The sequence below is a fragment of the Habropoda laboriosa genome, unplaced genomic scaffold (assembly GCF_001263275.1).
Source record: "Habropoda laboriosa isolate 0110345459 unplaced genomic scaffold, ASM126327v1 scaffold212, whole genome shotgun sequence".
In the NCBI taxonomy this organism is placed as follows: domain Eukaryota; kingdom Metazoa; phylum Arthropoda; class Insecta; order Hymenoptera; family Apidae; genus Habropoda; species Habropoda laboriosa.
In genome coordinates this window covers 3,660,350-3,727,795 of record NW_017100509.1, presented here as the reverse complement: position 1 = coordinate 3,727,795, position 67,446 = coordinate 3,660,350, and the positions used below count along the sequence as shown (strand labels likewise).

General features: G+C 39.9%; 3 protein-coding genes across 3 annotated transcripts; 1 reads left to right on the top strand and 2 right to left on the bottom strand.

Moving 5' to 3' along the window:
* The first annotated feature begins 27,593 nt into the window (after positions 1-27,593).
* Positions 27,594-29,315, top strand: LOC108576285 (cytochrome P450 9e2-like). The gene has a single exon (XM_017939241.1). It carries the CDS (start codon positions 27,692-27,694, stop codon positions 29,279-29,281), a length of 1,590 nt encoding a protein of 529 aa, XP_017794730.1. The 5' UTR covers positions 27,594-27,691; the 3' UTR covers positions 29,282-29,315.
* Positions 29,316-39,945: 10,630 nt separating this feature from the next.
* On the bottom strand, positions 39,946-41,886 carry LOC108576289 (cytochrome P450 9e2-like). Its single transcript, XM_017939248.1, has one exon. The coding sequence runs from the start codon at positions 41,559-41,561 to the stop codon at positions 40,002-40,004; it is 1,560 nt and encodes a 519-aa protein (XP_017794737.1). The 5' UTR covers positions 41,562-41,886; the 3' UTR covers positions 39,946-40,001.
* Positions 41,887-42,942: 1,056 nt separating this feature from the next.
* Positions 42,943-45,575, bottom strand: LOC108576184 (cytochrome P450 9e2-like). The gene is made up of 4 exons (XM_017939128.1): positions 45,378-45,575; positions 44,976-45,166; positions 44,735-44,886; positions 42,943-44,516 (listed from the first exon to the last, which is right to left on the bottom strand). The coding sequence occupies exon 4, from the start codon at positions 44,452-44,454 to the stop codon at positions 42,943-42,945; it is 1,512 nt and encodes a 503-aa protein (XP_017794617.1). The 5' UTR covers positions 44,455-44,516; positions 44,735-44,886; positions 44,976-45,166; positions 45,378-45,575.
* Between the last annotated feature and the right edge of the window lie 21,871 nt (positions 45,576-67,446).

Genomic DNA, 67,446 nt, shown 5'->3' with positions numbered 1-67,446 from the left:
AATTAAATTATAAAATTAAATTATAAAAATAAATATTGAAAATTAGATAACGTGATGTGCACAGAAGTTAGTTCTCGAATTTCGTACCGAAATCTGCTATTTAAAAATGTATACAAAATTATTACACATCCACTTATTGAACGAAAAATACTTCTTCAACGTCCCCTTCATTTTTATTGTCTCTGAAAGAAATTGTGCAGCATCGAACCGATAATACTGCAATTACACTGCAAAAGAAAGTGAGTTCGTTGATGAAAAAAGGGCACACAGGCTTATACAACTAATTGCATTACTTTTGAATTTAATTGCGTTACTTTTTATCAAATAATACGTCAAGGAAAACATTGAAACCAATTTTCTCGAAATTGGATTTTCGGAATATTTTCTCTTTCTCCACGAAACGCCTCAATTATGATCTGGACCACTCGATAGGCGCGTCAATTAATTCCTTCGCGCTATAATCCCTGAATTCGACGAATCGCAGTTTCAGCGGAGGAAAACAGGTCGGAAACAGCTTATTAACAAAGTTAAATTGACCGAAGTTTTCGATTCTGATTACCTATGGCTCGTGTGGCACAGGCCAGTTTTAGTTGATCCAACAAGCTTGTTTTCTCGCCAGACGACGAGCCCGTTTCTCCGTGTACCGTTGTATTCTCCTAAGTTCCATCGGACCGATGCGAGATATTTTTTCTCTTTTCCATCGATCTTCCTTCGCGATTGATAAATATTCCAACGATCGACGGAACGATATTTATATCCCGGTCCAGGGTAATATTTCGGTAATATTGTGTAGTCGTAATTTGCCAATCGAGCCTTGTTAAATGAAAAATTGGCGCCGCGGGCTGGTGTATTTAATCGAGCCGAACTGAACCGATCCGTACGAATTAAGCGATAAATAATAGAGGGAAAAGTCGTAGTCACCCGAACGTATACATTTATTCCGTTTACGGGAGGGGAAAAACGGGGCTGGTCTTGCACGATTAATGAATTTTAATGGGACTCTGCATTTGCCGATTCGTTTGTTTCGACGCAGCTTCGTGATTTATGCGAGTATCGATTCTGTCGTGGACGTCGACAGAAGGAGCAGCAGCTGGAAGTATTTTTTGAAAATTCGTTTGACCTTGATTCATCCAAGATTTCTGAAATTTTTTCTGCAAATTTGGCGTATCTCGAAATTATTAATCCGATCTATCTATTATAATAAGAAGAACGCTGATTAATTAGCTGGTAGAATTAATAAAAATATAGTCTACACACCAAGTCGATGTAATTGGAAAATTGAATTTATTACCAAGCTTTAAATCGCTTATTATTGAGAATGCAGCTGAAATAGTAGCGAATGAAAAGTCGCATAAATGAGTGAAAAATATAGAATAGAATTTCTTTTTATACAAGGCTTAGTTTTCAAAAGAAATCGATTTCGAAAATTCGTTAATAAAAAGAAGTGTTTTCACCCCTAAGACCATTTTATTATCGAAACAAAAAATGGTCTCAATTGAACTACAAATATCTAAAAATTGTCTTGGAATTTCACTTAAAATTTCAACAAAGTTTCAATTTTTCCTCAATTGTCGCGTCACCGAAGTTCCTTTGTCAGATCGATCAGTTTGTCACAGTTAAGAAGCGAAACGTTCGATAAGCTGAAATATTCGTGGCGGCGATAAAACGGTGTCCTGAGAACGTATACGAGTTGCCCGAACTTCGTGCCCGGCTTTTTGCGGGCAAATGAAGACAATTTGCGAGAGCTTATGTCGGCATGTTCCACCTTCGCCAAGTTCACGATCTCTATCCTCTTTGAGCAACCTGTTGCCTTCGTGGCAAAAAGGTGTCTCTCTTGCAAGTAGAGCTCGCGAATTTGCGGCAACCTTGAACACGCTCCTCCTCGTTCGGGCTTGATGAACTTTAATTAATCGCCGCTGTGTTAATCGTCCCACGTTGACCTGCTAAATTCTCCATATAATGCGAAACATAATTCAAGTTCACCGTTAGATATAGACGATTTGTATATGACAAATTGAGTATTATTACAGCGTAAATTGGTAGTCGACACTAGTAGTATAGTTGATTTTAAGTGAATCTTTTCATCGTGGAATTTATAATATTGCGCTTCTCTCGAGACCACTCTTGAGGCCTGAAAATGATAACTTTGGCAATTCTTTTTCGAGGAAATAGTTCACTCTATCGGAAAAATTGTTTAGAAGAGCTTTGTTGTGTTACCTTTGAGGAATGTGAAAATATTTTTTTTACTCAATTTCCTTGCAAAATGGCGGCGCTGCGGCCGCATCGCTGAAACTCTGTTTTCTTTGGGAAGAATTCTATTTTGGGACGAAAGGCTCCCACAATATTGTCCTCTGCTGCCGTAAAAATTGACTTGGAAGAAAATATAAAAATTCGTCGTCATCTACGTGCCAATTACTGAAGAAGTATGTACGATTTTTTTTAAATATTGAAATTTGTAGAAATGGTGAACATATGAAGAAAGAATCAGTCGCGTATTTTCTCCAAAATTAGAATCGTCGTTAGATCGGCTCTAATGACTCGAAACCCTCGAAATATGCCATTAAATCTATTCGGATTATATTCTTCATTGATAGCGAACGTCCGGTGGTGATAATTGATAATATATTAAGAAAGATAATTCATTTTGCCAGGCGGAGATTTTCCAAGAAAAAGATACATAATTTGCGCAGATGATAATAATTATTATCGGTTGGCACGTGCAACGATACGATTAATAAATGAGCTACAGTTTGGTCGTCAAAGAAGATAAAAAACTGAACAACAGAGCGATATATGTATGCTTTTCGAAAAAAAATGAAATGTCACACTTCTTTTGTACAGAAAGTTGATAACAATCGTCCATTGTTTCGTGTTCTTTATAATTGCAATAGTAATCGTAAATGATTCATCCATTTAGTCGCATGATTAAAATAGATTTAATAAAATTGATTTTTATTTTTCTCACGAATCGAATTCACGGATTCGTGTCCATTCACATTTTCGCAATTTAAATCGTAATTAGGGTTTGAAAGTTGCAAGAGGCTAGTTTTTATAACTAAACAAATTTCCAAGTATAATAACGGAACTGTTCGGTAGGTACTGCAGGGACCTTCAAAGTTTTGGAAACGTCAGAACTTCCTTTGACTGCTCAGCTTTCCAACTGACTTGCTGGAATTCGCCGAATTCGAATGCTGCAAACTTGACAGCAGAATTATTCTCGAAAAAATTTTTCTGATTTAATTGAAACACCTAATTGCGTTAACTCGTCGCTTATCTCGTTTCCTAAGGAACCGCTTTATCCGACATCTTTTTTGGTAACGAACATATTTGCGTACTAATATGATATTAAATAAATACAATATTTCCCATAAATATACTATACCGATACAGCATAGTATATATATATTGTCAGTGCGCGTATAAAAGAGAGAACAAATATTTGTCGCGCACAGTTGTTTAAATAATAGAGAAAAAATCTGGGCCGAGCAGAAATTTTTACGTGAAAAAAAAATATTTGAAAACGTTGGAAACAAAATTCGTGAAACTAAAGGGGCGACTTTTTCTCTTACAAGTTCATATAATAGAGCCACGTTGGCGATATTAATTATAAATGAAGATAAAATTGTGGAAAACCTTGCGCGAACGTTCGGTGGATATTAAGTCATCTATGCTTAAAGAATTTCATCTAAAATCTACAATACGTGATTGGAAGTGAGATGTATTCATGGTTGCAACAATATGTAATCATTTTTCTCCCATGTATTTTTAATCTCGGGGCTCTATAAATCTGCGTTAATTTTTTTGCGCGCGTCGAAAGGAACATTTTAAAACGTTCTCTACATATGCTTGTCACGTGATTAAATTGCATTTCCCTTTTTACAATAGTCTACTGTGAGTGGTGTGTTAAGAAACTGTTAAAAATGATTGGATGGAAAAGGAGATCGTTCAGTGTGAACTTACAAAATGCGTTCGCAAGTCGTCAATTTACGCTGATCGATCATTTAGAACGGTGATTTATGGCATGGCCTATTCGATGTACCGTTCGTTTTGCCACGAATTAGCCATTATTTCGGCACACAAATTTGTTTTTGCACGAGTTCGCGATCTACTTTACTAAAGACGGCGCGTTAGTGAAGGTTGTAACTCTTCACTCCGATATTTAGACACCGCGTATCGTACAGTGTTTTTCCTTACGATCGTTTCCGAAGGTAAGGAATGATAGTTGAGATGTGTCTTTTGGTTTTTCTTGTCCTCGTGAAGTGTCTTTTTTGAACTCTTTATTTTGTGGTGGTGCATGGGTACATATTAGGTCGGTGTGTAAAAGTTGAAATAATTTGGGGAAAACCCGGAAAGGGATAGGAAACATGACCAGGATGCGACTTGAACTGCTTTATGGTAGGGAAGGAATTTGTTAGGGGCTAGGAAGACGGCTGGAAAGGACTGTTTATTAGTTTACGATGTGTTACTGGCCGGTGGGCTGCGCGACCCGACAAGGACAATCGAACAAATTCGTTAAAAGTAATACAGCCAAAAAGAGGCGTTTCTCTATTTTTAATACTAACCGTCCGGCAACGCGAAACGATCTTTCACGAAATAAAGATCACATTTTTCCCAAAGAACGACGAAAGCTGACCGTCAGTTTCGTAATTGAAACGCAGAAAAATCCCCTTTGGATAAAAAAAAAAATGACGTATCAAACTTAAAAACCGGGCGTGGCACATTTCGGATTAACAATGAAGCATTCGTGGAGTAAATTCCGCGACCAATTACACCGCGGCAATTGTTATCGCGAAGAAGAAGTAACCGCGCGTCGAAATGGTAGGAAGATATCGATCGTATCGCGAAATTGTTTTCGAAATGGCGCCGCGAAACAAAATGACCGCGGATCAAGGGGAATTGGAGTGGATGGTAGCCGGGCGACGATAATTTTCCGCATAAAGGAGAATTATGAGCGGAGGCGCAGGTGACGGGCACCGGTAGACGGTATTTTTGACAGTGCGATCATTTTTCAGAGCCGCGCGGCAAAGTGGTCGGCAAAGAGAAACGACGAATAAATTGAAGCTGGTGCGAAATGGCGGGACATTTTTTAGCAGACAATGCTGAGTCCCCTATAAATATGTAATACCAATCTTCTAGACTGGCTGCAGCCAGTGTCTTCCTTACCCTTTCTACCGTCCCCGCCATTTGTCAAATCTTGTCAAATTAAGCCTTGAACTTCCTTCTCGTGGCAACCTGCGTGTGACGTATGGCATCGTTCGCGAACGTGACCTCGTTGTTGCGTAACACTCAGCCCCAGGACTGTTCAGGTCTCACGGAAGGTAGAAAGAGGAGGGTAGAGAGAATCGATGGTTTAAACGAATAGTAATTCTGGTTAATGACGAGTTGACCGGGGCCAATTGCTCGATTCTCGATGCCGGGCGAAAGGACGACCGCAAAGATTGGAGCCAATGGATAAATTACCCTTGGCAAAGAACTTAGTCGCCGTTCTTCTTCCTCGTCTGTGCGATGATCTTGACAGTGTAGAACAACCTGATACACGTGCATCTGACGATCTTGAGTAGTTAAGTCAATGACTACGACTTGTGGGTACTTGCTCGTTTTAACTTTCAAAACATCATTTGCCTGGGATGTGAATGTAGACGAGATGTGTTAGGTCATCCTAAAAATTTCCGAGCTTTCAAACTGTTTGCTTAGAGAGAAACTGTGAAATTACTCGTTGGAACGGTGTAACTTGTCTTAAATTGGAGCAAACGACTGGAGTTTCTTTGGGAAGTTAGAAGGATTAGGATTTGTGGGAATGGTGAAGAAAATTCTTCAAGTAAGACTGTTTTAGTTTCTGCTAATATGAAATACGGCGATTTAAAGACAAACGGGGTTCGTAAAAATTTGATCGCCAGGGAATCTTTGAAACTGCAATGAAACGACTGGCTTAAGAGATCGTAATAAGTTTACGAAGGAAATCGGAGTAAGTGACGTATTCGAGAATTAAGAGGAATGGGAGAATTTGATTTTTTCAAGGGAACGCGACATAATTTTCCAAACGATAATATTTACAAAACATCAAGCAACAGAAGACAGGTAATTTGTAAACCAGCTGCGTTTGTAAACACACAATAACAGAGAAGTGTGAAACATGTAAATTTCTTATCATCTGTAAAGTTTTCCAGAAACTGTTACAATCGTCGCAATTATCGTGTTGACTCGCGCAAACAGATAAGATAAATGCTGTACAGTGGTGCTAGGTTGAATTTGATTGAAATATGCACGGTTAAATTTGAACGACCTGTCTCCCCACCGCTCAGTGCCTCGTGCTCGCTGTTAGCGATCGGGTAAAACGAACGGATGAAAAGAGAACACGCGAAACGTGGCAGTTGGAAGGGATGCCACGCGCGTTACTATTAATCACAGAATGGCGAAAGTTTCAATTACGACGTAGATCGGATTAGGCTTGATACCGATCAATTTTATGAGCACTCTTAAAAGTTGTCGTACGTCTCGTTTCGGCCACCCGGTACATTTGAATCGATCAGCGGTGAAACTAGTCCGATTTCTATCGTGTTTGTACTCATTTTCATCGTGAGAACTTCAGAAATTCGTCGACGCTATTTTCGTAAAGATAGGACGAAAATTTGAGAAATTGAAAATTTCAAACGCTTATCCCTTCAAACGCTAGAAATCGATCGTCGCTGCTTGACGGACTACGTCTATCCCGCATACTCCCGTTGTATCCATTCTCTTTCTTCGTCGAACTGTTCTAGAGTCAATTATGGGAACCAAAATGCTACCCTGCTGGCGAGAATTTGAATGCACGGACCCGAAACAGTGAAAAACTGAACACCGGCGTGTCTATATATAGTACACTTCTTTATTATCATATCTTATTCCCGTATCGCTGCAGAATCAATTGTACTTCGTATCGTTGTTATTATCATTCTATCGAAGTATCACTCGAATTTATAATCTTCGATCAATTAATCATATAATAATATCGATCGATGTTAGTTTTGGCAAATTTTACGTGTCACGCTGAGTAAGATATTTCGTGACGCCAAAAACTGTTGAAATTTCCGATAGAATCGAACAATTTTCTCAATTGGAATAAGATGAAACTTGCGAGGTGTCAACCCTTGTACGCAAATTTGGTCAATTTAGCCCCAAATGTAACTTTTCAAACTCCATACAAGCGTCGATATAAATTTTTACTTGCGTTCCTTCGTACCAAAGATCCTTTCTTCAACTATCAAGCACAAATTATTTGCATTCGTAAGAAAATGTACACCCACAATGTTGACCATAAAAAACAAGTTTCAACCTTTCGTTACCGCACACGATTCGACCTGACAGCGTGGAAGCATCGATCTGGCCAATTTAAAGAATCGATCCTGATCGATAGCCGTCGTTTCGCGATAGCTAAGAGGAGATGCGACACACAGAGTGCGTGAGCGCAGCTAAATTTCGGAAATGCACCAGCCAGGGATTTTCACCTACGGCAAATCCCCTGGTCCGGTGTTTATAATTCGAGAAGGACCTCGCTTTAATTACCACCCTGCGGTGTTTACACGAGCCGTAATATTTGATGGGACGAGATAGGATTTACGTTAACGTGGTTGGACCGCGTATCGTGAGAGAAATATGTATATCAGGATAGAGGGACTTGAACGGTAATCAATACTTTGTCTGTGAATGAAAAAGAGCAGAGAACGCTTCGGAGAAGTTTACACTGCCTCGAATAATACCCTGGGTAATTTCGAATAATTGTGGGGCGTTGTATAGAGGTGATTTTTTTTAATTTAAAGACTGCGTGGAGTTGGAAATTTTTAAGGGGGGTGCTTAAAAATAGACAAACTTTGAGAATTTTGTTTAAGGTAACTGCTAAACGAAAGGTTTCAATTTTTTCTGAGGATGCAAATGTAACTTTGAACTCTATTCTCCATATTTTTGAAAGTGAAAATGTCGCAAAATGGAGGAGTTATTCGCTAAGAGCGAAGACTCTTCTGTCTCTCGCCAGGCCCTCCATTTTGTAACATTTGTACTTTTTAAAAATTGGAGAATAGAGCTGAAACTTGCGTTTGTATCATCTATAAAAATTGAAACTTTTCATTTAGTAATTACCTACCAAAAAAATTCGCAAATTTTTAAAATTTTAGAAGCCTAAGGGTAGTCGCTCCCTTTAATTCCGTTCGTTTGTCTCCAAGAATACTACAGAATAACGATGTTTCAGATATTTCATATTATCCGGAAAAATTTAGAAGAACCCAACGACTTGTTTAGGGGTAACCTCTAATTTTATGTAATACGTTATCAATGAAATTAAAATTGTAAGAAGCTGTGTCATCTTGACTGTTAAAAATTTGTTCCAATGCTTATCATGTGACGAAACGGTTTCATTAAGGCGCCACATTCGTATCATATCTCGAAGAAAAGCGCTCGTCAGGCTGACTTACATTCTATTAATTCCCTCTCTACATGCGTAGAATGCGATAAATTAACGAAACGTCTCTTTATCGGCGTTACGATTTTCAATTCGCGTGTAGAAGAAGCGATATTGCTATTCGTTAGTGGGAATATTTTTTCTCCATGCATGACTCAAGAGAATCCGTGTACGACGCGCTTGTCTACGAGGCGGACTGACTTCAATCATAGGCTGACACATAGAGAAGAGAGAGCAAGCCGGTAAACAAAGTGCAGAAAAATTGTTCAATTTCCGTGGATGCGGAGACTGTTTACCTACGCGACGAGCAGGAACGCGACGCGGCTTTAATAATTTATTATTTTGCTTTGGCTGGAGAGACGCTGTAAAATAGCGCGTACAGGCGGCAACAGACAGAAAGAGCTCTCTAATTGCACTTATTAACTGTGAGTAACTGAGGAACGAATGTATTCGTGATATATACCATTTTGTGTTTCGAGAAAAATAGCGAGGAGAGATATGGTGTTTGTGGTAGACACTTGAAACATTTTTTTCACTTGGTTTGCGAGAGAATAGGAAAGGTGTATTTTCCTTTTTCGACGCCTAATTTACCGCGGTTAGAAGGAGGGAAGGTTGAACTCTGGATTATTATGGTTTAATGCCAGGAATCTGTGAAGATTGTATTCGGGATCTGTGCGTGTTTCAGTCACGTTTATTCATAGTCTACGTTTCTGAATCTGCATTTATAGACGGAAAGAAAATTTTGAGAATCTTTGATAAAATTCTGATTTTGACGTCGTTGCGAGTTGCAACGCTGAAGGGGACTAATTTTTAGTGATAGAAAAGATATTAAATTTTGCTCTCCTATTCTTTAACCCTTTTGTTGTCGGTACTTAAAAGCATTGGTTTAATGAGACTAATTTGTCGTTTATTTTTCATGCTCTCACTGTAAGGCTGAATTGAATTATACTTAGGAGAATACTCAGAAGAAAGATACATTTATGATTACTCAAAAAGACATCGTACAATAAATAGTATACATACAGTTACTCTCATTAACATTCAGACACTCTTCAGAACAGTATAATTTGTTTTAAATTGGACCAAAGGACTAGAGTTTCTTTGAGAAGTTAGAAGGATTATTTTACTAGATGACGTGTTGAAAAAATTGCAATTTGTAAGCAACGTTGACCGATTTCGATGAAATTTTCACAATGCATATAATTAACGTATGTTTCAAATTTTCACAACAGCCTCAGATAAAAAAAATTCTGAAAAGTGTCCTTTCCAATTTTCTTCGCGATTCCCACAAACTGCGATTTTTTTCAAAAGGTCCTGTACAAAAAAAATGATACTCTTCGAAATGTAGCTGTATCTCGACGTTTATCTTCCCGATATTACGAACAACAACACCAAATCTCGCACAACAAAGTAGCAAAAAGGAGGCGAACACGAAAGAAAACGGCACAGGTTCGCCGTTTGCGCAATAAACGGCCGGAAAGCGTTGGTATAGTATACGGAGTATATATTTCTATGGGTATAGTTTGGAGGTTAGTCTTACAAGTTGCGGAGCAACGTCCACACGGTCGCACACGAGATCGGTCACGTGCGAGCACGCGCATACAGGGCAACGTTTCAACTGGAAAACTGACAGGGAGCCGTGATCGATCGGCTCATCAAACATCTTGCCATATTGTTGACTGAATCCCTTCCGCGGCAGTGCAGACGTGGACGAGCTGTTACGGGAGAACGAGAGAGAAAGAGTCGGCTAGAGTGTCTATTTTTATTACGTGGTTTAACCTGACGGCGATTGCGCGAACCGGAGACTGATGGCGTTTTTATACACGTCTGCGAGGAGATAAGGGGCGCGACGAGAAGATCATATTGCCGTCGGAAATTAATATAGATCCTTTCACTACCCCCTCCCTCCGAGCTTTTGCCGAAAGAATTTTTTCTCAAATGTGAAATTTTGCACATCGACCACTCTAATTTTCACGCCTCGAGAGCGACGTATTTATTCGAGTTTGTTGCAGAGGAAATGGAACTGTTTGGTAGATATTTATCTTTTCTCCCAGATTGCCAAAAGAGTGTTTCCTCAAATGTGAAAGTTTGACTGTGATTTTCGCGTCTCGAATTAAGTCGAGTTTGTTGCATAGGAAATGGAACAGTTTGCTAGGTATTTATGCACGTGAAACGGGCAACCTGATTATCTTTTATAGTTACGATGGTACGAGACATTTTTTGGAAATGGTTCCAAATGGTAAAGCACACTTTAAACCACCCTTACTGAGATTTCGAGCCCTTATCTTCTCAGGTTCCTCCCGATTCGCTTGTCGCTTGTAAATTTTTATACCTGAACAGACTTACGACATCGCTGTGTTTCCTCCACCGACTGTAATTTTCCCTTCAAAGCTAAGCACGACGGTATGGTAGGAAGGTGCCCGAGGTCAGGTGTCCGCTAAAAAGCAGCAAAAATCTGTCTCTTTCAATTTATCCCCGACGAATGGATCGTCTTTTCTCCATTAGCGCTCGTAAGCGACGCTGAAGTACATTAACGGGCCTCTTCAGATAAGAAGAAATTTAAGGGGGAAAGAGGAAGATGGGGGAATTCCGTAAAATTGTCGAATACTTGTTGCATTGTTGTTTTCTTGTACCAAAAGAAAAATAGAGAAAGAGGTTAAAAATTGGGTCCACAGAAAAATTGATGTCACTGTAGCGTTGAAAGTGTGGCAATATTCACTTGCAAATGTTTTATTTTGTCGTTGAAATTTGCGTTGAAAAAGAGCGTACTTTTTAATTTCGAAACTCTATCGATTTTAAATTATGTTTCTGTTATAATACTTTCTCCACCAACTATACTTGTCACGCGTAGACATATTGAATACATCGAAAGAAAAAATAGGAAAAGCGATATTCGTTGAACGAGAAACACGTCGCGCAATTGTTGAGAACTATGAGGAGAACGCTTTGTTCCGAGATAACAAATTTCCTTTGTTGTTGACGAGGAAGAGCAAGCTCGCGAGAAAGTTGCCTGTAAACGATTTTCCGTCGTGTTAATAAAGCGCTACTCATCTGTAACTTCAGTGCAGTCTCGATGAAATTTCGTGCAATTAAACGAAAAATTGCTGTTACTTCGACGAACGGAAATTTCATTCGAATGTTTAATTACATCTTGAGAAGCACGTAGCTTCGTCCTGGAAAGATTAAACAAACGTATTTTCTAAAGTTTCATTATTTTGCCACTTTGGCTAAAAAATGTTGCAAAATACTAATTTCAATGTGAGTAACTATGGAAATTGCATTTTGAGCCAAAATTTTAAGAAATTCGAGGAATCTTCCAAACTTTCGTTACTCTACCACTTTGGCTAACATTTTTAATTTAAAAAAAAAATTGCAAAAATTGGAATATTCAAGTTTCACCAATGCCACGTCGTCTCCTTGGAATAATCGCGACATGTGACACAGACGAACAACCTGTAAACGTCAGAACAGCGTCTCGTGGCGGGAACGAGACCCGACCTATCGAACGAAAGAGAAACATTAGAAAAATGGACGATTGCGAGAGGATCTAGCGCGGAAATCTAGCGAGTAGGGGTGTATTAGGGGTGAGTGACGCGTCGCGACATAAGTATGCATGAAGTTAGCTCCAGCTCGTCTGAAATATTAAGCAGCTAGACTCTTGGTCGACCCAGGACTGAAAACTGTTTACCATAGGGGGTAGCTGGAAGGATGGCAGCAGCCGCGTTAAAATCCCGGCCGACTGGCTCTGCTCCCGTTTGATAAATAATGCGGCTCGCATTTTGCGCGGGAAAACTTTCGGATTGCACCGACTTGCAGAGCGAGGAGCGAAGGTGGATAGAGAGGGAGTAGCGGGGAGTTGGTAGCACGAGCAATTCAATTCAGACACCCCCGAAGTGAATCTTCATCCGAAAGTTTGCCGGGCTTCTAATGAAAAGCAAGATGCCGTTAGAGAGGCTCGAGCGCGATATGTCCACTTGCTCGACTGTCGTTCGCTCCAGCTTCCTGTCTCAGACGATTGGTACATTCATATTTGTCGAGACTATTGAAATATAGAGGGTGGATCACCTAACGTGACTTTCTCGATCATTTTCGTTACCAGTGTAATGAAATTTATTCTTTTGTCACTGATGATACTGACCTTCGACTTTTTCTGTCTCCAATAAGTTTTCAAAGCCACGTTCAATTTTTTTATGTATAACCCTATGGTATTTTTTTTTAGTAAACATTAGCTAGCAGGCATTGAGACGAATTCAAGGGCCATAATCGTGCATAAAAATATTGAACGTGAGCTTGGAAAGTTATTTAAAGAAGGAGAGATAGGAAAAATGAAAGGTCACTACCTTGGAGATCCTCTGAGGCTGTGTTCTTTACGACTAAACAAATTTAGAGAGGTCTAGTAATAATGAAAATGATTGAGGTGGTTGTATTAGATGGACCACTTTGTACATGGCAAGGCTGTTTATTAAAGCAGGGAGTTAAAAATTGTTTCGTGGACACAGAACCCCGAAGTCGTATGAGTTATTAGTATCTCGCTTCATCTCAATAGCAATTGACATATGGTAGAGTCACGAGACATGACCTATAGATAATTCAATTAAATTGGTACCAGTTGCCATTCGGTTTAACTCGGCCGCTAAGATATTGTCGTCATGTGTGACAATTGCGACGTGTGCATTTGTTAATCACTTATTCGAGCAGGCTCGTGGACTGGAGGAGACGTTAATCCTCTCCACTCGGAAATCTCATAGGGCGCGCTTTGATATGCTCTGATGGATTTCTGTGAGCAGGCAGGTTTTATGTTTAATCTACGATTTCTCTTAGAAAACGTCGCAGAGTACAGAATTTTCTTCTCTATGGGTTGTACCGAGGTAAGCTGACGATTATTTTGAGAATCAGTGGGGTCTCCGTGTCTTCACCTACCCTATTCTTGATTTTCGCCTTATTTGGCTTGTAGAATCGTCCCTTAAATTCTGTACGAACTCTTCAGTCGCTATTATGTACCACGCTTGGTTTCTTTGCAATCGGTGTTGCAATTTTTTGAGGTTCTAGGTCAATTTTCGTTTAATATTTTAGTTTGCAGGGTAGCAGCTTACATTGGTCCTTTTTTCAAAATTAACGAGTCAAAACATCTCTCCTTAAAAAAAGGATAGATGACCCAGTCATGTTGCAATACATATTCTTTTTCTATATTTCCAAATACTGCTATATGAAGAAGTAGAATATAATTATTACCTTTTTCGTAGAATTTATGAATGAATTATTTAGTGGTGGTATCAAGGTGAAGACGTATCGGTGAAAATATATGCACTCCTTAAACTACGTTTTTTTTTGGATCGCAATAATTTTGCAATAGCAGTTTAAAATTTAGTTGTTACCCTTGCTTCAGAATTCACGAACGAATAATTTAGCAATAGTATTAAAGTAACGATATTCTAATTTTTGTTTCTGGATCTCAGTAATTTTGCAATAGCAGTTTAACACATGTCCAAATCCTTACCAAGGTTTACCCATTCTCGCTTCTCCGCCGTGGTCCACCGTTCGCCAAAAGGAATTACCATCAATACAGCCGGTCTCTGTAGAAATTTGCTCAGCTCCCAGACGAAGTCCACTGTGTACGAATCCGAGAGCCGGAGAAACAGTAAGAAAATCTGGGTATCCGGTGAAATATTAAAAATACGTAGTCGACAGTTTCGCGTGGCAAAGATTGCGAAGTTTCGCGGAGGATTCCTTACAAAGCCTGACTTATTTAGCCCGGAGCCGGGTGTCTGCCTGTTTCCACGATCCTCTTCTGTCTCCGCCAACCTACTTTCCACCCCTCCAACGTTCCGTGATTCGGCAAAGGGCGAAGAAGGGGCAGAGGGCTGGGGGTGGAAGGTTGCACGGTGAAAGGACGAAATGCTCTTTTGTGGCCGCCCTCTACACCGGGAACTTTATTAATTGCGCGTTTTGTTATGCAGATGCCTGCGAATCGAGGCAACCCCTCTTCTCTTCTCTCCCTTCCCCTTTCTTCTGTCTTCGACAGGGGCGAGCTTTCTCTCTACGGCTCGTGTGTCCAGGACCTTTAAAAGATTACTCTCTCTCTCTCTCTCTTTCTCTCCTTCTCAATTCATCGCCTTCTTTTTTTGAAGTTCTTTTTCCCTATTTAGGCGCGCGAAAGTTTGAAGTCCCGTCTGGCCGGCCTTTTCGCCACTGTTAACCCAACGGAGAAAGGTGGAATTAACTTCTCCGGTTTGGACAATAAATTTTGTAATTTATCGTTGGGGATGGAGGGAGCGTTGATTGTTATCGTGTATTTTTGACAAGATGGTTGAAGAATTTTCTTTTCTTCTTAACGTTGCTTCGCGAAGAAAAGACTATGGTAGAAATTGGCCAATTTTGGACCTGGCTGGCAACGGAAATTTTTTACAGCTCATGATTCTACAGGTTTCAATCCTTCGACAGTCTCATAAAATTATGAATTACGGCAGAAAGAAATTTATATTTCACACGAATTTTTTTCGTAATTACGTGGGCTGTGATTTCGTCCCTTTTTAACTTTCTTCCTAAGAGTCTCTCTTGATTTAAGCGGTTAAATATTTCACGCTTCGCCTGAATCTGATAAACTGTCGAAGGGCTGAGGAATCCGAAATGCACAATCGTTTACCCTGGAGGTGATGGGAAAGTTACAGAAAATAAGCATCAGCTTTGAAACAACGTCGTTAAAACTCGTCAGATCAATTATCGTCATCTTCCTCGAGCGATAATCCGTTAACAAAATTCATCCCTGGCGTAAATCATAGCGCATAATGATATATCATATTTTATGTGTTCGGTTATGAACATTGTTTAGCGGGTTTAAAGTTTAAAAAAATTAGTCCATTTTGGAGTTAATTAAGGACAAAGTTGGTTTTCAGTTTCATGTGACACTAATGTGCCACCTGTTGCATGGAAATAAATACGTTATACAGAGTGTTCTAATAAGAATTATCACATTCGAATCCTGAAAATAAGAGAGAAATTTTTCCAATGAAAATTTGCTGCAAAAGGGACATTTTCAATTTCATATTCGAGATTGTGGAATTGGTTTAATAATAAGTTGTGAGTGATGGCGTGAATGTGGTGTGTATGTCGAATCGTCTCGAGATTTGGTAAACGAGCGGATCATACAGGGTAACTGGGGGTAAAAGAGGAGAAGCGCGTTGTTATTGATATCAGTGAGTACGTGAGAATTTATTGCGAGATATATTTAGAGAGCGTTGATCAAATTATCATTATTTCTTTTCACGTATGTTTATAGTTGTTGTTATAAAATATATTGCTATTGAACTTATTATCAAGTGTTAATAACCACAGAGATGGTATTGCGAGATATATTTAGAGAGCGTTGATCAAATTATCATTATTTCTTTTCACGTGTGTTTATAGTTGTTGTTATAAAATATATTGCTATTGAACTTATTATCAAGTGTTATACAACCACAGAGATGGTATAACACCGTCTCCACCGTCTGAATGTCGCGTATTAGACGACGTAGAACGAAATTGTTGTAGAAAATTTCTATTCCATTACCATTTCTAACCACATTGGTCAAACGATAATACGAAAAGAATATTGTCGCCTTTTATGTACGAGCACAAAGAAATTGTAACGTGGATGGCTGTGATTCATGAAGCGGCAAAGAATAGATTACCGTATTGTCAACTCTGAAATACACTTAAACTAGTTCCTCAGTATCGCTAATATCTCTATCTTAATATCGACAATTTCAAGTGGCATAGAATATTTCGTCATCTGTACAATACTTTTCTACGCGTTACAAAGATTACAATTGAACGTGTCATGCAATTGATTAAAATCTCTATTTAGAATCGTGATATCAGTGCTTGTTAACTTATCCTCGAGTGTTTTTGTTTTATTTGTTTTACATGTCGGGGAGATAACGATGAAGGAAAATGAATTTTCACGAAGGCTGTGTAAAGCGTTCAAGCACGCGTGAGGTGCTGATAAACAATTGAAAGATAAATTAGAGAACGACAAGCGAGAATTTCTCTCCTTTCGCTCACCGTAAATACGCAGTAACTGATAATTGAACAATTGTTTTCCAATAAATTGCTTTTTATAAGTGGACCTTTGTCCAACTGGGAAATAGTAGCTTTCGAAGAGGCTCACAATGATTTATCGTTGATGTAAATAATAGAAAGATTGATTCCGCGGTATCAGAGTAGAAGAATGTATAATTGTATTCTTAGATGCCGAGAAATATTGAAAATGAGGGGAATTTATAATTTTCATATTGAAAATAATAATAGTAATATTAATATCATTATTTCATATTGTTGAGGGGTTATATTAAATAAATGACTCGTGTGGAGTAAGGTAGGTAAGTAATTATATTTTAGACGATGTTCACAAGACGGGCGCACAATTAGAACTGCCTACAAAACGTGGTGACAGTGTGCACATTTATACCCGGGGTGTTCGCAGGCATCCCCAAACCATATACAGGGTGTCCCGTAACTCCTCGAACACCCGGAAATGGGGGGTTGCTGGGGTGACTCTGAACAATTGTTTCCCTTGCCAAAATGTTGTTTGAAGCTTCATTTTTGAATTATTAACGAAAAACACTGGCCAATCAGAGCGCGCGTAGAGCCCGCGCTCAGGGACGAAGAACAGAGGCTCATTCGCGCGCGATTCCGACTAATTGAAATTTTTTCAAAAATTTATACAAACGTGGGAATGACGGCAAAAAACCATTTCTTTAAGCCTTATAATAATAGCGGTGCAAAGTCAAAATTTTTTGACAGCGATCGATAACCGAGAAGTCACGCGTACGCATTTGTTCACGATCGCGCGCGGATGAGAGTCAGCGCTTCCGGACCTGGGCGCGGGCTCTACGCGCGCTCTGATTGGCCAGTGTTTTTCGTTAATAATTCAAAAATGAAGCTTCAAACAACATTTTGGTAAGGGAAAAAGTTGTTCAGAGTCACCCCAGCAACCCCTCACTTCCGGGTGTTCGAGGAGTTACGGGACACCATATACAGCGGACGTGTCATAAACGTACCGTGAAGAAGAACTCGCTTCTTCCAATATTTTAGGATGTCGAGTTTTCCCACGCAGCACGCATAAAACATTTTGCTTCAACACATATTAATATTTTTTATTCATATCTAACAATAAGTTGGAAAGGAACACTCGTTGTCACCTTCTTTCACAAGAATGTCACAGTTGAAACTGTGGTTGTATAACACTTGATAATAAGTTCAATAGCAATATATTTTATAACAATAACTATAAACACACGTGAAAAGAAATAATGATAATTTGATCAACGCTCGCTAAATATATCTCGCAATAAATTCTCACGTACTCACTGATATCAATAACAACGCGGTTCTCCTGTTTTACCCCCAGTTACCCTGTATGATCCGCTCGTTTACCAAATCTCGAGACGATTCGACATACACACTACATTCACGCCATCACTCACAATTTATTATTAAACCAATTCCACAGAAACGACTAAAAAAATAGAAAATTGAAACAAATCCACTGTCATAAGTTGAAAATCTAAAAATTCTTTAAAACTGACACTCTTTGCGTCACTTTAACGCCAAATACTCTGAATTAAACAAATTTTCTAAAAACTACACTACAACGGTACCTTCGTAACGAAGAAAAAAGCATACAACACTTGTCACTTTTGTCACAATTCATATTTAAAACACGAATCATTTTTGTCGCTAACTAACGATCCTAAATTCTGTAAATTCTGTCTCGCGAGTTCACCGGGCATCGAAAGGACAGGTAATTAAAAAGGCAGAAGTTATTATTGCCTTAGAACGTCAAACAGATTTGTTGAGTCTGGCTGTCCCGATCTCTAGGGTGATTCAAGGCCTTAGCTTGTGCATTATGTCAGCGTTTAAGGAACGAACAGTGAAAAAAGAAATCCAGCCTTTGTCGAGAAACTTTCCTCCCGGGAATTCCCCGCTCGGAAGGCAGCAACATCCAGCTACTTTTAATTTGCAGCTAAAAAGAAAAAAGAAAAAGCAAAAGAATCTCGCGTCTCCTAGTTGACTATTCGCGAAAATTGAACGTCACTCTTATAAATGAAGCGTGTATATACAGGGTGTCATTTTTAACTGGACAAGCTGGTGGAATTTTCTCAGAAGAAACTAAAGCTATGAAAAAAAAAAAATGTTCTTACGAAAGTTGTTTTGTATTATAGCTAACATTTTTCTTTTTCTTTTTTTTTAAATTATTCTTATCTCTGATTATTTAATTGCTATCAAAAATTATAATTTCGAAATCACAGGAATTATTATAATTGTGGAAAGTTGTTTTGTATTATAGCTGATATTTTTAATTTTTTTTTTAAGTAATTCTTAACTCTGATTGTTTAATTGCTATGAAAAAATTATAATTTCGAAAGCACAGGAATATTAATGAAATTTAACTCCTTTATGTTACAAATACCGAATTAAAAAATGCAAAGCAATGTTTGGGAGAGAAGGTTGCAGTTGTGAAAAGTGAAACGAGAAAGAAGTAGGAAGAATATTGAAAAGCAGGAAAAAAGCAGTTGGAAAAAAAAGTGATTGAAGTGAAAAAGGGAGGAACTCCCTTAAGTTGTTATTAGGACGTATTTCCCGGAGGGATATTTCGTTCTAGCTCGACTAATGACAGCATCAGACCAGGCACAAATTTCAGCGAACATCTCGCTCTTCTTTTGTTCCTCGATTTTTCAAATATCGACCTATTTTCTGTAATTTTGTTACTTCACTTTCCTTCGATGAACAAGTGTAAACGCGTTCGAAGAAACTTGCGTAGTGAACATTTTTCAATCGACTGCTTATTGCAAAATAAAACTTCACTCATCAGCTCGATCAGTTTTATTCGATGTTTGGTAAAAATTTTAGATTTACGAATTTAACGGAAAAAGGGTTGCGTGTCGAAGCAAACGTCGGTTTGCATTTTTTCATTAGGGTATTTGTAACATAAAAGAGACTCGGTTAAATAATTGTTACATTCTCACTTTTTCGAGTATTTAAATTCCATTAATATTCCGCGTAAAATGAACAGTAAAATTTTAGTGCATAATGCGGCTACAAGAGCATGAATGTTGAAGTGCAGAGTGCTGTTAAATTATGCAGTTATAATGAATATTAACTAAGTGCATCGTACACGTTAATTAAGAATATTAATCAAGTATATGGTGAATTTTTAAAAATTGTTAAATATTGCTCGAGTTTTTGCAATTATCAGTAGCGCCTTAAGTTATAATTAGTAAATCGTCGTTTCGAGTTCTACTGCTAAAATTTCACGTTGCTGTTAGTACCAGGTGAAATTTAATCGATATACATAACTATTCGAAAATAAGGTTCGTAGTAAAATATTGGAAAAGTAATGAAACGAAGTTAATGATGATGTATTAAATGTGATATTTAACAGTTTATTCGTTCGTGTATAATACACAGCCTGTACTGCTTAACTGGAACATATTGAACAACTTCTAAATTGTTCGTTCATTCGAAAAATTGTGTACTTCATCTCGATGAATTTTTGATAAAAATCTTAATAATAAATTTAATTCTAAACATATCAGGGAAAGAAGGCAAATTCTGTTGAAAAATTTGATAAAATCGTTGAATTTTGAGGAAACAATCTACGAAGATCGGTGTTTAAGTGTTTCTTCTCGATCGTTAACGATCCAACTGCTTACTCATTCTTCCATCGTTTAAGAAGCTCTGCGAATCGAATAAATTACGTGATTTCAGTATTCGTTATTTGTCGATACAATGCACAGACACGTACAAATTATTCAGCAGCGGGGTGCGCCGTTTACATTTAATTTCTTGCATAAGACCAGAATGATACGATTGCACGGTCACCGTTATACTCATCGTAGTCCATTAAAAGGCGCGCAATACTTGTAGTAGCTGAATGCAACACGTGAATTTTAAAAAGTTTCGAAAAACTGCGACGCGATTCCTTTTTTTAAATCTGAAACCGGTAACGTGAATTAAAAATAGCAGAAGAATTATGGTAAAATTAGGGACGGAGATTTGGACAGGGTAAATCCTGGCGATGGTAATTTTAAGGACGAAAGAACAAAATTTATTGTTTGGTAGACGTATTATTTAACCCTTTCGCGACGGCAGAACTAGCCATCAGCACGCCACTAACGGACGGGTCGTCGTGCCATTAGTGCACACCACGAGTGTCTCGCGTTTTTCGAGCTCCCAGTGTGTCCGTGTGAAATTTTAGAGGACTTCGTTGGAACAGCAGAGGACTTAAGGGTGTATTGGATAAAGGGAATGTTGTCGAGGCCTTGTTCTGTATTTTAAAATAAATCTTCACTTTGAGTTGTCGAGGCGCGAGCCAATGCGACGCGCGTAGTAGATGCCGGATATAACCGGCGCTAGCCAGTGCGAAGCATTTAGTGGATGCCGGATATAACCGGCGCTAATCGCGAAAGGGTTAAATAGATTAGTGCTCTATTTCGTGATTTTATTGCATTTCTTTTGATGCATTTGTGGAAAATTTGAAGGCACCGAAATACATTGATTGCATATAATAAGCAAAAATATGGAAATAAGCCCAAAATAGAGCACTCGTTATAATATTTAGGGAATAAAGCATTTTTTTCATTATTATGAATTTCCATAAAAATCCGCAGTCCACTCCTAACGAAAGAAAAATTTTCAAAATAGGACCATTTCACGTGAAACTTATTTCACAAAAAAATGAAAGAAGACTAATCAGATATGTCTTGTAACATTCTTCAAATAAACTCCAAACATTCCTCTCAACTTCACATTTTTCTAATCTGAAAGTAAAACTTTCAGCTTTCAATAATAAACTTGCTCGAACACACGCAAAAGGAGTGTTCCATTTGACACCAAATCGAGATAACGCCGAAGCAATTAAAACCACACACAAAATGCACACTTACCAATTATTTTCCAGCCAATCGATCACAGAATTGGCACCGAATTTCACGGAAGCATTGCTCCCCGATCTCCACGCTCCGTTAATGTTTTCCTCAGTTTATCAATTGACAAGCGAAACGTACAGATGTTCCCTTCCGCGCGCTTTCCGTCACCTCCTCCTCCTCCACCCTCAGCTGTATATTAAACGGTGTTCATGGTTCGCCGGTCAAATCGAATCCCAGGCTATTGGCAGATTCTCAATAAGCTTTAACAATGGAGTCTGTTACAGGAGCCTTCCTACTTTCTGCCACCCTTCTGGCCAACCTTCATCCCACTTTCGGGCCAGAGCCGGTACCTCTGGGCGAAGCCCTTCGCCCTCTTTCTTCTTCGGTTTCCTTCAATTTCCGCGAGGAGGAAAGCCATGGCGGTGCAAGCTCTCGGAAATTGGAAATAAATCGCGACGATATCGATGTAAAACGCGCCACGCCGATCGCTGGTCACGGTGAAACCTTTATTTCGCCACCTTCGTTGTCCTACGGTTACTCGGAGGAGATGTTGCCTGCATCGGTGTTGTTTTTCCTTAACACAGGGCAATTTTGCAGGATTACGTTGCAATTTGGGGATCGTCGTTTTTGGGAATTTGTGAGAAGAAATGGTGATTAACCCTTAAATGTGCCGTCTGTGAGACTGTTTCGTTGATAAATCTGCCGACATTTAAATCTGTTACGTATAACTGTGTTTCTATAGGTTTCTAAAGAAAAATTTCACGCGACCGACTAAGGGTTAAATGTACCAGAATGAAATTTATTAATCTGGAGAAATAATTACGGTGAGGTACTTTTTCTACAATTTGCAGCATAATTTTCGAACAATAACCGAGATTATTTAGCAGTGTCCAATCTTATAAGTATCCTGCAATTTTTATTATTCTATTAAAATTATTATTATTTTGAAACACAGATTCGTGCACAGATAAACGCGACCGGGTTGCTGTACCGCAAACAAATTAATCGTGCTTGTTTTCACTTTAACAAGGAAACATCCCGAAGTGATAATCCTCGACATCCACGAAACTTTCTTACACGGTAGTACTAAAAAAGAAATATTTCTTTTATCGAGAATCCTCCGCATGGAAGAGACGAAAATCACCCTCGAAAATTGGGGTAATGAACATATTTCGTGGTACCATATTTCTGACCCGGATTTCGACGCAATCTTTCAAAGTGTTTTCTCATCCAGTAGCTTTTATTTTTAACGCATTTCTGCAGTAAAAGTTAATTCTAATTCCGCAAACAGGGCAAAATGAAAGAAATGATGCAGCATATTTGCGAGATAAGGAAACTTCGTTGAAAAGAAGATTATTCCAGCGAGTAATCTTTAAATAATAACATCTTTGCGTGTGTTTATCATTTCCATGACGTTAACGAATCACAATAATAACTCCTTTCACATCGATACAACACGCGTTTTCTTACCACGAACGTGACAAAGCAGTATTCAGAATATTTAGCCACTGAAATGTATTCATTGCCGTTTATAAGTATCTATTAAAGACCCGCAGCACATTCGAATGGTTATTCCGAATAGAAGGTGTATAAATAATAAATCAATTCAGCTGTGTTCTCCAGATATAGGTCGAAATGTTGACATATTCTACTTAAATACCGCGTTGGAAGATGTCGGGCTGTGTTCTCCAGATATAGGTCGAAATGTTGACATATTCTACTTAAATACCGCGTTGGAAGATTGTATTCACGTTCTGATCTATGGTGTTCATGTTTTGCAGTTGTTTAATCCTCGACAGGTATGTCGGCCGCCCGACCCTTAGATTTCTTAGCATGTAGTTCTATTGTATATATTTTTCGCCTTCGCTCGTTTCGTAGCAGCGGTAATTTTATGACACCACGGCAATCTTAGTCTTTCAATCTAAGAACTCGCTTTCACCTTATTGCCTTGCTTTCGACTTAGAATCTTCGCCCCTTTTTACTTGTACATTTTTCGCATTCATATGGTCACCAGAGTCATCGTTCGAGGCACTCGGAATTCCCGCGTGCGTCACTCAAGGGTACGCTTGGTACCGGAGAGTGACCTGTGGTCTGGGGGGTGGCATTTTCGTATACTTTTTCCACCTATGATTTTAACCAATAGTTTTCGCCAACCACCCTTCCCCACCACTATCGAAAATGTGTGTTCAACCTGTCCGAGGGCCTCACCCCCGCGATGCGTCCTCGCACGGAGGTGTCGTGGGACCTTTCGCGGAAAGGAAAGACAGAAGTCATCTGACCACGCCAAGAGTCGCTCTTTTTGGAAGTTTAGACCATTAGGAATAGTTGTTTTGTCCTCCTAATCACGGAGGTGGTCCTTCGAAGACGAACCTATTAGATATAGTCGGCACACCACGTTGGTTGGTTGCAACTACCACGAGCACATCATAACAGCAGGGATAAGAGTGAAACATTAATGTACATAGCCAAGTGCAATGTCAGTGTCAACCACAGTTTCGGTAGAACCCCAGAAATACACGATTTTCACATTTCCACGTATTTCAATCTACTAGCATCTCAATTTCAAGTATAAAGTAGACTTCTTCAACCCTGAAAAAAATTCTAGGACAAGTTTAAAGCACCTCCAAACTTAAAGGGTTGGTAAAAATTCGTTAGAATGTATGGAACTCTGGAATTCAACTCAAACTTGAAGGGTTAAGATCAATGTAAGTTCGTTCAGGGTTGGACACCTCTAAGTATAGGGTGGTTCGAAAAGTTCGTAGAGAAATGTAAGAAGAATTCAAACTGACGTATCTCCGTTTCTAATCGAGATAGTGGCAGTAATCGGATTGGAGGCAAATCCGACGCACTCCTCAAATTATTCGCAAGGTGAACGCGGAAGGATACACCGGGTGGTTCAGAAAGTTCGCAGCGAAATGTAAGAAAAATTTAAACTTACGTATCTCTGTTTCTAATCGAGATAGCGACAAAGACCAAAAGGTATTTTACTCGTTATCTGAAGACGAGCCCAATGTACCCTTAAAATTACTCCCAAAAGCGAACTATATTTTCTGCGATAAAGCGTTACCACCGAAAAATTCAAGATCCACGCTCCAGTTGAAAAAATATCATTCGACTTACTATCGTTCACCTCACAAATGATTTCAGCAGTGCGCTGGGATTCACCTTGGAGAAATGTTGCGAGAATTTTCTCACCATTCGAGAAAAATACCGTTCAACTTTCACGACAATTGACAATTTATTATAAATTCCCCGCGAACTTCCCGCACAACCCAACACAACTGCCCACGTCTAAAATAACAACAACTACACAAAACTACTCTGTACCTCTCCCATCCCGAAATCGCAACACAATCACGTCGCCGCTGAATGAATCGAAAAAAAAAAGAGGAGAAGAACAAGAAGAAGAAGAAAAAAAAGAGGAAGGAGGAATAGCTCGGGCAAGGGAATAATGAGGCGATTACCGGCGGTTCGAGGGTATTTTTCGTCATAGCGGAGATTTAATTGGTCGAGATGTAGTGGGGAAGATAGGCGGTTGCATTGTCTGCAAGATGTTAAGAGGGTTAGCTGGCGAAGTATGGGGGGATGTCGGTCGGTGGTGGGCGTGCAAGGGTGTCGGTGTAATGAAGAGCGACAGTGGCGCCCGGAGCCATTGCTAATTTGCCGCTAAGTGGCTGGCTTTGTTTCCGTACGTTGATCCCATCGTTCGCAATATCCTGGATCTGAGGCGACGTTTCAAGAGAGACATCCAAATAACCCGCGGCCGACTCCTAGCCGGCTAATTTCGCCGAACGGCCAACGAAAGAAGAAGAAGAGAAAAAAAGGAAGAGATTGGAAACCGTTTCGGATGGATGCGCTACAGCCATGCTTCGTCGGATAGACTGGCAAACAGCTTGATTGAGATAGAAGAAGATCTCCAAGTGAAATTCTGTTCAGACTCACGTCGGTGAATTCAATTTCTTCGATTGTTTTGCGTCTCAGATTAGAGTTTTGTTTTGTAGTTTGGGTGGGTAGTGTTTGAGATTTGGGATTCTCGATATAGCTCAGCTTCGAATTAACGATTCTGAATCTCGTTGGTAGAATATCGTTATCTCGTGATCTCGTTTTATATTAGGCGCCGGAAAAAGTTGGTGCGGATTTCTAAAGTGAAATTTAAATACTCTGATCTTTTCTAAAACGTAATTTTACATTTAATTCGACAACCCTTTTCCATCGTTCGACAAGCTCGTACGTTAATTTCTCATCAAATTCCTGAGTTTCACTTCCAAATCAATTAATCGCTGTTTTCACCTCTACGTGATTTTTGAAATTTCTATCTACAAGAAAGTTCCTCTAGTTTTTGACATACGTCTTCTTTCTCTTCCTGTATGACAAAGACCAGGTCACCACTCCATCGTCTAAATCTCCCATTCCTTGTACCTCGAACGGGGATTTCAAATTTCCGTGGATAACCATCTGATTTTCGGCGGTCGATCACCTGCCGAGGTCGATCACGCGTCGCGACAGAGAGGACAATACGATGTCATCGGCTGCTTTGACACTCGCCAGTGTATACGTGTGTTTTGAACTCGGACTCCGTGTAAACACCGTCGTGCTCTCAACTGTCGCGATACTAAAACGTCTTAAATTAGGTCGATTAGGCGACCGTGACCGCGAATTCTTCCATTACGAACGAAATACAACTGGAATTTCTCGAACAGTCGGTCATTCCCGGTTTTGCCTCAATTTAACACTTAAATCGGAGCAATTAAGGATCGACGTTGCGTAGAAAAGGAACTTTAACGAAACAGTCGGATGACAGTATTTAATGGGGCTATTTTGTAGAGCTATTTAAGGGTTTCAGGAAGATGAACTTGGGTTATCACTATGTAGGAGAGTTGGAAGGTGAAGAGTCCAGTCTGAGTAATGGTGAAAGTTGATGACTCTTTAGTTGTGAATACAGATAAGGCTGAGAAAGGGAATATTTGAGGGTAAACAATGTGCAGTTTCTGACTTTACTTGTGAAGAATAGATGTTTTTATCATTTCGGAGGAACTGTATTGGGTTGATACATATGAAACGTCGTTTTTTCACATCCAAAATGCTTAGCCAGAATTTGGACCGTTTTTATTTTAGCGTGCAGCCCGTATTAATATTCAAAGTGTCTCGAATCACGATAAAAATGGACTGATCGATAATCGTTTAAAGGAAATCGAACGTTGTTTCACGCAGTCTGGGCACGAGGAAACATTTCATTCAATGTAGCGTAAAATAACAGGGTTCTCGATGAAAAAAAAGAGCACTCCACAGGTTCCCATAATCTCTGCAACGCATACCTTGCCCACGACACTTCTGCCCGAATAAATCAGCATCGGCTGGGCACGAGGAAACATTTCATTCAATGTAGCGTAAAATAACAGGGTTCTCGATGAAAAAAAAAAAGCACTCCACAGGTTCCCATAATCTCTGCAACGCATACCTTGCCCACGACACTTCTGCCCGAATAAATCAGCATCGATCTAACGTTTAAGCAAATGAACATGATTAACGAGCGTCTCTATTTCGCATCTCACGAAGATAGACATTAGATAACGTCGGTTACGCTATGACTCGTCAAATAACACGCTACGAGTTTCACCACTATTATAGTGCTTCAAGCGCCACCGAAGTTGATGCAATTCTGTCTCCACAATTCTTAAATGAAAGCAGAAAACCGTGTGCGAACTCGAGGAAAAATTATTCAAATTTTCCAAGTCACTTTAATAGTGACTTCTCGTTATTCCCAATGAGATAAAGAGATAAAACCAATCTCGCGATGCGTGCAAGAGAATGTCTTATCGTGTTTTAAATAACCTCGTGACCGTTATTTATTTATAAATTCCCCCAAATATTTCGCTTTTCCTTCGATTAGAAAATTACTACAAAACCACGTGACACAAAATTTCACAAAACGTACGAAATAAAACATACAATTTCCTTCATTTCCAAGCAAATTTCTCAGAATAATGAAAAAACAAGTCAATTCGTTCTGAAAGAGAAATTTCTCAAAATTTCAACTCTGGCCTGCTGTCACATCTCGTTCGCGACAATTGGTCGTTTGTTACAATGTGACCACGTGACGCTGTAACAGGGAAATAGATAATCGTATCGTTGATACGACAAAAGAGCAGAAACGCCATGCGCGAGAGAGAGCATTGATGAACGTGGGGGAGTTGGTTCACGATGATCCGCTCCTGCGAATTAGAAACACCGTTCGTCTGTGTATATAAGTAGTATTATCTACTGGTTGACAGCCAGTCTTCGTAGTCAGACGACGCGTACAACATCTTGGGAAAGGAGAGCCACCCGTACCAGGGACTAGCCTCACAAGATGGACTACCTGCCGATTGTTCTAGCCTTGTTCGCGGTGTTCCTCGCCGTCTATTACTACAACAAAAGGGCGCACAGCGTGTTCAAGGATGTTCTACACGTTCCGCCGACGCCGATCGTAGGAAATTTCGGATCGTTGATCACCAAACGAGCCACGTTGCAAGAAGTCCTACAAAAATCCTACGATCTTCATCCGGACGCGAAATATGTCGGTTTCTACGAGTTCCTCTCGTCTAACATACTTGTACGCGATCCGGAATTGTTCAAATCGATCGCGGTGAAGAACTTCGACAATTTCTCGGATCATCGTAAATTCACGGACAAACGAACCGATCCTTTGTTCGCCGGCATGCTGTTCCAATTGGCCGGCAACGAGTGGAAGGAGCAGAGAAACATGCTGTCGCCGACGTTCACTTCTAGCAAGATCAAGAACATGTTCAAGCTGATGTCCGACTGCGCGATGAGGTTCTCGACGAAACTGTCGAATTTGCAGGAGAAGGAGCGCGAGGTCGAGGTGAGAAACTTGTTCGCCAGGTACACGAACGATGTGATCGCTAAATGCGTTTACGGCGTGTCCGTGGACACCATGGAGGAGCCTAAGAACATATTCTACGTGTACGGACGCGCGGCGACGTTGTTGACCGGTTTACTGAACACCATCAAGTTCATGTTGTACAGAAACCTGCCGGAGCTCGCTGTAGCACTTCGATTGAACTTCGTAAAGAAACGTCACGCGGACTTCTTCAGCGACGTTGTGCGGAAAACGATCGAGAGCAGAGAGTCGAGCGGTGTTAAGGGAACGGACATGTTGCAGCTGATGATGGACATCAGGGACAGGAAGGATTCGAGCAAGCGTATGTCGATCAAGGATATAATCTGTCACGCGTTCACGTTCTTCTTCGGTGGTTTCGACACCGTCTCCTCACAGTCCGCGTTCATCGCGCACATGCTGGCGGAGAATCCCGAGGCGCAGACGAGGCTGCAGGAGGAGATCGACGAGGCATTGGAGAGGACCAACGGACAATTAACCTACGAGACGATAAACGAGATGAAGTACCTGGACGCTGTGGTGAACGAGACGCTTAGGTTGTACCCGATCGTCGTGTTCCTCGACAGAGTATGCACCAGAGCGTTCGAGCTACCGCCTGCGTTGCCCGGTGGTAAACCGTTCGTCGTGCAACCGGGAACGAACATTTGGCTTCCTGTCTATTCTATCCACAGGGATCCGAAATACTACGAGAACCCGGATAAATTTGATCCGGAGAGATTCCTCGTCGACGGAAAGAAGATCCTGAATTCTGGGGTGTACATGCCTTTCGGCAGCGGGCCGAGAATGTGTATCGGTAATCGATTCGCTTTGACTGAGATGAAAGTGCTGATATACCATCTTTTGTCGAAATGCGACATAAAAGCGGGGCAAAAGACGACACTTCCGATGCAACTGGAGAAAGGTGTGTTGAACGTCACGGCGAAGAACAACGAGTTCTGGCTGAAGATGGAGCCTAGAAAAAATCCTCATCCCTCCGTCCTTGCTAACGGAGTTAGCAACGGAGTGGCCAATGGAATAGCCAACGGTGTTTGTAAACAGTAAATTTAAAATAAGACGTTTCTTGACTTTTCCTTTATTTTTGTCTAATTACTCTGTTATTTTTATTATACCTATGGTCTTTTATGATTCATCTACTAAACTGATTATTATCGATACGAGCTCTTTCTGTCGGCGTTTTAAGATAGATTTCGTGTCGCGTGATGTGAATCAGATTCGATCAGAGATTGTATCGAAATAAGCAGAATCGATATTTTCCACGTCGCGTAGGAAATGTTTGTTTATTCGTTTCAGATGGTTGTTTAAATCGTCGATTACAATATTGGATCTTGATAATAGACACGGAGAAATCGATAACACGTATTTAGCTTGTGAAAAACTTCACTGTGGAAAAACTTCATTATCGGAAATTCCGTTTCACAGAGGGAAGACAATAAATTGAGAAATATAAAAATTTCGTGAAAGAAAAGATTGACTCTGATAGATGATATTTATCGGATGTCTAGAGATTTCTGATAACAGCGAGATAAAAGTATACAATGATAAATCTGATGAAATTGAGTTGTTTGTCTATTAACAAGATTGATGAAATATCATTTTTCATCGATTTTACAGGTATCATCTTGTCTTGTGTTTTCTTCAGAAGGGGGTCAGATAAAACAGTCGATTTTTCTTGCATACTTTACATTTTCAAATTGTTGCCATTACCGCAATTTTCTTTCTTTCTTTTTTTTAAATCAAAAATTCCTCTTTCTGAGCCGAAAACTGCGATTCCAGAAAATGTTGAAAAATCGAAAATTTGCGTCTTTTTACTCTATAAACGTGCACTTTTATAATACGAAAAAAAAATTGAACAACAAACATTGACAACTTTTCAGTGTCGAGAATACTAATTTTAACTAATTTTACCACTCTAACAATTTAATTGTGCCTTTCGAATCCTTCTTGTCAAGAATTTCTTTTCCCGAAACAAAGTTTCGCTAAAATTTCGCGGACAGTATAAATTTTCGAATGCACAGCTACTCCGAAAAATATTCAGACACCAAGAAAACAATCGTTAAAAGGTAAAAATATTCGTAATATTGAAAATTTTGCGAATACGAGCATTATGTCATGTACGAAAATGCATTAAGCTAACAACGCGTGATCCTGAAGAACAATAAATGACGTTTCACAATGGAAAAGCACGAACCTAATCCTTTTTGTAATTAACCAAAATCCATCGTTACAAAGGCAAGCTTGTGTATACTGTTCGAATATTTTTCGTAGCAGCTCTGTGTACATAGAAATTTCACCACGTGGAAACCAGGCAACTGTTTAATAACAATATACTTCGTTATCTAGACCAAAAACAGACACGCGAGATGACGGTTACAATGCAGAAATTTACAAATGTATACCATTTCTCTGGAGATTAATACTACGATGTTTACGCGGTAGCTATCGCAGTGATAACACTGTATCTTTCAATAGTAGCAACTTCATACACACGACACAATTACAAAGGCGTCAGTGTGAATATTAACACAGTTTTGCAATTCATTACAGATAGTGACATATTTTTGTACAGTTTTTATCGACACCACGTGTGACGTCGTCACCGTGTAGTTTTGCAATTGGATCGTAGGAGGCTGCGTTCTAATTCATTCTATTCGACTTGTATCGTTCGAATTAAGCATCGAATTTATTTCTATGGAAATGTAAAATTGTATGTGAAATTGCGAGAAATATTGGGAGAATAGTTGGAAAATATAGGAAGAATGTTTAAAAAAGAATTTTATTTTGTACTTTTTGTCGCATATGAAGCACATATTACGCGTTTGCTTCTTGTGATCTAAACGTTGAATCATAGCACTTGAACATCTTGCGTAACCGAGTGATTGCTCAAGGTATAGTAGTGTGGAATCAGACGTAGAATTTTATACGAAGAATAATAATGTTTACACCTGCTTTCTGTCGATGATACATTGTTAGTGATAATTATTTCCTCTCTTCCGAACAACTTTTTCATTAGCTGTCAACAAATTGTTCGTCTTTTAAACTAGGTACACCAACGAAATGTTTATTTCTGACAAAATGTTCGACAAATTTTTCGAAGATTTTTATTCAAGATTTTTAAAAATCCACGAAGAAAGTGTAAGGACAGACAAGGAGGGATAGTATTTGGATACTTTGGTAACGGATTTTATTGTTACAATTACCACGTAATTACTAGATTCCGGATTTTTATGCAAATTTATATTTTTGAGAATATTGTGAAAAAGTGGAGCTTGGGTAGAAAATTATTTCACCTGTCTGGTATTATAAGAAGCACTGTAATTTGTATACTTTTTCGTATTCTGTGCAATTTTCTACCTTCACCGTTTGGTTGGTTATCGAGAGCATGGAGGTGGTAATTTCGAAGGGTTAGGTTCTTTGGGAAGGGCGTAATTAATTACGGAGGCCTTTGAGGCCCACGGACTAGCTAATCTTCATATTTTCAGCTAACTCGCGTAAGCTCGAGAGGGTCTGAGAATTAGGAAAGGAAACAACGGTGATATTTTCCAGAGAACCCTTAGAACGCAAACTCCTCGAGTATCTAACAGTATCACGCAGTGGAAAATAGTGCAAGTAACAAGAAAAGAACTTTGAGCCCTTGAAATCAAGAAACAACAGAAGATTCGTTGTTCCTTTTATTCCAGGATTCGCGCCTTTTTCCATTAACACAATAAGACAATACACTAGGTGGAGATCCACCCTTACGATCTTCAGTTCATTAATTCTGACCAAAAGCCGGTCTTGATGGTGGTGGTTCGATCGCTAACCTCCAGTTCAAGCCCTCGTTTCCGCTCCCTCACCACCACAACCAGAGTGAATTACATTAGATGGCGGGGGTGTAGTTTTATCGTGTCAACCTGCCAGATGTTTCCTAGGGCACCTAAGGGTTGTTGGATCGGAAGGGGGACTTTTAACAACACCGTGCAAGGAAGTTATGCGATAATCTGCAGTCGACCAGATTGCTTCTCACTCGGCGAATATAACTTGTTAATCGTTTGCTGGAAATCTTCGTCGCGTTGCTCGGTAACTGTTGTTATTCTTAACTACATCGTTGTTGCTACCAAGCTTCGAGGATCGATTTTGAAAGGAAAAATGTGATTTCTGTGTCCTTAACCCCTTACCGTACGATTTTTTAGTCACTACGTATTGTCACACCCTCAAATATTTTCCTTCTTAGGCCTCAGTTTATCTGTATTTACAACGAGTCACCCACTTTCACCATTACTCATACTGGACTCTTCATCTTCCAACTCTCCTGCATAGTCACAACCCAAAGTCCATCTTCCCAGAACCCTCAAATAGCCCTATTTTCCCCGTTTCTGCACTCATTCTCTATTTCGCCGCGCGCACGTCACGTAACGTCAATATCTCCGTCAAATAAAGTTCTGCTTCTACGCAACGACGATCCTTAAGTGTTTTAATTCAGCGATACCCCAGTATCTGCTCCTACTTTCGAGGAATTGGAGCAAACCGGGCGTCACAGTATGTCAGCCTCAGCTATTTACTGTTCCAATACAGTGTTGAATAAAAAGAAGTCAATAGACTACACGAGTGCGACTCGTTACAAGGCAAGGGGTTAATTACCGAATGAAGAAACTTCGTTGGAACGACTTGGTTATTTAGATAATTGTGGAATTAATGGTTTGAGGCGTTCGGAAATAGGTAAAGTTTGGGATTCTTTTTCATGGGTAACTAGTGTAAGAGTGTGGTCGAGCGAATGTAGAGACTCGGGCTGGCTTACGACCCGCAGGCCGAGAGGTCCCAACACCTTGACATCCCCACGCGCTAAGGGCTGGGTCAGGTAAGGACTTTGCTGGGTAGAAACCCCCAACTTGTGCCAGGGTTTCCCGGAGGCAAGAGAGGGGCGTCAAGGCTCGTATATAAGGACGCGTTGAATAAGAATGCGGAGAATTGTATTAGAACGAATTAGGAAGCGTGTAGTTGATAAGGACGAGGCGTCAACGACAGACGGATTAATAAATGTAGTTTTCAACATTAGTTTAAATAATCCTGACAAATATTATTTAGACGAAACAGCCCTTACACTAGTGAATGAAAAGTTTCAATGGTTTCAGAGGATTAAAAAGCTTTTTCCTGCGATTTTTGAAAAGTAAAGATGTAAAATGAAGGAGGATTTTTTGGACAGTTGGAAAACATCTGTTTTCTAGGGTTTCTTTAATAATAAATGTGGTGTAATTATTTATTAAAGCAACCCTTTTACTGTTTTAATTGCTGCCAGGTGAACCGTGAAAATTGTTATATTTAAATTAGCTCTTGGTAATGTGGATGACGTTAATATAAACGCATAGAATACAGGTTTCGTGTAATAATAACGAAGCCCCTCCTTTTCTTAAGCTGTATATAATTATCAAATAATTATTCATATTTCGTTGAAGCATTAGATTCCATTTCAGTAACACAAAGGACTTTGTCATCTTTAGTTCTCTTTGAAATCAATTCTACCGCCGAGAATAATAATGTGTGATATTATTAAAGTGATAATGTTAACGACACGAACAAGATCGTTAACACGTTAATTCGATGAAAAATGTCAAAGTAGCCTCTTTCTTTTTAATCTATTTCAAAATAGACAAATCGAGGACCGCGGAAATCTATAATTGTTCCATAGAAAGATGCTTTACGATTCAAAATTAAAATCTACCAGAATCGTTCAAACTTCAAATGATCAAACTTTTCAATTTACCCTGCAAAACGTTTCGAAATTAAAATTCACGATCTCTCCGAGTCCAAATTTTGCAATCCTTAGTACCAAAAATTCGCAATGATTGAAAATTAAAATCCACTGTAAGCACAACTTAAATGAATTTAACCCAGGATAGGGTGGTATTCAAAAATGTATAAAACTATAGTTCTAAGCGACTGCTAAGTGCTCCGGTGTCCGTCTCGCTCGACGGCTATTTCCAGAGTGTCCTCTCCGCGTCGTATCTCGCGTTGCTCCGAAAAACCGTTGGAGCCCCCTCGTTCGACTTTTCGGGGAAACGGCTTAGTTTATGGGACCCTCAGGTACCCGCACGCTTTCTCTTCCTGGGTGACAAAGTCCAGGCCACCACTTCGCCGCCGGAATCTCGCATTTCTTACGCACAAAACCCCAAATTTTTCAATCCTTAGTACCAAAAATTCACAATGATTGAAAATTAAAATCCACAATCTCAGGAACTCTCGATACCCAAAAATTGCTCGAAATTGTGGGAAGCAGGCATGATAAAAGGAATCGCGAACGCGGACAATCGAATCTTCTCGGTGTATTTACCGGCTGATTGGCACGTGCCAGGAAGCACGAGTGTGCGTGCGTGCGTGTATATGAGCGTTGACGTACCGCGACCGGACAGGCAAGAACGCTAACCAAAACATGCCGAATTTAGGAAACAATTAGGAACACGGACGGGCGAACTTTCTCGGTGTATTCGCCGGTTGATCGGCACGTGCCGGCAGGCATGAGTTGCGTGCGTGTATAAGCTCCAAGAATGTTCTAACGTAACGCGGCCGGGCAGGCAAAAACGCTAGCCCGGACACACCGAGTTTGGAAAAAATGTCGGGAACGTTCGAGCTAGGCGACGATAAAAGCACGTGCTCGCGGCACGCGCTCAGGTGCGATAAGGCCAGTGTAGGCCCTACGAACTAGTTTTACTCAATAAAATCCTGTTCCTACAAAATTGAAATACACGACATTCCCAATTCCAACAGCACAGTCAGAAAACCAAAATGTGCAAGCTCTGCAACCTAAAATCTGCAACTGCGCAGTATTGAAATTCTCAAAGCGGCGTCAGAAATACCGCGTTAACTGGCCGTGACTCGGGCCATATCTGGCGAGCTATCGAGGAACGTCGAGTTCCAGGAAATCCACTGTACACTTCTTCTTCACCGAGTGCAAGTGAGATACGGACGCTAGATACGTTTGTTTACTTCAGATACGTAACATCCGCGGCTCATTCCACCAAGCAAGTCCCAAGAACTGGCCAAGATAGCGATGGTAAACAAGACAATCTTCCGGTCAACTAACGCGACAATTCTCCACCTCGATAACCAAAATCTACCAAAATTCAGATACACTCCAATCCGTATCTCTTCTTTCGCCAACTTCTAATTGCAATATGTTTTTCTGACAAATTTCAATACAAAATGTACGCAACGTCAAGATGCAGAACCACTTGCACTCGACGACCGCTATGACGTAGTGCTGTCGCAGTTCCTTGAACCGCGAGTCAAAAGTAGGTCAATCGCGTTCTTGTGCGAGCAGCGTGTGTTATCCAGTGATGGCCAACCAGCTCGTGGACAAGTTGAAACGCAGCAGCTTGGAAACGCGCTCGTTAAAGCAATATTCACAAGGTCGTATCGTGTCTTTACCACTGGCTGATCACGTACCGGAATATATTATACGGCTGTGACTCCGCGTTACGTGCTTCTCATACAGACCAACCAGACGTATTCAACCAGGACGATAATTGAGATGGACACGCAACACACGTCCTTTGCTCGAGCAGGAACTCGCATCGTGTCCGATCTCTTCTCTCCTTCTTATCCGATCCCTCTTGCTGTGATCAGGTGAAAGGACGACGACGGCAGAATTTTTGTCCAAATTTTATCCAGCGAATTTTCGCCGGGAGAATATTTGCCCAAATTTTTTCCAGCGAATTTTCGCCGGGAGAATTTTTGTTTTAATTTTTTTGTGTGAATTTTGGGCGGTAGAATCTTTGTTTTCATTTTCCCGAACCAATTTTCGGCGGTAGGAATTATTGGAAGAGGATTTTGCAATAATTCGGTAGGCTTGTTTCACGGTAAATTACCATCGAAGAGAGAAAAAAAATTCAATTCGTTCTGTTTGTCTTGATATTTGAGTTCACTGGCACGAAGCGTATTAACATGATTGCGATGCCCTTATGAAAACGGAATATCTCGAGGGAAAGACGTAAAAGGATCATTTTTCTGTTTTTTTTTTTCCTTCCACTGCTAATTGCTTTTTCTGAGTATTCAGGAAATTGTGAAGAAATTTACCAAACTGATAAAAACAAGTAACTGATTAAAGTTTATCGACGGTTAGCCTGACATTGATTCATTTCTTATCTGAAATTTTGCGATGTTGTTTACTTTTTTTAAACTGTTCGAAATGCTAAGAATATTAGCACAGTGTTACAGATACTTACCTCACATATCGAATTAACGTTACCCGAGTAATTAAGGAGTAAACATGATCCTTCTAATTGAGAAAGAAGACCGTGTATTTGAAAGTTTGCGATATTTGCCGTTTAAAATGGTTCTTCTTCGTCTCGTCGACAATATACAGGGTTAATTGTTAGATAAACACAGGTCGTTTGAAGGTTTGTTAAAAAGTTAATGAAAGAACACGAAATAGAAAGAGAACGGTAACGGATGTGAGGTTGTGATAGAAAACAGGAATAGATCAGCGATATGTATATCTAGTCTGTTTATGCAAGCTCTGTTTACGATTTGCCAGCGCCATTTTCGTCTTATATCGTAGTAACCGCAATTCATTACCAATGCGCTTCGAATTTCCTATTTTTATTGGAACATTTAACAAAACTCCAAACGATCTATGTTTAAGTATATCAAATTTTTTTTTTTTTCGCTTAAATTTCATTGGAAAAATCTGAGACAGCCTGCATATATAAAAAACGTCTTACAGCAATTACAATAGGAGATAACGAATGAAAGTTGGGGAGGAAATTAAAACTCAAGAGAAACTCTCTCTTGTCGTCGAATCACTTTAGACGGTGGATTTTACGAATTATCTTTATTTGTTGATAGTGTTTTTCTTTACACTGTGGGGTTTGCGAATATAAAGTGTACGGTCTAAACTGCCTTGTTATTCAATGCTGACTGCCTTTGTTCTTTTTCGCGGCTGCCTTTATATTGGAGTTTTTGGGAGTTGCGGGTGGGGGAATTTAGGAATGCGTCCGTTAGGTAAGGACCAGGAACGTGTAAGGATAATGATCAGGGCTCGTTAGGATTGAGGGTTCGATGGTACGGGAGAAGAATTGCAGGGACAATGGTTAGGTAATGAACTTAATGAACTTAATGGTTAGGTAATGAACTTAAGGATTCGGTACAAAAGAAATGGGTAGAGTGTATCAGTTTGAAGATCTGCCGGAGATAGGACAGGAATTCGGTGGGAAAGTGGAAAACGCGCAGGTAGTTGTCGAAACGGTACCTGGGATGAGGATCTGTATGCATGGGAGTCAAGGGAGAAAGGGATGAGGATTCGACACTCGAAAGGTTGTTAATGTTAGACTTGTCAGTCAGTTAGATCTAACAAAAATGAATCTAAAGCCTTACTAGGAAGTATACACTACCGGCCAGAAGTTTGGAATCACCTGCCAATTACCATCGATATTGAATCTGCTACTAATTCTTTATGGATCTGAAATTGACGTTGTGGAGACCAATAGCACTTTGCCTCATTTCGATGGTTTGAATGATAAAAAATTCGTTAAGAGTTTCTTAAAATTGCAAACTTTTTTCTGGAAATTTTCGTGTAACTTACAATGCACAGTGATGCGAAACATTTGGCCGGTGGTGTATATTTCTTTTGTATACGTTCGGAGAAATCCGTTTAGCTTTACCACCTCTGTTTGGTAAAGATGTAAATGTTTATGATACGTGACAAAAGGCCCTTCGGTCCCAAGCGGGGTCGTAGGCAATATTAGGGCGTTGCGTAGGAGCATTCTCAGTGCTCTTGCCATCCAGTAGAACAGCGAAGCTTCCTTGTGTCTAATAAAAGTTTATAGTTTAAAATAAGGATTATTAATTATTTAACAACCAGTAACTCCCATAATCCAATAGTTAAACCTTATCAAATTCACTCGAGCGTGTAAATAATAGAATAATAATAAACTTCAATTTCGATTTGGTCAGTGAAATGATTGAAAGTGATGGAATGGTTTGAAAGAGTAGATTTCTATTTCCAAAGCCATTTCGAAATGGTAATTTATTCATTGATAAATAAAATTTAATTGAACACTTTACCGACCACTCACGATGACGTCACCGTTCACCATCCTTGAAATTAAAATTGGAACGAGTACTGGCGTCGTCCTGGTTCGTCTTATCGCGTTACTTTTAAATTTGATCCGCAACGACGGTGTTATGTTGTGTGATTTTTAATGCGTTACTGATCGACGAGTGCTGGAAGCAAAAGAACGGTTAATAGCAAACGATAAAAAAGGTAATAATAAGCTTCTGATCGGTGAAGTGTTGAGATTGCTTGAAATGCAAATTTCACAATGGAAGATTTATAAATAACGACGATATTACGAAATGAGATCTGTTAATAATAATATTATTGAAGCGGATTAAAAATATTATTGTCGATCGATACGCGTGAAGCTGATTAAATTTCGTTCGTGGAGAGATAGAAACATAGTTAAGTGTGTATTCGTATCTGAAAAATTTCAAATTCAATTTTCTCGAAGGTGAAATTTTATATTAGAAAATTTTACTCTCGTATATTTTTCAATACACTTTCTATAAAATATCACTCCGTACAAAGCACTTGTTCGCGATTTCCATTGAATTGTAAACTTAATTTAGGAAAATAAAATTATGTTAATTTTGCAGGCCACAGGTCGCACTTCTACATTCTACATTTGAATAAAAAAATCATTCCACAATTTTCACGCGAAAAACTGTACTCCAGAAGGAGTCGGTATCTTTGGTATAGGTATAATTAATTAACTGCAAACGAAAGTAGAGAAGTTTGCAGAATAAAAAGGTATTCTATGCTTTACTGAAAAATCCACTTTAGCACTTTCAACGTTAATATTACAAAAAAGGATTTGAACTTCGACTCTTTAGTGTTGTTGTTATTATCGTTTATTAGCTTCTCGTAACTGAAAGCATGACGGAATTGCTCGATATACTTACTCGAGATAAGTGTTCTATTCTCATAGAGACGACGGTGACGTAATTGACAAATAAATCTGCCTAACACGTATGTACGAGTATCCTCCACGCAATTTCAGCGGGAGACGACAAATTCTTTTTATTTACCTCTCTCTCTTCGTTTTCACTTGCATATTTCATATTCCAAACGTTTATATTTCAACTGTATCTTATAAACAATAACATGTACATTGCTATCTCTGTACACGCGACAGAAAATCTAGCGAGTTCTGTAAACGTATATAAAAATGAAAAGAAATACAACATGTATGTATATACAAATCTTTTTACGGTTGAAACGATCAGAAGTACTAATTTGAGCGATGTACTTCAGCAACCACTGTTACGTCCTTGATTTTCAATCGAGTGAACTATTTCGTGGATTAAACTCTTCAATCGTGTGACAATTATCCTAAACGAACAAAGATTGCGTATCTCGTTCGAACGGACTTTGAGGTGACATTAATCTCATCGTAACAAACAAGTCCAGCGAAAGAATATGTCATTTTCTACCCGTTCAGAATTCACAATAGCGTCTGAATTAGAAAAACTCAACCCGATCAATTTTCCTTCCATTCCACACGCAAGCGAAAGAAATCGAGCTAGTAGGTAATAAAATCATACGAATAAACATCGAGTTGTCACCTACAACTCCGCATTTCCTCTGGAAAAAAATTAAAAAAAATGTATCGAAGCAACGTAAAGCGAATTTTTCTAATACCAACCTAGCTTTATGTATACAAATAATAAAATAACGATAAGACGCAAGAATTCACGTGGGAAATTTCACGCGGGAAGACGAAAGATTTGTTTAAGCAGCAACACCGTTGCTGCACACCGAATTGTCTAACAAAGGCTGAGTGTTGCTCCTCGGCTGAACGTCGAACCAGAATCCGTTCTCCGCGGTCATAGCGAATCCTTTCTTGCTCAGCTTCATCGGTATCACGGTCTTCGAGCACGTCTTGAACGTGCACCTCGCGAAAATATGGAACAGAAGAACCTTCGCCTCCAGTATCGCGAATCTGTTACCGATGCACATTCTAGGTCCCATACCGAAGACCAAGAACGCGCCAGAGTTCACTTTCTTCGGGTCGTCGTAGAAACGATCGGGGTTGAACTTGTTCGGCTCGGGGAAGTGATTAGGATCGTTCTGTATGCCGTAGATCGGCAGCCATAGGAATTCACCGGGTTGAACGACGTGCGGTTTCCCTCCAGGCAGTGCTGGCGGCAATTCGAACGCCTTCACGCAAGCTCTGTCCACAGCGACGATCACCGGGTACATTCTCAGCGCCTCGTTGATAATCGCGTCCAAGTATTTCATGTCGTTGATAGCCTCGTAGGTGACTTCTCCCTTGCAGTCCTCCAGAACCTGGTCGATCTCCTCCTGCAGCCTCTTCTGGATCTCCTCGTTCACGCCGACTTCGTAGGCGGCGAAACACATCAAAGTTGACGTGCTCTCGAAGCCACCGAAGAAGAATATGAACGCTTGCGCGGTCATGTCCTCGATGGACAGCTCCTTTCCTGGTCCCAACTTACCTCTGGTCTCCATCATCAGTTGAATCATGTCTGGACGAACGATACCTTGCTCGTCCCTGGTCTTTATCGTCGTGCCGACGAGGTCTTTGAAAAATTCGGCGATCTCGTCTCGGACTACTTTCACGCCCAGCATTCTAGACAATTTGGGTATCGTTCTTATCAGGAAGAACTTGAGCGACTGAGATCTGCTGAAATTCGTCGCTTCCCTGCCGTACACGTAGAACTTGTTCTTCGGCTCTTTCATGGAGTTCACTTCGATACCGAAGGCACAAGTACCGATCACGTCGTTGGTGTATCTGGTGAACGCTTCTTTGAGCTCTATGATTCTTTGGTCGGGTGGAATCGAGGCTAGATAATCTCCGTACAGCTTGGCACAGTCGCGCATCAACACGAACATCGCCTTCATCTTGCTGGACGTGAAAGCTGGGCTCAGCAAGGTTCGCACCTCTTTCCACCTGTCTCCGCGGAGGGCAAACAGGTTTTTGCTGAACAGAGGATCTGTTTTCATATCCTGGAAGGACCTGTGGTTCGGGAAATGCTCGAAGTTCTTCACGGTGATGGATTTTATCAGGTCCAAATCGCGGAGACCGATTACAGGTGTCGCGAAGTCGAAGAAACCGACGTATTTCGCTTCGGCGTTTATGTTGTAGATCTCTTTGGTTGCTTCGGCGAACGTGACTTGTAGAAGCATCGCCTTCCAGATGCTGCCCAGTATGGGGATCGGTCGGCTGTAAGGGATCCCACGTCTTTCGAAAAACCCATAGTCCGTGGTGAACTTGTAGTATAGCACTATTATCACGGCGATCAACGCTGCAGAAACCGACCACCACTCCATGTTGACATTCACTCGAGGCAATTGCCTTTTACTAAATTCGTTTGCTTGCTCACCACTTCACAACACAGCGCGGTTAATAGTTGCTTTAAAGTCACGCTATTCTTGGAAGTTTCTTTCTGATCCCGACGATCACACTTCGGTCGAATTAAACGTTCGATAATTTTTCCTTCAAGAAAATTCGATTTTTCATTATTTTCGAAATTTTTCAATTAATGTTTCTCACGATCGACAGAAATGGTCGAAATTTGAAACGAAAATCCTGTTTCAGGCTTGTGATAGTATTATCGAGGACGGAAGTCACTGACGATCCGACTTGGACGCTGTCTGTGAAGCGACTGTCTGGGATAGTAATACATCGCGCGCCTTTTTTATACGGAGCAACACATTGGGATGATGAAACACGGTTTGTGTTTCGAAGAACGTTGTATTTCATAGAGAAGAAAGGTGGTTTGTCCAGCTTGAATGCGCTTTTTTCATTCGTTCGCGGTGTACGTTCGTCACATTTGCCCCGCTTAATTTTTATCTGTCGTTCCGCGACATGTGAAACCCGCGTGAAAATTATTTCCGTCTGTTTGGAGTCATTCCGACAATCGGTCTCAACGTGCGTCACGTGTTTGTGTGTTTCGCGGTATCGTCCGTTTCGATCTTCATCGGTAATCCTTAGTTTCGGGAATTTTTTCGATTTCGCCTGAGACGTAGAAATATCGCAAAGTGGGGAAAATGAACGGAGGCAAAGTTTAATTACCGCGGGCTGCTTCGACATTTTTTGAAGTTTCTTTCACCGAGAATTATAGTATTACGTGTAATTATAACGCGATGGAAAAATATAACGATGAGTTTGGAAAATAGTAATTTAGGAATGAAATTTTTAACGTACTTTTTCTGTGAAGGACTGTTATCGATAAGACGTTAACGACGAACATTGTTAGATATTAAAATTAGTTCGTACGTGGCAGTGTTTAAAGGATACTTCAGCTTCGTTGAACTATAGAAATGAAGTTTGCAAAAGCAACAGAATTTTTCACTCCAAGTTCGTAACTGTTTAAAGCCTCTTGATCGATCGAAACTTGCAAATGAATCTTTACCATATAATGCGATACTTCCAAAGAACGTTATTTCAGAAAATTTGATAAAATGTAACTTGAAATCGTTATTTACACTAAAAACATAAAAAGTACAATAATTTTCTCTACGAAAATCATAGCTGCTGCACTTTGTCTACCACAGATAATTAAATTAGAAAAATTTCCGAACAAAATGAAATTTTATTTCAGTACACGCTCTTCTCCAAACGAGAAACTACAAAAATCATCGTTTATTCACCTCACTTTCATTCGGAAAATACAAAAAACCACTGAAATCACGCCAAGCACGCCAAATCTCAAAGTACCTTATTCCTTGGTAAAATTTGCAACCAAAAATCGTTCGCCGATGTCAAAAACACCCCAGTCTTCTTCAATTCCATAGGCACGCCCGTTTTATCGCAAGCTTTCAGCTCACATCGAGCAAGAATATGAAACAGTACAAGTTTCGCCTCTATCAACGTGAATCTGCTGCCGATACAAATTCTGGGTCCCAAACCAAACGGAAAGTACGCTAGGTGATCGAGGCCGCCGGTCGGTTTTCGTAGAAATCGGTCCGGATCGAAACTGTCCGGTTTCTCGAAGTATTTCGGATCCCTGTGGATCGCGTGTATCGGTATCCACAGGAGAGCACCTTCGTTCACGAAGTACGGCTTCATCCCTGGCATGGCCGGCGGTAATTCGAACCGTTTCGAACATTGTCTGTCGGTAATAGGTATAATTGGATACATTCTCAACGTCTCGTCGACCACAGCATCGAGATACTTCATACTGTACAATTTTTCGTACGTGATTTCATCGGTCTCCTTGCAAACTCTGTCTATTTCGTCGCGAAGCCTTCTCTGAACCTCTGGATTCGTCGCCAGCTCGTAGGCAGCGAAACAGGCGAGGCTGGAAGTAGTCTCGAAGCCACCGAAGAAGAAGGCGAAAGCGTGAGCGGTGATATCTTCGATTGTCAACTCTTTTCCTGGACCAAGCTTTCCCCTAGCCTCCATCATCACTTGAATGAAATCTGGCCTAGCTACGCCTGTCTCCTCTCTGATCCTTATACTCGAAGACACTACCTCCTCGAAGAAATCCACGATCTCCTTGCTTACCACAGTTACACCCAGCTTTCTCGACAATTTCGGAAACATTCGAAGCATTATCATCTTGACAAGGGCTAAGCTATGAAACTTCATAATCCTCCTGCCGAACGTGTAGAACGTGTTCTCTCGATCTTCCAGAGAATTTACCTCGATACCAAAGGCACAACTGGCGAAAACGTCGTTGGTGTACCTTGTGAAGATGTCCTTCATCTCTATGAAATTCTCTTCCGGTGGAAGTGTCGACAAATAATCGCCAACTTTCACCGCTATCTCGGATATTAGCGGGAACATTGCTCTCATCTTGCTGGACGTGAAGGTTGGACTGATCAACGCGCGCACTTGTTTCCATCGATCGTCCCGGAGCAACAGGAGGTTCCTCTTGAGAATCGCCTCCGTGTTCTCGTTGTCGAAGCCTCGATGATTCGGGAAGCGATCGAAGTTTCTCACAGCGACGGATTTAACCAGATCTGGATCGCGAATCACCAGTATCGGTGTCGTTCTGTTGTAAAATCCCACGTATCTCGCCTCTGGCTCGAGATTGTAGGTGTCCTGCGCTACCTGAGCGAACGATTTTCGACCGAGTAACCACGGCCATGTGGTTCCTAGCAGAGGAATCGAGGTTTTGCAGGGAAGACCGTGAGCTTCGAACGGATCCTTCCGTTTAAAGAAATAGTATACCGCTAGCATTGCCAGGAGGATCGACAGCGTTAGCGATAGATCCATGGTGACGGCGTGTTTTTGAGGTTAGGTTCGCAGGTTCGATACGTCTCGCAGTAGCGTTCGATCTGTAAACGATTCGGTCGATGAAAAAGTATTTCTGCGTGGAGTGACGGAGTCGTTAGAAACCGAGATAATTGCACGATCTGAACAATTGTGAATCGAACGGTTGCTCGATGATCTAGCGATGAAAATATGGAATAATTGTAGGATAATCGTGTTTTCTCTCTAATTACGAGTCTCCCGAATGAGAGTAGTTAATAAATTAACTACCTTGAATACTCACGGAAGAAACAACTTACGTAGGTTAGGTATCCAAGAAGCTTGTGACGTAGTGGATCAAAGTTCAGCTTTATGTGGGCACCTAACCTCTATGTGCATAGAAATGAATAATGACGAGTTAATTACGGCAAACTCTGTTATTTTTTAAGGAACGTTCTGTGAAAGAAGAAGTAATTTAATATGGAATTTGTTTTTTTGTTTGGTCGGATATTAATATACGTTTCTTGCGATATTATTAAAATTACCACTGCGTTCGTTTCTTTTTTATGTCGTTTCTTGCTGCATGTTTAACTGAGAATCTCAGTGTAATTGTTTTATTTTCTTTGATTTATTAAGAATAATTGCAAGCATTGCTATAGAATCTTTTTCAATTCTACAATAATCTTGGTACCGGATTCTATTTAAATTTCAAACATCGTGCGCTCAATAATATAACCTGAAAAGAGAAAAATTGTGAACACCAATCTAGGTCTAATCTTTTCTCGCTCCGTCAATCTCCAGATAACGAGTACATACTATTTACCAGAAAAATAGTAGGAATCTTCTTTTACGCGTTGAGAAAAATTCACGAAGCGTTTCTTTTAATAATCACTTATCTATTCGATTTAATATTGAATTATTTAAACAACTTTAGAAAAGACATTTACCTCGTTACACTTTGTCCTCCACTTACGGTTATCTTTCTTGCGTCTCATTTTCAGTCAGATACGAAACCGACTAAATGTAATTAATATGTCTCTCAAGTTTCTTCAAGTGGTGTTTACCTTATCACATGTGACTACGATGACTAATTGTAAATACGTGTAGATGAATTTACGCAGCATCGAATCTTCGCTTCCTTCTCGCTGGAGTAAAAGCTACGCAGCTGTTTCGTAATCAGTTCATCAATGAATATCGATTATAGTAGCGTTTGATATTCTGTACGCAACTATACGCGGAAAATACTCTTATTATCGTATACACCGAAGATTTCTCAACGTTACAAAAATTATTTAACTTTAAAAAACAATTTTTCTTTATTATATTTTTCGCATATTGGATTATGGGAGTTATTGGTTGTTAGATAATTAATAATCCTTATTTTAAACTATAAACTTTTAGTAGACACAAGGAAGGTTCGCTTTGCTACTTGATGGTAAAAGCACAGTATACGGACTGAGAATGCTCCTACGCAACGCCCTAATATTGCCTACGACCCCGCTTGGGACCGAAGGGCCTTTTGTCACGTATCATAAACATTTAGATCTTTACTAAACAGAGGTGGTAAGGCTAAACGGATTTCTCCGAACGTATACAAAAGTAATATATACTTCCTAAGGCTTCAGATTAATTTTTGTTATATCTAACTGACTGATAAATCTAACACTGCAATCGTAGAGTCATTGTTTTCGAGCACAACTGTGATAAATTGGCGAATGTGTGGGGAAAACACGTTTTATCGAGAGGCAATTCATTCGTAAGTAAAACAATAAAAACTGCATCCTCGTGTATTCTCATTTATTCACCTGTCGAATGTGAATATTAATTAACTTGACCAGTGACGTGAAATCTGAATGGGTAATGTAAGGCGCTGTGCGACGCGCCTGGGCAACGACCGCGGGACCAGAGCCGCAGGGGGCCCTAGACAAGGAGCAGCGCAGGCTGCACCCCCACTCTACGACTTGCAGGGGGCCCTAGACAAGGAGCAGCGCAGGCTGCACCCCCCACCCCACGGCTTGCAGGGCCCAAACGGTCGAAGAAGCGTATAAAAACGGGAAAAAGGGCAGCGGCCCACACATTATCGTACCTAGCCATCGACGAGCGAACTAACGTCATTTTAATATCTGTCGTTTTAAGCCCCTTGTAATTTTTTACTCTTACAGTAATCCACTTTTTATCCGAAAGCAATACTAAATATTTCTTGTTTATTCGGATACATCGAATAGGAAGTATTGTTCTATTCTAGGATACAAAATACCAGATTATTCGTTGATTAATTTACGTATTCAATTCGAGTATTCAGTATTCTACATATTTTAATTAGAAAATTATTCGAAGATTCTCATCTCTGCTCTGTATATTTATATATGAATCTGTGTTTCACTATCTTTAACCTCTTGGCTGGGTTCACCTTTCGAACGAAAATTGAAGTACTCTAGTTTACAATTGAAGGTGAGTGAAAATTGTGACCAATTATTTTCTTTCTTTGTGTGAAGTACTTTATACTTAATACAGGTTTAATAGTACAATTAAAAATGAATAAATGAAGTACTGTGCTCTAAAAATTGGTAAATCAACGACGAGTTAACTCGTCTTCCTCAACTAATATTATAGATTAAATACTGGATCCGTTCTCGAATCTTTTGTTCCTATGCTATTTAAAAAAACTAATTTTACCACTTCGTGCACAAAGAAGTATTTACACAACACAAAGTCCTCCTCCATATCAGACAACTTTCATAATAACAAGTTTTTGTTATGATGTAAATTTCAGGATATTTGTTTGACTATATTAGTTTAATAATATCAACTTTTTCGTATTTTGAACGCTCTGCAAAAATTGTGCAAAAATTTCATTCAAATGTAAATTCCAGAATATTTGAAATATTTGTTTGACTGTATTGACATAATAATATCAACTTTTTCGTATTTTGAACGCTCTGCAAAAATTGTGCAAAACTTTCTTTCAAATGTAAATTCCAGAATATTTGAAATATTTGTTTGACTGTATTGACATAATAATATCAACTTTTTCGTATTTTGAACGCTCTGCAAAAACTGTGCAAGAATTTCATTCAAATGTAAATTAGAGAGTACTCGAGGTATTTGTTCGACTATATTAATATATATTATATACAATAACATAATTGACGTACACGAACTGTTTCCTTTTTCAATACCGGACGTAGGTACTTGTAGAATTTCGCGCGTGACAGCGCAAGGTTCCCATCTGACGAAAATTTCTCTCTAATTCCGTTCTTCAGCGAATCTTTCCCCTTGCATCACCTGTAGAACGCCACAAAGACTGGTTCGCCATTCGAATGATGTAACCACAGCACATTCACTCGAGAAAACATACTTAAGTACGTGCGAATTTACTGATGTAACGTTTCTCGGTGTAATTGCAACTCGATTGTTATATTTGCAGTAAACAATATTATCGAATCTCCGGTGTCCGTGAAACAATCAATCTTGTTGTTTGTGACTGATAATAATTTATCAAGGGAATCGGACGGTATGATGCGTTTCTCCAAATATCCTTCGTTCTTTGTTAGAACTATACCTTGTCGCGTTAGTTGACCTGTGGACAAAATTTAAACAGCAATCGGGACAGGTAGAATTCTAGAAAATTTCAGGTATGTTTCTTCTCCATTGAGTGCGAGTGAGATACGGATACCTGATGCGAAATATCGAGGTCCTCCTCACTCCGCGAAGTGGGAATAGCGGTGGTCAGATAACAAGGCAAATCCCGGTCAGCTAACGCGACTGTGCTGTATGTACTTGGAACAATTATTTGTAATGGTTACTAATTTTCCTCTTATTTTTTTTTTTTGGAGTAATTTGTAAAAATTGCTGTCTTTTGGCTTGTTGCCTTTAGCGTTGGCGTATGTTTGAAGTGACCAGATTTTCTGAAGGCAAATTCAGTCAATTTTTATTTAAAAGAAGGATATATTTGGTAACTGATATGAAAAAAAAATTAAAATTTAATTATTGTATTTAATTAAATAGAAAAATAAATCAAACTTTCTACATTTTTGTTGTTAAATATAACGAGTGCATAATACTCGAGTACCTTCTATTTAAATAATGGTTGCACATATTTAATTGAAGAAAAAATTGCATTCGTTATTTAAAATTTCTTCGCAAAACTGATTACATGTTTTTCAAAGAATCTGACTCTAATAGACTTTTTCTTCTCACTTATTTTTGAAACAATATTCTTCCCTGATTTCCATAATTTTGATATCACAGAGGTGTCGTGAGAGATATTTGACGAAAGTGAAGGAGTCGAGCGTATTTCAGGAACAATTGTAAAATGAAATTTTACGATATTAGAAAGCGAGAGAGATTATAGAATTAAGATTCAACCGGCACACAGTTTCCGACTTATTTCGCGTGTAATAGAATTTACATTAATTTCGCTGTGAGCTCGCATACAAATTCAGATTTCCACGGATTATGACCTATGCCGTTCGCTGCAGCATTTATTTAAACCGAACGAAACCTGCTGAAATTAGAGTACACCTATGTCGCGTCTAACTAAATATTTGCATGAAATTGCGACGCGTGTACGATGGAAAGTGGTATTGCTGGTAAATGAAAGGAAATTTCGGCCAAAAATTGTGAAAATTACAAAATAGTCAAACCGAATACGTGTTTATGCTGCTTTAATAGCTTTAGAATGCAAAAGGTGCATATATATGCAGATTAAATGATTTACATTAGGTTGGCGCGTGTGAAATTGTCATTTCGCGCTGGGAAGATTGAATACAAACATTTTTCCTGTAATACTATAAATTCTTGTTTCTTGCAAATTTTTGCTTTTCTCAATTTGAGGGAGTTGAAGTATGAAAATTTCATGATAGAAGAAATCATATGCATAATTTTCTTATTTCTGAATTTTTTCTCTGAATTTTCTTATTTCTGAATTTTATTCTCCCCTGAGTTTTCACGTAAACTGCATCAAACAATTCCATTTCTTAGTTTCCAAGTGCCTTTCGCTCCCCAAAAATCAGTAAAATAATTTTTAACCAACTTTTCCATGCAAACACGTCCGTAACATCGCATCTTTCGGTTAGAGCCCGTGATTTGAGATTTAGCGGGCTCTGTAAGACGCGCACACGACCCTACCTATACAGATCAATCGATGTTTTCGCTTAACGTCGTGATTTACGACCACGCTATAGCTCTCCGAGCAAGTATACGTCTGACGCGAATGCAACAGCTGAAAATTGCTTATAGGAAAACTGCTTATAGGAATGCTTCTCTCCACTGTGTTTACAAGTGTCTGACGCATACGTTAAAACAGAGCCGCTCAGGTGAACATTTTTCAGTCATCGGTATAAATATTAGCCCGCCGTGGCTCGCGGGCAGCGCTGTGGGCAACGCTCGGGGCATATGACGTCGACATTCGTTAAAACGAAGTGGGGAGGAACGATTGTAGTGGGAGTTTAGGCTCGTAAGTTCGCAGATAGGCGTGTGTTGGTACATTCGCGAGGTGTTTCGTACTATGGATTACTTTTCCCAGCACGTATAGTCGATGGAACCGATATAGCGATGTAATAAAATCAGTTAGGCGACGAGGAACGCATAATTCGAGCGCCAAAACAGCAATTCGAAGGAGATAACGAGCCTAGCTCAGGGATTGTGTGTATTTAAAAAAATTTGTTTGTGTCTTAATTGTTGACAGCTGCAGGTTAATTTTTACCCGTATGGAAATTATTATTGGAATGGAACTTGGAGTAAATTAGAGAAAAGTGTTTATGAAATTATTGTTTCGACTTAACACTAATTGAGAAGTACATATTTTCGTTTCTATTTTTGGCGAATTTTTCAAATCTGGAGCTGCACCTGACTTGTCAAAGAAAGTCCCTAAAACGCTCTGAAGAAGCAACACTAAATACCCGTATTTCTTGTTTATTCAAATATCGAATAGGAAATACTATTCTCTTCAAAATTCGAGTCGAGTACAAATTACACAAATATTCAACATTTCACTGCATGATTAAACACACTATTTTATTCGCCTCTCTTATCAATTCTTCCGTCAATATTTACTTATCAAAGAGAGTCCCTGCAACGCAACGAAGAAAAAACCATCTCTCTCCTTCTCCAAAATAAACTTTCATGCAAATTCTCTCTCTCTATCTCTCTCGACCCGAATATTCCGAATAGAATGTTTCTTCATCGAGCACAGTATAATCGTAGTACGAACTTCGTTACCGAAAATTTTCACCAGTCCAGTGTAATCAATGAGAACTCTCTCTCTCTCTCTCCCTGTTCAGAAATACACGTATACATATCCTGCACATTATGGAGAACAGAGAGCTTGTACACAGCTACAGGGGGATCGGTTAGATCCTCGGCGGCACCAGCGTATTCTAAACGCAAGACATAATCTCTGTCGGCCTGATTTAGGCACGTATTTGAAGGTGGACACCTAGTGATTTCCAACAGCACAAACGAACTGTCTGAATACGGGATAATGTTGCGCGTAGTCCGATTACGAAGTTGCCCCTTAACAATATGGGTGGAATATGTGCATGATAATACCGCACCATCCCTTTTGATCTGTTTCGACGTTTCCACGAACCGTTCTACCCTGTCCCAACTACAAATCTCCATCGAGCATCCCACTCTGCAGCCGATTGTTTAGTTTTTCTTCTTTCTTTTTTCAAATTTAATCTGCCCAACACCAGCGAACAATTAAATTCCCGCTCGAGGGACGAAAGAATTTTCCGAGAAAGATGTGCGCACCGTTGGTAGATTGGAGAATAGATTGAAAGTGATCAGGTGGATCTTCAATTTTTTTCCTTTTTTTTTGCGAAATCCAATGCAGTTTTGAGAGAAAATTGGCGGGAGGTTTGAATCAATAGCGTAGTGAATACGGAAACATGTTCTTCTTCGCTTCCTTTTTCACCCTTTGAAAGCGTTTGAATTATGCGTAAAAATTTCCTCGTGCCATTATAGCCAGGGAAAATAATTCGGTAGCCTGTGTAACAGTATTGAAAAACGTTCAACAGGAAACTCCCACAAAATCGTGCAACAAACAGTCTAAAACGCCCGGTGAATTTTCACGAACGATACTTCGTAGAATAAAACCTACGAACACTAACAGAATTTAGTAAAAGAGCCAATAGCCATCGATTCAAAAAATCCTCTCTTCTTCCCTCCGCGTAGCACGAAATACGCTAGCGAACCGGTCACCTGACACCGCTCGTTGTCAAGCCAATCACTTAAACTCTGTGCACCGATATATTCCCTCCGTTGGAAAATAAAAAAAAAAAAAGAGGTACACGAGGAGAGCGAGCGCCCTTTCCCACTGTAAAGGTGTTTTCCAAAAATCCCGACGTGCATCCAGCTGTTGCGCAAGGAAACTAGCTTTTCGGGGCGAAAGTTGTACGCGCGCGAGCTAGCTTGCAGCTGGCAGATGAAGCGAGACAAACAAGAGGATAGAAGAGGAGGTAAAAGGGAGTAGGGAGCTGCTGGAACAAAATTCATTTGGCCAAATTAAACAGAGTTTAGCAATTTGCGCTTAATCCATTTGTCGGGGATCCGGCGTCCGTCAGTCCGTCCGTGTGCTTCATCCCTCTCTCTCTCTCTCTTTGCAGGTCTGCTCTTAACACGACCACCACTATGCACCCTTTCCTTGCTGGCCCTTCCACGTTTCACCTTGCTCCTGTCGATACTAATCCCACCCTCTCTTGCTTCTCTCGTTCTGCCTCCCCCTCCTCTCTCTCTCTCTCTCTGTTCCGTTCTCTCTGATCGTCCTCTTTGTTCCACGTGATTCACCGGTACCACTTTGAAACTGGTGTCTCGCGAATTTCCGGTACACACAAAGGCCGTTAATAAATTACAGCCTTGCCCGTATACGATATTTACCACGACACAACAATGTGTAAACGGGAATTTCGTTTTCAGGGAAAGAAGAGAGTTCGGCGAGGCGACGGGGTGAGCATCGGTCTTCGAAAGACACACACCCCCCTCTTTGCGTGACACCGATGGAAAGGTAAGGATTAGGCTGTTTTTTTTTTTTTGCCTCCCGTTTTTTCGACGTGAAAAATGAATTATTGTTCTGATAGCGGTTGCTTCGTAGGTACGGAGAATTACGTCGGAAGCGTCTTATTTTCTTAATAGGGTGCTGGAGTTTTTGGTTCCAGGTCGCTTTTATTAATAATTTGCTGAGTCAATTGGGAGAGATTATTCTATATTTTTTTAGTTACTTTGTGTGTTTTTCTTTATTGGCGAGAGTCGATTTTCAAGTCATTTTTCTTGATAATTTGCCGAGTCAGTTGGAAAAAATTACTCTCTGTTTCTTCAGTTACTTTGTTTTTTGTTTTATTGCGGAGAGTCGATATTCAAGTCACTTTTCTCGATAATTTGCATCACTTGGAAAAGATTAATGTGTATTTTTTTTTTCTCGTAGAGAATCGATTCTTCGTTGGTTTGAACACTATGGACGTAAAAAAAAAAATCATTTAGTTTTAACGTTTAAGAAAATATTGTTATTAAAGTATTTTTTTTTTTAATTTTCATAAAGCAGTTGAGAAACTTGAGCTCGTTTGCAATCATTTGTTGCCTTTATCTGTGTTAAAGAATTGAGATGTAACGTAACGTAACGCAACAACGAAATTTATGGCAATATAAAATTAAACAAGGACTAAACCGAGTCGAAGCCTGACCCATGCATCGCGTCAGCCTAATTTCTAGAGTGCCCTGAACGCAATAAATCTACAAGCAGGACGTAAAGATATATCGTCCTGACTTCTCCTTTTTTTTTTTCCTATCCACGCCAAACTACGCTATTTTCTCCTTACCCAAAAGACGGTCTTTCGCATATCGTAAAATCAGATTTCTTCAAATTCTCTGGTGAAATAAATTTCCTGAAATTTCACTTGTCGGAAAATTGAAAATTTCATTTCACAATCGATGATACGTTTAATTATAGAATCCCTGTTCTCTTTTTCAACAGTGTTCAACAGTGTACCTACCTTTGCAATGTTAAAAATACAACCGAGAAACTTGCAAAATTCAGGAAAATTCTCATTTCGAAGATACGCATTTTTTCAGCTTTCACGTCTCACAGTTCGTTTCCAAGAAGTAGGGCTAAAAAGTGGAAGTTTTAAAACACGAAGGACGGTGAATGAAAAGCACCGTGACCTGAATCGTTTCTTGGAAACGCGTACGTCGCGTAGTAATAGTAAAAGTGTGCTGACTCAGTGTGCTGCAGCTGCCTAGTACACGAATGACAAGCTTGGAATAGGTCAATGAATACGTACACTCGTCGTTGAATGAGAGTAAACTCTTAAAAATTGTACGTGTATATCTATAAAAACAAAGTGTGAAAAAAATTCGAGTTAATCGCAGTATAAAATTTTAGTACTTTTTAACAAGTCTCATTGGCATGATTAATGATACATTTTATTTAGTATATGCATGAACTTTTTTCACGTGCTTCTGTTCAGATAGATCACGGTAATCAGTAGTGTATGCATATGTGTAAAGAGTTAGACCATCTTTTATCTCCTTTTTTTTTTAATAATTGGCTCGATCGAAAATTCTTCGCGAGAGCTTCATTGTACTACCCTTAAAGGATATAAAACTATTTTTTTCTCCAAATATCAGGCGCTACATTCTCAGTGAAAAATCACGGAATAATATTTTGTGACTCTAAAGCCTGAAAATGGTACCCAACTTTGTCATTTTTTCTTTTTTTAAGAAAATAATTGACTCGATCGAAAATTCTTCATAAGAGCTTCATTGTACTACCCTTAAAGGATATAAAACTATTTTTTTCTCCAAATATCAGGCGCTACATTCTCAGTGAAAAATCACGGAATAATATTTTGTGACTCTAAAGCCTGAAAATGGTACCCAACTTTGTCATTTTTTCTTTTTTTAAGAAAATAATTGACTCGATCGAAAATTCTTCATAAGAGCTTCATTGTACTACCCTTAAAGGATATAAAACTATTTTTTTCTCCAAATATCAGGCGCTACATTCTCAGTGAAAAATCACGGAATAATATTTTGTGATTTTTTCCCCAAATAGTAGACCCTACGTACTTAATAAAAAATCACACAAAAATATTTTCCCAGTAGTAACAATAAAAAGCATACTTAAAACTGATAACACGTTAAATATTCCAGCGTTGGAAAAATAATTTCCACTACCGTACACTTAAAATTTGATACACACGAAGCTGCAATTTCACTCTGTCGGCATGCCGCTGGAAAAAAGCGTAACAGGCGAAAAACTAGAGAGAGAGAGAGAGAGAAAGAGAACCCCCAAGCCCGTTCCATAAAACACATTTTATCCTTCTCCAGACGTACCCTTCACGAATCGAGTCTTTTAGCTACTGGTTTACATCGCACGAACCGACTCCTATCTTATTATCACGGAATTGTTTCCAGCCCTCTCTCGTTCGCCCCCTTTTCCTCGCCGTCTTTCTCTTTCCCGTTGTCGTTCAACCCCCAACAGGATCCCTGTCCTCTTCTCTATTTAGAAGGATGCTGGAAGCAAGCAACAGCGAAGCCAACTTAAGTGTATTGGCAGTTGTGTCCACCTTTTATTTTCATCCAATCGGGCGAGGACCTTTAAGATCACTCCGTTGGAAAACCGTAGAGTGCTGCTCCTCGAACCGAATGTTTCTGGTTTCGGGGACTCTAGAGACTCAACTCTTGAATGCATAGATCTCGCTCATTTTAAAGCAGCACCGAAAGTATCAGGAAAGTGCTTCCTTCGAACACGCTGCTTATCGTCTTATTGCTCATCGAATATGTACATTGCTCTTTAACAAGTTTTTAAGGCAGCGCCGATAAAGTTTCCGCCTCGAGAAACGCTTTCTCTTTAGACGATTATTGATCTGAAAGAAATCTTCGCTTAAATCACGCGAATATCGTAATTTTTGTTTTATCGCTGCTTGGTTTTAGTTTAGAAAATTGAAGAAAATTCGAGTATATTATTTTTTGAGAATTTTGATTGAAAAATTCAGTTCCTTTTGAATTCACCTCTTTATAAATGTTTACGTGTTTTTAAGTCTCGTTAACAGAGTCTGAAAGTTAGGCTAAAATTTGATCTATTTTGCGAACGAAATATGTATTTAAATTAGAAATTTATAGAAAAATTCTTCAATTTTGGAAGTACGTTTCACTACCGAAGTTCGACTCAGAAATTCTCCACTTTACCATCGTTTCCCCTGTCGTCATTACCTATATCCGATCGGGATTGGAAAGAACGAACTAAACTTTTACCATAACCGTAGAATTTTTAACGATGTTAAATCGAAAAACTTTCTTTCCCAATTTTTAGCACATTTTGGTTAAGGCTGGTACGAAGTAAACGGCAAAATTGACAAAATGTACTCCACTATTTTAATTTAATAAACAGTTTCAATTGTCACTTTATACATCTTGAAAAAAGTCTTGAAAACCCTGCAATTTGTACGCTTGTGACAAGGATACAAATTTTTCTTAAGCCAGGCGATGGTTATTACATACATATTGTGCGGTGCTCAAGAGTTTGCCCTCGGGGCAGCCCAGGGCTCGCAAGGGCACTTCTTGCCCGCGCAATTTAAAATGTCAAATTCGTCCGATTGGTCAATGTTAATGACAATACACGTGTCCTATTTTCACAACCGTGTTGAACAAACTGAACTTATCGCCCGCGAAGACGTGGCTTATTGCCCGCCGACTCGTTAACGCCCACGGAAGCCCACACGCTGCCCGCACGGGCAACGACCGAACAGCACTGTATTATACAATTAATTCCAAACGAGCTAACGTTCGTCAAAAGGACACAGTACAGCCAATCGTTTTGTTTGGAACAGGGTCAGCTTTCCCCGGTTTGTCCAGAAATTCATTTCATTATTCTCATTTGTTCGAACGAGAGGATCATCCTGTTTCCGATGGCATTACAATTTTCCGAGGGAGAACCGCGCGAGCCCGGCGTGTATCGAGAGAGGGTCATCGAACAAACGGTCCACTTTGTTATCGCCGCCGCTGTCCGTTTCTATCGATACCGAAAATTAGCCGAACACGCGACACACGTGTTCTGACAACGGTTCCGGGCTAATTTTTCGACGTTGTCGCGCACAACTGCGGCCATTCCGCATCTGGTAAAGCGACACCTGGCCTTCGACACATTATCGTCCCCGATTTTGCCGGAATTCATGGAGGTTGTATGACGTTCTATTATCAGTTTGCGTCACGCGCGGAAATTGCGTCCCAGGCGAGGAGCCTCTCGTCCTGTAATCGCGCGCCTGTTCGACCTGTAACGCGAGTCCTTGCCGCGTTTTGTAACCGAAGGACGATCTGCTGATGAAACTGATCGGCTGGAAAAACACGATTGCTACTTTCGTGGTCGCGTCGCCTCTCTTTGCAGAGGTGTGACGACGAGTAGGCGAATCGATAAAGTGGAGAGTGAAAATACTGTTTTGCGTGGCCTGTTGCGAAGATTCATTCGACCATTTAAAGCCCTCGCGAACAAATATATTCCCCACTGTGGCGATGGGGAAAAACAACGTAATGTGTTTTATTTTTCTTCTTTCGTTGCAATTAGGTCTCGAATCTTCTCCTCACTTGTCCAGTATTTTCTTCATTTTTATGCTTGTAAGAAAACAGCTGTTATAAATAATGCATTTTTCGATAAATTGTGCTATCTTGCCGCGCTGTAAAAAGATTTCGTAATCTCTACAGACAGGTACTATCGATACTTGTGCTCGCGATTATAAAAATTGTCTAAGTGAAGAACTTTGAAAAATTAAATTTATCGCTTATTTTATATTGCATAGATCTTTTTATAGAAAAGAGTTATAAAAGTAAGTATTTTCTGAAATGCTGTATCACATAGTGAAACAGTATTTTTTAATTCCAAGTGTCTCGAAACGAAAAATACACGACTTAGGCTACTTTCACTTATCATATTGGTGTCAGTCATCGACAATAATATCCTCGGCCCGTATTTTCGCGCTTTGTTACCCTCCCTCTGGAGGATACGCTTAAATCGCGGGGACAACGCGATTCGCACGGCCACGAAAGTATGCAGATGCGTGTACACCAGGAGCTTTTTCACGAGGTCTTGTCCTGGTACAACAATATTCCATTAGTTTTATGCGCTGCACGCGTGCGTTTACACGCGTTCGTCGAAAAAGAAGCAATAAAGATTGAAGCTGACTCGATGTAATTGCACTTCGTTCATGGTTTAGCGAAGGATGTCTACTTTTGCTTAATTGTTTACCAATACATGCGGATTGGATATCGTTGTACTACTGCATAATTTGATACGTGTCGGTGGAACAACGACATTTACATGGATCTGTGAAAATTCGAATTGGTGAATTTGATTTCGTAGACGTTCGTCAGATTATTGTCGAATTGCACTGGACCCATTTTTTGACATTCTTATTGGCACACTGTGGAACGATGGTATTCGTATTTTTTTACGTCGAGTGAACTATAAGTTTCTGTATAATAATCCTTCAAGCTTGAAAACTGCGGATTTTGATGCATTCGTAGGAAATTTAAAGGGACAGAATTGCACAGAACGCACGTGACATGAGAAAATATAGAAAATATCCAGATCGTAGTGTTTTTTATCGTGCTTGATAGGTGAAACAATTTTCTACCGAAATTCGGCTTTTTACCCCACATTCTCAAAAATATAAACTTGCATAAAAATCCGCTGTCTAGTCGTAAGAATATAGCATATCGTAGAATAAAATAATACTAATATAACTTACGATTCATCCTCGTGAATTTTCCTTTTTTCATCGACTTGCAGTGTTTGCAATCAATTCTAGGACGAATCATGGCGTGAGTGAAAAGATGTGCAATGGTGCGCAACAGAGCGTTTAGATTAGGCGAATCTGTTTATCGGATCTAGAAGAATCCGTCTTTTAAGTCTGTGTATACAGTTGTTCGTACGAATCATTTTTTAAACTAGTGAATTTTTACGAGATGTTAACTGTTGCAAGTGTCGTTTGCTATAATTTCTAATATCTCGTTCGATTGTGGGCGTTGCAAAATCGTTACGAATTATGCAGTTGCAGATACACCACGAAGTGTTGCATATTCGACGAATTTCTATGGAAATTGAAAAAAAAAAAAAACAAATTCTGACTTAACTCGAACACTTTCGAAGCTGCACTAATTAAACGAAATGATATTACGCAGTAAAGGAGAGTTGATCGTAGGCCTTGGAGCAATTATCAAGAACTGGAAGGAAAGAAGAGGGAACCGAGAAGAAAGAAAACTGGAATTTCCTCTTCGAAAGATGACTTCGTAGACCGGGTTGGCGACGCGTATTCTTAGGGAATTAACACACATTTGCGCTGTTATTGCTTGAGAATACACGTAGTTTGTCTGGTCGTTCACTTCAAAAATCGCTCTGTAGTAGTGCCTACAATCCCTAGCGAAAAAGGTTTTCGACAAAATGCAATGGTTCCAAGCTACCTAACACCCATCCCTCCGTTTACGGGGATCGACCGTTCCGCGTTGATTCTCTTTACGCGGATAAGAGTCACGTAAATAGAGTCTGCTTGTATGAAAAAAAAAAAGACTACGAACAACACAAAAGCAAAATAGGAGGGATGGGGATTCAGAATTGTCGTATCCTTCGATACGCGCAATTCGAGAAAATTTCGTGAATTTTCCCCGAAAAAATCGTCGAATCATCAGATACAAAAAATGTTCGAATTGAAGGGGTTAATTGTTCGCTTTTCCACTGGCTGAATAAACAACTCGATAATCGAGATTTATCCAGAAAATACAGTATACCGTGGGATAATATTATCGCGAAGCTTTTTCTTAAACGCACTCCGCTTGCATACTTTAATACACTGCAATTTTCATTGTCCTTGCGCGTGTTTCCCCGATCGATCCTACTTACGTAGCATTATTACATCTTGTTATCGCGAGCAGAAAGAGAAGCGTTTCCCCGTAAGAAAAAAGGAAAAAATAGCTGTGTAAAAGGGGAAAAATAAAGATCGAGCCCGCCTTTTCGATATTGCTCCCTTAAACGTCTCCTCCCTTTGTTCCTTTAAAAATCCTTCTCTCGATTGGCTACAACTAATAGTGGCCAATAATAACAGCGACGGCAGTAATACACGCGTCCATTATTGTATCATTAGCGTGAAAGGTGAACGACGGAATAAAATTATTTCCCGTTGCCGGTGGCATCTTGCGCTTGCGCTTCCTTAACGCTGCGAAATGTATCGAGTTCGATGGAATTTTTGCGCGAATTATTGCGAGAGCAGTGTGTGATAATTTCAGTTTCATTTTAATAATTAGCGTGGTGTGAGCGTTAGATTAAGTTGAGAAATAAATTTGGCGTGAAAAGGAGTTAATTCTTTCTCGAAAAAATGGAGATAATGTATATACACGTGTATGTGCCAACTACTTATTGTCGCGATGGTGATCGCGCTTTATTCGTGGTGTCGATTATCGCGGACTGGACCGCACTGGTGTATCAACACGTCGAGTATCGCGTGTTAGAGCGCTCAAACTGGTGTCGATTGTTTCTATATACGTGCCTTGACGCCCCTCTCTTCCCTCCGGGAAACCCTGGCACAGGTTCGGGGTAAGGACCTGACCCAGCCCTTAGCGCGTGAGGGTGTCAAGGCGTTGGGACCTCTCGGTCTGCGGGTCATAAGCCAGCGCGAGTCCCAACGCTCTCTCGACCATACTCTTACACAGTAATTTTTCTAATATATTCCGCTTAGTCTTATTCAACGCGTCCTTATAGTATATGTGCCTTGGCGCCCCTCTCTTGCCTCCGGGAAACCCTAGCATAGGTTGGAGGTTTCCACGGAGCAAAGTCAGCGTCGCGCGAGGTACTTACTTGACCCAGCCCTTAGCGCGTGGGGGTGTCAAGGCGTTGGGACCTCTCGGTCTGCGGGTCATAAGCCAGCGCGAATCCCGACCATACTCTTACAAAAATTTGTGACTTTATAATAGGTACAAGGTGTAAGTCTTTCGTGCAACTTACTTGTGTAAATTTAATTTAAGCGAATACTGACGCAGTATCGAGTCGATACTTGAAACTTTGGAAATTTGGTGAAAGCTATTGTCCTGCAAGTTAACTTTCGTTCAGTTTTATTCAGAAATTTTGAACGAAGATTAGCATACTATTGTTTCACGAGGAAGTTTATCGATCCATGGAGTAAATTAAAAGAATCTTCTGAACAAAATTTAACTCGAGAGTTGTGTGAGTTATAGTATTATCGTAAAATTGTCGTTTCTTATGTGAAGCATCGTTAGAAATTATCAACAATACAGATTTGGTAGTATTACAATGGTAACATTATTTTGGAATTTCTTTAGACGTAATTACGAATTGCTCGTCACTTTTTCCGAATCAATTTTCCATCGAGATATTGTTCACACGCACTGCAAATTTTACTTTATTTATCAGCTTGTTCTCATTTAAAGTTCACTCGTACAATTGAACTTGCTCCCCGTGTTCACGACTTTTTAATAGCTAATACAAACTTTTTTTTACCTTAATCACGCAGATAATAAATATGCAAAGCGACTGGTTCGGCTTTCATCCCGATGTATCCCCATTAAAATTTCATTCTACCAACCTTTCCATTTGTAACCTAATCCCCGACAGGAAGTTTTTCATTAAACAACGAAAGTTTATGATTAACAAAAATTATCCAAAACGACAAGCTGGTTCTTCCGTCGCAAATTCTAACGAATGTATCTGATTGCGCCGTAGATTAGATTATTGGTATTCTATACTTAAAAATGTGTAAGTAAATTTGTGGATAATTAGGAAATTGAAACTTCGCCAGCGATTAATTTTTTCTTACTGTATTTATTGTGTACCGTTTAGGCGCAGCTGTCGATACTCTTAATATGCTAATTATGGAATGAAGATAGTAGAATTTTCGCTGTTGTATATTATTTACAGTAAAATTAACCCTTTCTACTCGGAAGGCGATTCTCGTTCACAGTCTCAAAATTTCAATATTATATATTTCGCATAATGTGAGGATATATGAAATATTTAATTCGAAAAATTCAGTATTAAGATTTTAACATTTCAGTCTGTTATTCCACGCAACAGAGAGAATTTCAAGGGCCAATGGGTTAACTGAGACACTCAGAAGCCAAAATCTTGCAACTTTGGTATGGGAGCAAATGCTTGCTGCTTAATTTTTCATAAATAAAACAGATTTAATAAAATTTCATCGAGACTTTCAGATGTAAACAGTGTCCTTATGGAAAAAGTATTCCGACGTTTCGTAAGCATTGCAGAATTCATGAAACACACTGATAATGAAAGTCTCGATAATAATCATGCTCCCAGCCGCGAAAGCCTTGAATTCAACAAATTTCGGAAAATTTCGGAAAAATTCAACTAAATTACATTGAACAAATTTCCAAAAGATTAAGCTAAATTAAATTGAAGAAATTTCCAAAAAATTCAACAAATTTCACGCCGATGAATTGAAAACTTCACCGAAGTCAACAGCGTCCCGCCATAATTCTCCCCTGAAAATCATGAAAATCGCCGATCGTGTAACGCGTATCTGAAAGGCAGAACCAGGGGAACGCTTACGTTGACGAACTATTCCGCGTTTGGTGAAAAAAGGAATAGGCAGAGTTGGCGAGTTTCTCCGCGGAAGAATCACAGCAAAAGGGGGTGGAAGAGGAGGCGGAGAACGGATGTAAGGAGAGAGAAAATACGGAGTAAGTTTCCGTGACGTGTAAATCACACTTTACCGAGAGCTTTTGAGTCTGGCAGCAAGGTTAGTTGAAAAGTTAACAGGCCGAGGAACGAGAGGGCCGCGTTTCTCGCGCGCTTGTGCCCGTCGCTGGTTGCGTACCGCTTTTACTTAATGCTTTTCAGTTCTTCTCCAGAGGTGTTAAGTAACGAGCTTGTTGTATACGAATGCCACCGGTAAAAACGAAGCAATTCTCACCGGTGATTCTGTTGAGGAATTTCTTATTTTTTCTTCTTCTCGTTCGACTCTTACCTCATCGCTGCCACTCGCCGCTAAGATCTTCCTTTTTCTCCTGGAAAATCCCATATTTATTTGCAGCTATTGTACGTAATACAGTGGGTGATGGGATTATCAGAGCCAACTGTAAGAAATTGACGGTTTTACGTTGTAACGATTAATTTTCACATGAAAATCTAGTTCTACCGAATTCTTATTATTCTCTTCGTTTTTGTGTAGCGTTGATGTTTACAAATTGCTAATATACACTTGGCGACACTTGAGGCAATATTATCTGTCGTATGGACGTGATTTTGCACTAGCACTGCAAATCGATACATGAGAGACACGTGTTACAGTTCTGTCGATTTATAGATCTTGAGCAATTTAATTTGCTGTGTTCTTACTGCTTATAGTGCACAGTAAATTACTCAACACGTATGGAGAAAAGTGTGGAATTGGTTTAATAATATGTAGTGAGTGATGGCGTGAGTGTAGTGTGTTTGTTGAACGAGCGGATCATACGGAGTAACAGGGAGTAAAAACAGTAGAACCGCGTTGTTATTGATATCAGAGAGTGCGTGAGAATTTATTACGAGATATAATAAGAGACCGTTGTACAGATTATCTTTATTCCTTTTTACGTGTGTTTATAGTTATTATGAAATTATTGTTATAAAATATATTGCTATTGAACTTATTATCACGTGTTACACAACCACAGAAAGAATCAAGGCTGTAATTGCAGCAGAAGGTAGAGCTACCAAATACTCACTTTTTATTGTTACTTCTTAACTGTATTTTTTATAACTTTTATTATTTTATTAACAATTGTCCAGCGTGAGAACCTTGATATTGTGATTTTATTTCTACACAAATATCACGAGGCCTATATTAACCCTTCCGCTACGGCAGATTTTAACGCGTAAGCGAGCGACTGAGAGTAAACTTTTAACCGCGACTGCAAAATTTGTTATTTTAGCGGTACCGTTCGAAAATTCGGTTTATTAAATCAAGACAGAAGCGCGTAAGAATAAAATTAACACGATAAACGCCCAGCCTGTTTTGCTTACCGTTCCGTTCAGGCCACACTTGGCCGTCAAGTGGGCCATGCGAACTATAAACAGAAGACGACTAACGAAAAGTATACTGTCAGTCGCCGGTGACTGACGCGGCCTGAACGGAAGGCATAGTGTCAGTCGCCGGTGACTGACATGGCGCTTAACGTGTTAAGGATCAAATTAAGGTGGAAGTGCAGCAAAAGGCTTCAACGATTCAGCGCGAGCGAAATTTCGAAACTACAATAGTAACGAAAGGGTTAAGCGACAAACACTCCAAGAGCCACCTGGGTGTTGCTATTCTTTACCGTTACCACTACGCACCAGCACTCGTTTCTCCTAGTTGTTCGGTCCCGAGCACCGCGACGCAGGACCGGCAGGACGAGTGCGTAGCCGAGCCGCATGGCATCGGCGGAACCGCGTTACAATGTCGCGATAAGGCCTTCGACAAAGGGGTCCCACGGGGAACCGAAGCGGGACCGCGGTTGCCGAGGCGAGAGGGCTCGAGTGTTTCTTCGCTCGAGGGGACTCGCGTTGGGTCCTGCGTCGCATGGGCCGCCAAAAGCGACGATCGCTCGACGTCTTCGTATCCACTTCCGTATCCACCACGTCGGGTGTGGACGGCTCCTTGCTATAAAGCACGAAGGTTTTCACCCTCGACACGCATTTTTTTACTGAGAACACGCCTAAGAAACACAATAATTGTTTTAGTTCGCCCTGCCGCGAGTCAGCGTTTCCAAGCATCGAAGCGCTACGGCGTTTTGGGACGCTACACTAGTAATCCAACAGTTCGGCACAAAAACTACCAATTACAATTAACACACTGTAGGGAAGAAATACGATATCGCGTAAAAATTGTCGCGAATACTTTTTAATCGTGTACTCGAAGGAGATCACATTTCAGGTAGGATACAGGTATAAAGAACGAAGAAATTTACAGAAAAATGGAGGTATCTTCAAACACGTGCGTCGCGATTTCCTTGGAATCGAGCATTTTTCCAGGCTCACTGGCGGATCAAACGGAAAACATTCTTGCCTCGGTACAATCGTGGCCCGTGCACACATACACGCGCGCGCGGATTTTCAAAAGGATCCGCCAACGCGTCCCGGCGAAAAGTATTCGGGATCCGATGAATTCCGAATAGAAACGGCACAGCTGGAATCCTGGAAAACCAGGCATCTGGAATTTCGAGTACATCTCGCGCTACTTTCACCTTTATATTGCTACGAATATTCCCAGTTATGTTTATCAAACGTTTCATACACGGCGAAAGCTCCTTTCTGCGTTGACACGTGCCCTGCCACGGACGCAGCTTGTGCGCCACGGTATTCGGTGCTTTGTGTGCCAGCGTCGAGTGCGTGTGTAATTTGTACGTACAAATTTAGGGGAAATTGATGGATATTTTGCGGGAAAAATGAACGAAAAGTTGGCATTTTTGGTATATTCTTTTTAAGTAAATGGACTTTTTGCAAATTTATTTAGGCTGAAATATTTTGTTGTTCAGAAACACAAATTTTGTCAATTTACACCTTCTTTTTATCTTTGATAAAGTTTGAGATGTTGGAGTAAATATAGTTACTACCCTCGACTTTAAGGACGATTCTCACACATTTAGTCGAATATTTTTTTTTCAGATCTACCACATACCGAAATTTCATCAAACTCGGTGATTATTATTTTGAGGTGTTCGTACTTAAGGAATTAAACGTCCTGTTAAAATCTTGTTGCTCGTTACTTAGTCCTATCAGTGACAAACTCGACAATTCTACAAGATCAGTGAAATTTATCAAGAATAATCTTTCCTTCTCGCAGAAAATGAAATTTGAGAAAAACTCTACCATCCACCATTTCCAATTTTTTCCAAAAAATTCCAAAAACACAAGGAAGCAGGATTAATAAGTTAGTATACAGAGTGCGGTGCTTTATTTTCTCGCGTGCAATAGTACTCAAAAAAATATTCGACACGTATTTTTTTATATCAGCAATCGTCCACATTGAAGACATGAAAATCGCCCTAAAAGTTCAAACCTTTTGGGAATACCCTGAATCACCGATTTTGACGAAACTTTGGTACATAGTTTGGAAGTGACGTGGTGCAAATGATTACTCGCCAAGTGGGTAACGAAAATATATTTATTTAAACGTAATGCTTAAACTAATTTCAAATATACATGATGCGCGTGCAGGGAATGTCTACGGCAAAAGGCCTCGTGCCCTGGGAAAGTCCCAGGAAGTGGGGGCGCAATACTCTTGTCCTCGAGGACGAAGAAACTCGGAGATGTTTGGAAAAACATCTCTCGACTCTTCGCCTCGAGGGCCAAGAGTCGCCAGGCCTAGATACGTAGGCCCCCCCGTGGCGGTCGCCACAATAGTAGATCTGAAAAAAATATTTGACACGTATTTTTTCCACACTGAAAATCGCCCTCAAAGATGAGAGTGATAAACATATTTATTTCAAATTTTTTCAGAATACCCTGATAATCGTGAAACTTGGTCAAAAACGTAAAATTTGAGAATTCACCTAAAAACGAAGCCAGGACGCTCAGAATCGACTCCCCGCAAATCGTCGCCACGATGTCTAAGAGCCGAGGAAATGTGTGAACGCAGTTTAGCTACGTGATTAGAAAACAAAAGGACAACTGCACAGAGAAGACGAATGCACGTTGACGTAGACGAATATAGTAGTGTACACTTTGGAGATGGTCCTTACGAGATATCCCCAATTACAAATCATCAAAGGGATTTAGGAGCAAGACCCAATTAGTTTAGGCATCTTGCAGCGGTAGCCGAGAGATGGAATTGAGAGAGCGGTCTTCGAGAGAGCAAGCTGACAATGGATAATACTGCATGCACTATCGAATTACCGACTAATTACAGCTAAGTAGCTCTAATCTTCGTGCACATACATATGTATGCACCATCCTCGAATAACACATTCTGACTGAAGATGCGTTTAATATCCTTTGCAGCTATTCGCTAATGCATTCTAGATATCCCCTATAATTCCGAACAATCTTTAAGATCTAGCTCCCTGAGAAATTACCTCTGACTTCGATGGATTACCAGGTAACCACGACAACTGTCTCTTGTCCGTTTTGTCGTCGAATTGAAGTGCTTGTTGTTAGATCATTTCCGGGGAGTTTGCGACTGATTCTTGTTTTGTGAACGAGGAAAGGAACGACAAGTAGGAAATTATAGAATGCTGTGAAATGGTGATATTAGTAAGAAAAGTTATTAACCCTCCATAGGCGAACACATTTTTTCACACTTAAGCAAACCGGAGTTTCTATCCAAGTCCAATTTTTCTACTGTCTCAAGCTTCCAAAAAATCAGAAAAATTCTAAAGTTCGAAACTTTTCTCGATAGAAATAGAAATTCGTTTCTCTCGAAGACCCGCATCGCCTACTTAGGGTTAATTCTATAACACCGAGGCTTACCAAAATTCTAAACGAAAATAGGAGAAAATTGTGGAACAAGCAAACCCTACCTTTTTTCCTATCAAATTTAAAGGTTCCTCGAAAATTGTGGAGAAAAGTGATAAAACGAGAAGGCTCTGAACTGCAAAATTCGACGCGAACTCGTGAAACGACCCGATACATCAGCGTCTCATACCTAAACACAGTCCGCAAAAGGAAAGAAAAATCACAAGTGAAAGGGTTAAACGTATTACCCGACGAGTCGGGCAATTACAAAAAAGGTTCGTTGAAAAGGAAAAAATGTGAAAACTCTTTCTCCCTCTGTTCCAAGAACGTTATCGATCATTTGGTCGTTGGTAATCCATTTGGACGATTCGTGTGCACTTCTCGAGACGACACCGGTTGCTGGATACGGGCCACGGCACCCTGCGTTTCCGGGGTGCGCTTCGTAAACCGTACTTTGCATATTTATTACTGTCGACGCCGGGCACACGTCCCACGGGGCGCATTCGGCTTTAAACGGCCGCTCCTTCTTGCGCCTTATATTTGCCTTGGCGGTGGCCAGACGATCGATTGACGGGAAGCGGCACGTT

Bases quoted from the DNA above. Each gene is read 5' to 3' on its own strand.
- LOC108576285 (XM_017939241.1), top strand. From the start codon at position 27,692: ATGGACTACCTGCCGATTGTTCTAGCCTTGTTCGCGGTGTTCCTCGCC.
- LOC108576289 (XM_017939248.1), bottom strand. From the start codon at position 41,561: ATGGAGTGGTGGTCGGTTTCTGCAGCGTTGATCGCCGTGATAATAGTG.
- LOC108576184 (XM_017939128.1), bottom strand. From the start codon at position 44,454: ATGGATCTATCGCTAACGCTGTCGATCCTCCTGGCAATGCTAGCGGTA.